Source organism: Hyperolius riggenbachi, chromosome 3 (genome assembly GCF_040937935.1).
Source record: "Hyperolius riggenbachi isolate aHypRig1 chromosome 3, aHypRig1.pri, whole genome shotgun sequence".
Lineage (NCBI taxonomy): Eukaryota > Metazoa > Chordata > Amphibia > Anura > Hyperoliidae > Hyperolius > Hyperolius riggenbachi.
The window spans coordinates 89885353-89946300 of record NC_090648.1 but is presented as its reverse complement, the minus strand read 5'-3'; the positions used below and the strand labels follow the sequence as shown (position 1 = coordinate 89946300).

The following is a 60948-nucleotide window of genomic DNA, read 5'->3' as shown; positions in this document are numbered from 1 at the left end:
GCGTGGGGCCCGCATGATAGCACTAGTGCTATGACGGAGCCCAGCTTCTGATTCTGAGCACAGCAGGGAGGAATAAATGCAGCAGGCACAGACTCACCTACTAATGGATCCAAGCGCTGCTGTTCCCATCTATTCTCTGCACTACCTCCGGCGACAGTGCAGAGTATAGAAGGGGACTGCAGCGCCTGGAACCATTATTAGGCGAGTCTGTGGTGCCACCTTTATCCTTCCCCAATGTGCAGCGCAGGGAGGAGGGGTAATGCGGCAGGCGGCAGATGCGGCAGGAGTGCGGAAAGGGGGTGGACATGACACAGGAGGAGGGGGGCTGAGGACAGTGACAGGAGACAGCCTCTGGCCCCCTCCCTGCACCCTAGCAGCCGCTGCGATCACTACAGTGAAGGGGAGACCAGGCGGCCAATCAGAGAGGAGAGAGGTGAGTGACAGAGGCTTCAGCCAATCAGGCTGATTCAGCATGCCATGTCACTTCTCTTTTGCATCTGTGTACGAAGTTAGAGCCTGGGGGCATGGGGAGAGAAAACCTATTTGGAAAAAAAGTCAGATTGATTTTAAACTTTTGAATTGCCTGTTTAGCATCATTTTTTACCAATGTAAGAGCCTGCAATAGAGAATTGATTTTGTACTTTATGCCTAACAGTTACTCTTTAAAGCTATTATTGTATGTACAAATGAATGAATGAATTAATTACTAAATATTTTGGGCCTTATTGCAATCTAAGTATTGATGGCTGTGATTGGCTAATGTTTTATCGACATGACGGTTGGTATTAGGAACATTGATTAAAAGTTATGTTTTAATGGTACATTTTCTCCCAAATCCCTGTTTTTCTTTTATACAATTTTGCATAACCGTTTTGCCCAGACTGATGGGGGAGACACCATTCTTTATTTTATGTTTATGTTATAATAAAGTCTTCATTCACAAACTATCCTGAGAGTTTGTAAACAGCCAATACATCGAACTTTGAATAGTTTCCTCATCACTAGCAACTAGTTCCAATAACAAGCTGCTAATGCTACTGACAACAAATATGGGCCATATCAAATTCAAGGTGATAAGTCGCCTACTGTATGCAAAGTGGTAAAATTGGCCGAACATTGGCTAAACAAAATTGGATGTGTGTACACACCCTAAATTCAGAAACTGTTGCTCTAAATGATCAGGCCGAGGGTGCGTACATACATCTAATTTTGATTGGCCAATGACAAGCCAATTTTAGCACCACCGTGAAAGCTTACCTCGAAATCTGGTCATGGTTTTCAAAATCTGTGGGCCCTCATACTATGTGGACATTGTGAAATTGGCCAACCTTTGGCCCGTCAAATTTGGATGTCTATATGTACCCTAAAGCTAGATACACATGCTACACTGCCTCTGCTGAGAATATAGCATGTGTAAGGGAGACCCTCAATGTACCTTAAGACCCAGATCTTCAGGTAGCATTTAGACTAGTGGCACCTCAGTACATCACTGCCCTTAAACTGTTCCCAAAGATATCGAGCCTGGACAGTGACAGTTATCGAGTGCATGTACCCACCTTTAAAGGGATACTGTAGGGGGGGTCAGGGGAAAATGAGTTGAACTTACCCGGGGCTTCTAATGGTCCCCCGCAGACATCCTGTGTTGGCGCAGCCATTCACCGATGCTCCGGCCCCGCCTCCGGTTCACTTCTGGAATTTCAGACTTTAAAGTCTGAAAACCACTACGCCTGCGTTGTCGTGTCCTCGATCCCGCTGATGTCATCAAGAGCGCACAGCGCAGGCCCAGTATGGTCTGTGTCTGCGCAGTACACTCCTGGTGACATCAGCGGGAGCGAGGACACAGGGGCGTGCAGGCGCAGTGGTTTTCTGACTTTAAAGTCAGAAATTCCAGAAGTGAACTGGAGGCGGGGCCGGAGCATCGGTGAGTGGCTGCCCCAACACAGGATGTCTGCGGGGGACCATTAGAAGCCCCGGGTAAGTTCAGCTCATTTTCCCCCGACCCCCCTACAGTATCCCTTTAAAGCCTGATTTATAAACTCCTAGCCAGACTTCTTCAAGGATCTCCACCGAGGATACCATGATCAATACAGGAAACCAGGACTGGATCGATGAGCAGTTGTGTGCTATTAAGCAGTTAGGATTTACTACCCTCACTTGAGTCATAGTAGATCATAGTCAGGGTGCGTGAATTATAGGCATAGTTGGAAAGTCTGATCCCCGATTCCATGGAAATTCTGATTCCCGAAAATGCCGATTACCAATGGTAATCCGATTTCTGAAGCTGAGTACTCTAATTGGCTAAATACTTACGACTCAGAAGCATTGGACCAATCATAAAATGCAGAATTTTTCCGCAAAAAAACTGATTGCTGCGGTAATTATAGACCAATCCCAAGATTCGGATACTACCAAGTATTTGTCCAGTCTTCTGATTGGTCTGAAATTTTCACGGTTTTCCGATTTTTGCGCTAAATTACCGAATTCTCTGATTGGTCCAATACTACCGAATGGTGATTACCGAGTTCCGATTTTCCGATAAGAAATCCTATTTCCAATTGGAAATTCTGATATTTTCATTTCAATGGAAATTTCCGACCATCCTCTTGTGAATCAGTGGTTGTTGTATGATACCAGCATCAGGCAGAAGCCACACCAAGATATTTTTTTCTATTAAATGAATGTTGTCCTGATCGTATTATAAAAAAAACTTCACTATGGATACGGAAATATGACAGCAATCCCACAGTTGCTGATTTAGTAACCTTTCACAAACCACCACTATGGTTCAAATTGATCCAGGCAATGACTGCCATGTGTTATCACAGTAGCAGACCAGTTTTAATTATTCCATTCAAGCTTTGCTGGTGCACCCATGATATGCCACCTGGTGTTGCTTGGAGGTCACTGGAGAGAATGCGTATTGTGGCATCGCTGCATGATTTGGATGCTGGGTGGTGCCGCTAGTAAAAGATATTTGAAATTAACATTTGTGATATTTTACTATGCAATACTTGGCACTTATTCTCACTTGAACCCTCCCGTTCTAGTGCATAAAACTAAAACCCTCCCACCCACCTAGTGCCTAAAACCTATCCCCGTACCTAATCCCTAACATTACCCCCCCCCCCCCACACACACACACTAATCCCACACACAAACACACCGAATGCCTAACACTAACTCCCCCTACTAGTGTCTAAAACCACTCCACCACCACCTAATGCCTAACACTACCCTCCCCCCCTCCACCCTACTAGTGCCTAAAACTACCCCCACACACACCTAATGCCTAACACTCACTTCCCCCTACTACTCTCTAAAACTAACCCCCCTCCACCACCACCACCTAATGCGTAACATTAGCTTCCCAAACCTATGCCCAACACTAACTTCCCCACAATAGTGCCTAAAGCTCCTCCCCAACCACCACTTATTCCCTAAGTCAGAATTTTACGTGGGAAAACACACAGTCAGATGACACCAGTTTCTTTCGAGTACATTTTATTACAATGATCTTGCTTTAAACTTTATCTTAAAGAGTATATTTATCAGTTCTCCGAAAGCCAATCATGTTAGTGTTAGAATCAGGTAAAAGATGGTGCTGATGTTGGGATATCAACAGGAAAAGCATTAGGATTAGGCAAAACCTTTCAGGTTGAAGGTTACTGTATGGAAAAAAATCAAACATAGCTGCACTTATGCGCATATCCATTTACCCCATAAAATGCATTAAAAACAACAAATTATACTTTCTACATGGGGTGTCCAGATACAGAGGAAACATTGTCATATTGCCCATCCAACCTACACAGTGCCAGATGCAACTATTAGTGACAAAATCTCCTGTCTAAGTAGCTATAAGATAGAGAAGAAGAAGCAGCATCTGCTGGTGAGAGAGAAGCATTATCAGTCTACAACTAAGATGCACGAAGCTTCTCCCTGTCTAGCAGAGGCCCCACCTCCTGTCAACCTTCTAACTTCCCTCGGTAAGCAGGAGAGGACATCCATAGTATTAATAACAAATGACAATGTGGATTGGAGAGGACAACAGGTCATAGTAGCAGCCCCGGAACTTTGCATCCAGGCATCGTAGTCAGCAGGCGGATTTTAAGTTTTGTTTTTGTTTTGTTTTGTTTGCACTTTGGGGTCCAAAAAGCTCACTTTACATAAATGCATATGTACATTTATCCTTTATAGCAAACATGCGATGGTTTAGAAAAGGTTAAAAGTTAGAATTTGACCTCAGCTGTGGGAAGGCTCTGCTGGTCCAGAGGATTCCCAGATCCTTTTTGATCCAAACTTTAGGGGACCCAGCGGGAATCCCCATAGACTAGCACCCAACACACATTTTCACAATAAAGTGTGCCGCTCTGGCCCCTAACCCTTAACCTCACCCTCCTTAAATGAACCTCCAGACTAAAAATCTACTCAGCAGCACTGAAAAGGCTTGGTGTTTCTTTAACAGTTTCACAGCATCAGAACTTTGTTTTTCTTATAGAAGTCTCATTTTTAGCTGCATTTTTTAGCTAAGCTCCGCCCCATCAAAAAACCCACCCAGGCTTTTTCCCCCTGATGCTGTGCAAAGCATGATGGGATTTTCTTATGTTGTTATCCACGTTGCCTAGCAACTGGAAGGGGTGATCAGGATACAGGACAGTTGTAACTGTGTCTCATGCTCCCTGTCACCTTCTTTCAAACAAAAAGATTGCCTGTTCTTTTAAAACAGGGTGGGTAAGAGATTATATTACCTATCTATTTTAATTAACACAACTAATGTAACTTAATGACATTGGCCTTAATTCACTAAGCTTAACTCCTGTCTTTAATAACTCTTCTGAGCTGTTTTACAGTTATCACAATTATATCACCATGGTGATAACTGTAAAACAGCTCAGAAGAGTTATTAAAGACAGGAGTTAAGCTTAGTGAATTGAGGCCAGTATGTTTGTTTAGGCTGAAGTTCCTCTTTAACCAGCTGAGCGGTCTGGACGAGCTCAGCTCGTCCAACACCGCCAGCGGCTGCCGCTCAGGCCCTGCTGGGCCGATTTTGATGAAATAAAAAGCAGCACACGCAGCCGGCACTTTGCCAGCCGCGTGTGCTGCCTGATCGCCGCCGCTCTGCGGCGATTCGCCGCGAGCAGCGGCGAAAGAGGGCCCCCCTAGCCGCCTGAGCCCAGCGTAGCCGGAACAAAAAGTTCCGGCCAGCGCTAAGGGCTGGATCGGAGGCGGCTGACGTCACGACGTCGGCTGACGTCGATGACGTCACTCCGCTCGTCGCTATGGCGACGATATAAGCAAAACAAGGAAGGCCGCTCATTGCGGCCTTCCTTGTTTATTCTGGGCGCCGGAGGCGATCGGAAGATCGCCTCCGGAGCGCCCTCTAGTGGGCTTTCATGCAGCCAACTTTCAGTTGGCTGCATGAAATAGTTTTTTTTTTATTTAAAAAAAACCCTCCCGCAGCCACCCTGGCGATTTAATCAGAACGCCAGGGTGGTTAATCCCTAACCTTAATCTCCCCCTCCTTCAACTCCTAACCTTAACTCCTAACCTTAACCTCCTCCCTCCTTAACCCTAACCATTAACTTTCCCCCTCAACTCCTAACCTTAACCCTCCACCTCTCCCCAACCCCTAACCTTAAGCTCAGCCCTCCCCCTCCTTAACCTGGATTTTACTAATGCTTGCCCAGTCCACATGCACTCGTACATGGTCAGGAGCATAGCCAGAAGGAACCAATTGAATAAGCTCTTAAGGAGGGACCCAGCACTGAAACTTTTGGTTGTAAGAGGAGCCAGAAAACCTGTGGACTATTAAAAGGGCCCTACTACTGAGGTAAGAATCCAATTTAGTATTTTATTTTGGCTTCAGTTAGGCTCAATACACACCATACAGTATTTCTTGTACAGATTAACCAAATAGTGTATGGGCCAACAGAGTAAAAATACTTTGAAAGAATTGTTTTGACAGGCTCTCATGCTATAGGATATTGGTCAGATTGAACAACCAATATTGTATGGTGTGTGGTGAGCATTACACTTTTCGGTGTGATGCATAGGTGAGGGAGCAAAATTCATTTTGAAGGACACCCGAGACGAAAATAAACGAATGAAATAAACAATTGTATCTATCTTCCTTCTCCTAAAAATGACTTTCTAAGATATTCCACAGTTTTATTTTATGTTTCAATCTACTTTTTACGTTTTAACTGTTTTATTGTTTTTGCTCAATGACACATTCATTAAAGTAGGCCTAAAATCTATGAACTATTGATCCTTTTTATCTCTTCCCTGCTCTCAGAAGCCATTTTCTGCTAGGAAAGTGTTTTATAGTTGGAATTTCTTATCAGTGAGGGTCACACTGTAGTAACTTCCTGCCTGAGTCAGCCACTTATATACCTGATGTTTAACTCTTTCAGGCAGAGAAACATAAGAAGGAACACAGCATAGTTATTTGTGTGCTAGGCACTGTACATACCCATGTCTATCTCATCATGTCACATATCACCTCGGGTATCCTTTAAGTATAAGTAAGGGGTCAAGGTTGGTACTAAGCTAGTTGTAGGGTTAGGGTTAGAGAAGGTTAGTTGAGGGTTGTTAAAGCAAACCAGAGCTCGAAGCCTAGTAAGAATCAATACTTACCTGGGGCTTCCTCCAGTCCCAGGTAAGTTACCGGCTGAGCGGTGGACCGCGGAAGGACGGCTATGGACTCAAACGTGCTTATGGGGTTGGAGGAAGCCCTGGGTAAGTATCGATTCTTACTATGCTTTGAGCTCTGCTACACTTTAAGGAATGTTTGCACTATTTTTTAGATTATATATACTTTTTATGACAATATCATACATTAAAATTGTGCAACACAAATCTAGGATATATCTCATTGCAGCCTTTTCCGGATGCAAACACAGTTGAGCACAGGTTAGATAGAGGAAAGGCAGCCATACCCTGTGTACAATCACATTTATTTTTACAGGCACTGCTAAAAATGTATACACCTCAGCATGTCCATACACCTTTACATATGTAAGAGATTCTGTGGTCACATGTGCGGTCATTCCATAACTGAAGTCCTCCCATGATCTCTGCGCAATGTTCATTGTCCTTGTCATTATTGGGTTCCCCTTCATTCCAGGCCCTGTAAGAATGAAAAAAGGGTGTTCCATAAATTGTTTTAATTATCACTAAAGAGCAAATAGGGCTGATTCATCGAAGCAGTAAAAAAGGATGCATGCGGCAAGTAGACTAATTGGACACCGTCATGGGCGTCAATGCAAAATATCAGTAATTGGACACTGAAGCAGAAATTTGAGCACCTGGTAGATAGCGCCGCTATATGCCGATATGTTTAGGCGCTTATGGCAGCGCCCAAGACTTTGCGGGGGGGGGGGGGGTAGTTGCCGCATATGTGATGCAATCATCGCACCAAAGCTAGTGCAAACAGGCCCTTGGATAGTTAATGTGTAAGGGATTTAGGCATTAGGTACGTAGTTTGTGCGGGAGGGTTAAGGGTTAGGCGTTAGGCAGGTGGTGTGTGCGGGGGGATTAAGGATTAGGCAGGTAGTGTGTGCGGGGGGGGGTTAAGGGTTAGGCATTAGGCAGGTAGTGTGTGCGAGGGGATTAAGGATTAGGCAGGTAGTGTGTGCGGGGGGGTTAAGGGTTAGGCGTTAGGCAGGTAGCTTGTGCGGGAGGGTTAAGGGTTAGGCAGGTAGTGTGTGCAGGGGGCGGGTTAAGGGTTAGGCGTTAGTTTGTACGGGAGGGGTAGAGGTTAGGCGTTAGGTAGGTAGTGTGTGCAGGGGGGGGGGTTAACTACTCTACAACCACTCCACACCAATGGGCGTAGCCGCGGCGGCAGCCCCAGGCCCGCCTAACGCCAGTTCCTGGAGCTGGCTAATGCAGGAGATCGCACGCATCTCGTGAATGGGGGGCGGAGCTCCGCCGTGCCTTCAGTCTCCGAGCAGCTATTGCCACTCGGGAGACTGTTAGACGGCGTAATCGCTGTCTATTTACATGTACAGCACTGCGATCGGCAGCAGTGCTGTACATGTAAATAGACAACAACTGAGAGCATTGGGGGGCTTAGGACCTATTGAAAACATGGACTGAACTTTTACTTTTAACCACTTGACCACGGGGGGGGGGGGGGGGTTTCCCCTTTCGGACCAGAGCAATTTTCACCTTTCAGCACTCCTCCATTTCTTTCGCCAATAACTTTATCACTACTTATCACAACAAAATTATCTATATCTTTTTTTTTTTTCGCCACCAATTAGGCTTTCTATGGGAGTTACATTATGCTAAGAATGATTTTATTCTAAAAGCATTTTAATGGGAATAATAAAAAAATGGAATGAAAATGGAAGTGCATGCAGGGGAATGAAGTACATGCAGGAATAGAAAGTGCACGCAGAAGTAAAGTACTTGCAGGGATAGGAAGTGTATGCAGGGGAATAAAGTACATGCAGGGATAGGAAGTGTATGCAGGGGAATAATGTGCATGCAGGGATAGGAAGTGTATGCAGGGGAATAAAGTGCATGCAGGGATAGGAAGTGCAAGAGTATTAAAGGTACAGAACGCTCCAAGTGACGGTTTGCTTTAAAGAGACACTGAAGCGAAAAAAAAATGATGATATTATGATTTGTATGTGTAGTACAGCTAAGAAACAAACCATTAAGATCAGATACATCAGTCTAATTGTTTCCATTACAGGAAGAGTTGAGAAACTCCAGTTGTTATCTCTATGCAAAAAAGCTATTAAGCTCTCCTACTAACTTAGTTGTGGAGAGGGCTGTTATCTGACTTTTATTATCTCAACTGTAATTGAACTGTTTACTTTTCCTCTGCTAGAGGAGAGGTCATTAGTTCACAGACTGCTCTGAAAGAATCATTTTGAATGCTGAGTGTTGTGTAATCTGCACATATTATAGAGTGATGCAATGTTAGAAAAAACACTATATACCTGAAAATAAAAATATGAGAATATTTTCTTTGCTGCTAATCTTCTAGTAATTATTCATAGTACACAACCAATTCATTATATCATATATTTTTTTTCGCTTCAGTGTCTCTTTAAGTGCATGCATGAGAATGAAGTGCATGCATGAGTATGAAGATCATGCAAGGGTACAAAAGGCATGCAGGGGTCCAAAGCAGTAAAAAGTGCTCACAATGGAATGCTATTTTTTATAATACATGTTCACATTTTTAAGACACTTGGGTCAACTCACTCGAAGGTAAGGGAGCTGCCATCTGCCCATATCCAGCGATCAGTATTCTCACTGTCCCGCTTCAGTCCCAGCCAGTACCTCTCTCTACCTATGGTTGGCAGCAAAGCATTCTGGTTCAAAAGATAGAAGCAGTTTAACAAAAAATATACCACTTTCAAATATTGTAAACATTTTACATTTGCTGAAGTAACAGAATAAGGCAGCAGATTACAATGTTCCACCACAATTATGAATTATATCACTATACATTTAGCTCATTATTTTTATAAAAGGAAATCAAACTTGTGATGGGAAAAATCCAATTTGGAAAATGTTGATTTTTTTATTTTACCAGCAATTGACTAAATAATTAGGGAGTTCCACAATCTGGTTTACAAAGTTTAGGTCCAACCCCAGAGATTACGGTTCAGGTTGAACCAGAGATTGTATATTAGTCATACAGTATATTTTGATTATCACTTGCAGTGGGTGGCAGAAACTGGAATTTGTTACTCAGACATTAAACCCCCCTTTCTGCACTAGATACATGTCTCTTCACTCACACCTGAACTGTTTAAATAAGTGGCTTGGCAATCTGGGAGCTTCATGGTTGGCCTAACCTATTTAAGGTTGGAGAAATGGCATAAAAAAGTGTTCTGGAGTCTAATGGATTGAAATGTGCTTCTAATACTGTGCGTGGTCTGAAACTTTGAGTCACAGAAGACCACGAAGACTGAGACTTTCGGCTAAGTCTCCAGTTTCAAAGTTGATAGGTGTTATTGTGATGGCACCTGTCATTTCAGTTTTTTAGGAGCTACTACTACAACTCCGGAGGCCTTAGGACTCACATCAGGCGCAGCCTAATCTTCAGCGTGGCTTCTCATTGTTTCCATGCTAATCCAAACTGGGAATCTACTCAAGTACCTGTTCAATGCTTCTCAAGGGTAGTGTCCACCAGTTAGATGCTACTGAAATTAAATTTGTTCCCCCATATCTACTTTGGCCTACACATCACCTAGAAGGAACTTTTGAGTTCATGGGAGGCTTCCCATTGAAACAGCTTATAATACAGGCAGGCTGTGAGCCAGTGCCAGTGTGCCTCGATGATCAGATAACAATTCAACTATAGAGTCAAGGATCAATTTCTTCCTCTATAACTTCTACTTAAAGAGGAACTGTAACGACAAAACGGCCCCTGGGGGGTACTCACCTCGGGTGGGGGAAGCCTCCGGATCCTAATGAGGCTTCCCACGCCGTCCTCCATCCGTCAGGGGTCTCGCTGCAGCCCTCCGTGCAGCGGTGACGTAATATTTACCTTCCTGGCTCCTGCGCAGGCGCTCTGACGGCTGTCGGCGCCGAAGTAGGCGGAAATACCCGATCGCCGTCGGGTCTGCTCTACTGCGCAGGCGCAAGTTTCCGGCGCCTGCACAGTAGAGCGGACCCGACGGAGATCGGGTATTTCCGTCTATTTCCGTGCCGAAAGTCGCCACAGCGCCCCCGCTGGAGCCAGCAAGGGTAAATATTGAACTGACAGTCGGCGGCTGTTCGGAGGGCTGCGGCGAGACCCCCGTGGGACAGAGGACGGCGTGGGAAGCCTCATTAGGATCCGGAGGCTTCCCCCACCCGAGGTGAGTACCCCCCAGAGGATCATTTTAATGTTACAGAGTCTCTTTAACTTCTGGATAGTGCCAAACCAGGCAATTACACAGCCATGGTGAAGGCATAAATGGTCAGGGAGGGACAGATAAGGGCATGGATGGACTCTCAATCCAGGCAGTCCAACAAATGTTAGGTTACCACCATGTTCCAGTAGAGCCCTGTTTGGGAAAACCAAAAGCACTGTTGAGGAGGCAAGACATCACATTATGCACTTGCCTCTCGTTTGAAATGGTGACAACCTGCATGGCATAACTTTAAAAGATACCCGAGGTGAAAATAAATTAATGAAATAAACAATTGTATCTATCCTCCTTCTCATAAAAATGACTTTTTAAGATATTCCAGTTGTATTTTTTATTTAAATCTACTTTTTACGTTTTTACTGTTATATTGTTTTTGCTCAATGACACATTCGTTGAAGCATGCCAGAGCTAAAATCTATGAACTATTGACCCTTTTATCTCTTTCCTGTCCTCAGAAGCCATTTAGCCATTTTCTGCTAGGAAAGTGTTTTATAGTTGTAATTTCTTATCAGTGAGGGTCACACTGTAGTCTGACTCAATCCTGACTCAGACAGGAACTGCCACTTACATACCAGATGTTTAACTCTTTCAGGCAGAGAAAGAAAAAAATAAATACACCATAGTTATACAGTGCTAGGCACTGTACATACACGTCTATCTCATCATGTCACATGTCACCTCGGGTATCCTTTAAAACAAGAAGTGAATAGAAATATTCCCAAATACATGACATAACATTAGAGAATTTTTATGTTGACATCAAACCAGCAAACATTGATTAAGGGAACACCTTTAAAGAGAACAAGAGACGAAGCACCCTCATGTATTTTACTACATTTATCAGTGGGAACATGACAGTAAAAACCTACCCTGCTCTCTGTTTCATTCTTCTCTGCTCAATTTGCCTGTTATCAGCTCTGATAAGAATCTCCGACTGAGCATTCAGTCTAGGTTTGACCTGGAATCATTATAGATGAGTGAGTCTGTGAAGTCTTTTCAAACCCAAGCCTGCCCCTTCCTGGCTCAGCTTTCCAGCTTTGCATACTCAGAGCTCTGATGACATGGGAGGGGCTGCTCTGCTGAGAAAGAAGCTCTAAAACAACAGACAAGTGTGGCTGTTGTGTGATCTGTGTGCACTGTGCAGTCGTCATCATTATTATCTGTGCAGTTTCATTTCTATGAGAGACACTTCCTACAGGCAGCCACACAGCATACCAGAATAATAATGTTGAAAATACGCAGATGAAAGGCTGCAGTAGCAGCCCTGCTTGTCTATAGTTTCATAGAGCCTAGACAGCACATCCAGAACAACTCATAACCCGGAAGCAGAAGGAAATGAGCCGGCGGCCATATTGAATTTCTCCTGGAGCAATAATGGATAAAAACCCTCAAAAAGGCACACCAACGCGGTGAAATTATCAGATAGAGCATTTATTCTTTACAAGCTATCGACTGATATGTTTATTTTGTGTAAAACATTCATCTCTGGTTGCCTTTAATGATTAAGACCTCTTTCAGACAGGCAGCTGACAGGCGGTAAATTCACCCTGTCAGCTGCTCTCCTGCACCGGCGGGGCACTTGCTAGTGGTCGGTACTGTTACTAGACAGGCGACAGTTCAGCCTCCCATCTGAAAGTGGCCATACTATACATGGTTTATTGCAGTCTTTCGTAACTTTAAATTTCTTCTTCAGGAATGTTACACAACGGAATCAGAACCGTACCAGAGAATTGCTAGAAATAAGGTACATCGCATAGAGAAATAAATCAGATATTTACCATTTCAAACAAATTCTTCATAACAACAAGGATGCCGTTACGTGTTGCACAGTCCTCTCGGGCTCCTTCCCATGATTTTGGCTGCTGCGACTGGAAATAGTAGCAGTGGGAGCGAATCAACTTCCATCTTGCTGGACAGCTGGTACAGTTACCCTCTGTGGTGTCCACTGGGAAATGGTTAAACATGATTAAAACAGAACTGGGTTATTAGGAATACTGTGCAGCCTAAATAAATTACCTACAAAACCCAAGCTTTTACCACTGCATGTCCTAACATTGTATAGCAGTATCAACCTCCCTGGCAGTAATCCCGAGCTGCTGGGAGCTCTATGCAGAGTATAGCACGTAGCAAGCATTTTTACTCACCTCCCGGGGGATCCAGACGTCGGTAGTCATTCTTCTTTCTGTCCTCGGAGGCTCTGAATCACTCTGGTGAGATTGCCATAACTGATCTCACCAAAGAGTTACAGCACCACCCGGAGGACGGAGGTAAAATTGCAGCGCTGGAGCCCAGGGAGGTGAGTGAGAGCAGGGGCTGCTGCTGGCATTCTGGCGGCACGATTTTTCCTGTTTTTAGGGTCTAATTATACCCCCTGAGGGGGGGGGGTTAAAGGACCACTATTGCAATTAATTAATATTATTATTATCTCTGAATAATAAGCATAATATATTTATTTTTTCCTATGCCAATGTCACAGTTAGCAGTAAAAATTTAACAGATCTGACTCATTTCAGACTAGCCCATCTTCACGGTGCTTACTCCAAGTTTTCTTTATTTCCAAAAGTCCAGCTGCCAAAATAATTTGCAGTGAGTAGGGAGGCTTCCCAGCATCTTTGTATAAATCCGATGCAGAGGGTGCTTTTGCAAAGAATAAAGAAATTGCTGAGAATCCCCCATGAGAAGATGTACTAGTCTAAACCTATCAGATCTGTCATATTTTTACTACCTACTATAAGTGACAGCAACATAGAAAAAAAGCAATTTATAGTACATTTTGCTCTGTGAGAAATGTACCTCTGAAATGTATGTGTACACGTGTATTCTAAAATGTTATGTTTTTTGGTGATGTGTGATCCTTTGACTGATTTAACTTCTACTTTTAGCTTTCTGGATTCTAAGACACCCCTGCTGGCTTTCCTAATGGATGAAATTGATGAATATAGAATATTGCAATACCTACTTTGTTCTTCAAGACAGCAGAGACTTTGAAATAGAGTTCTCTCCCAGTATAAAATGTCAACTTCATTCCTCAGAGAAGGCTCTCGCAACCAGGGTTCCTTGAGATCTTTGCAGGGGCAATTTCCCCTCTTGTGACAATGGTGGGTAGTGATGATCATAATCAGCAGGGGGCGTAACTAGAAATCACTGCCCCCCCCCCTGCAAAACTTTAGATGGGGCCCCCTTCCACTGCACACTTAATAGGGACAGACTACAAATCTTTGTCTACAAAACTTTGTATGATTCCTTGTCAGTGGCTGAGCAGATGCAGTCATTAGAACAATTGTGCAGAGAGCAGAAAGTTTTTTCCCTCCTTGCCCATAGTTGTCAGTCTCCCAGGAATGGGCCCCCTGTGGCTTCTGGGCCCCCCTGCGGCTGCATCCCTTGCAGGGTCTATTGTTACGCCCCTGATAATCAGCTAATTAAGATTACACAACATTTCGCGAACAGTTCCACAATTACGCCTGTACGTAATTATGATTTGTAAATTGAATTGATTTCGTCATTTAGAGTAAAATTTCATGTAATTTTCACATAATTTTGTGCCGACTTTAGCAGTGAGTAGCAAAGCCCCCATGCATGCTATTGCCACCAAAATTGCTACATATGTACCGTATATATATTTAAAAATGCAAAAGAAAGAAAAAGAGGTTTTAAAAACCATACTTTTCAAATCGATTGTCTCAAAAACTGCAAGGTCTTTTTGAAAAAACAGTTTTGACTTGTACCCACTATTCCCCTTAACATATGCACCAATTTTGGTAACAATAGCCTGTATGGTGGGTTTGCTATGAACCGCTAAAGTCGGCACATAACTGTGCAAAAAATTCAGCAAAATTATGAAATATTACAATTACATACAAAATTAATTATGATTTGCCCTGAAATTTCGTCTTACGATTACGATGTGTAATTGCAAATTACGATGCATGAGAAAGTGATAAAAGTGTCCCTTTGGCTCCTCGGTGTCCCTTTTTACTCATTGTATGCATTGAATGTGATGGGGGTTGGAGTATAATAGGGGGCACTGTATAAAGAAGCACTAACTTGGGGTCAGAATAAGAAGCACATTAATAGAGTGCACTAGAATATGGAGAAGGGAAATAATAGGGAGTAGTATTAAGAGTACGTTTATAGGGCAGCATTGTAATTGTGGGGTCTATAGCAAGACACAATAGCACGCACTACTTTATTTGGGAAGAAACATTGAATGGGAGCTAATGAACAAGGCTACTGTTAAAGAACATGCCTCCTATAAAATAAATTCCTACTCCCCCCTCTAATACATAGAAGACCCTTGAGGATGAAAGCCACTTCCTATTGCACTGCCCCAAATATACTGCAACCAGGGACACTTACTTTAAGAAATTGTTGGAACTATTCCCAGACTTTCTCACACTAGAAGACGAGAGAAAAACATATATCCTACTGGGAGAAGATGAATATACAGTGACAATCGCTGCACACTATGTCACAGCATGCCACAGACTGAGAGGAGCATAACGGAACTGTAAACCTAAAAAATGTCCACAGACTGCTTAGCCACTGTCCCCCTACCCCACCCCCTCCCATGCCCCCCTTTTTCCCCTTGCTTTGGCAATACCTGTACGGAATCTTGGTCATGCCAATAAAGCTATCTTTGATTTGAATACATGGGTTCCTTGAGATCCAAAAATGATTTAAAGGGTTCCTCCAGGGCAGAAAGGTTGAGAAAGGCTGCCTCAGAGGGTGCCCAAATTATTCCCAATATTCATGGCATGATCAAACATCATAGAGTTGTAAGAGCTATGCCACAATAAGCATTTGTCAGAACTGAAGCACCCGTACCACTCCTGGTACACATACACAAAGGGATAGTTACCGTTTAAAGCGACTAAGTACAAAATATTTTTTTACTCACCTGGGGCTTCCTCCAGCTCCCTCCTGACCAATCGCTCCCGTTCGGTCTTCCTCTGCCTTCCCGTCCTCCTGGTAGAAGCCCTGTTAGCCTGACCAGTCGGGGCGCACTGCACATGCAGTACTACTGCGCAGGCGCAGAACGCTCCCAGCCACGGGGGTGAGATGCGCCGAGTGACCCCGACTGGCCAAACTTACAGGGCCTCTAGCAGGAGATTGGGAAGGTGGAGGAAGACGGGGTGGGAGCATTCGGTGCGGAGGGGGCTGGAGGAAGCCCCAGGTATGTATGATTCTTTTATATATATATATAGTAGTCTCTGGTACACTTTAGGAACCTCTCAATGACATTGGCCTTGATGGTGGCTGAGGCAGGGCTGATGCTGACATTGAGTCAAAGTGGCAACTGCCCCAGGGCCCCCGACCGCTGCCATCCCCCCATGCTGCAGGACCCCGCCCCCGACCCCCCAGGTGGTCTCTCCCTGATTGCTTCTTCGCCGCTTATGCATAACATGGAGAAGGGGCAGGCAGCCGGGCTGAAGACAGAGCATGGAAGAAGTAGCCACCAAGACAGGCCAGTCAGGGGGAAACCTAGTGGGGAGGGGGCAACAGCTGGCTGGCGGGCCTGGAGGGCTGATTTTTCTGCTGGGGTAGGAGGGACCCCAAGTTACCTTTGCCCAAGGACCCCCGTGAACTTAAAGAGAATCTGTATTGTTAAAATCGTACAAAAGTAAACATACCAGTGCGTTAGGGGACATCTCCTATTACCCTCTGTCACAATTTCACCGCTCCCCGCCGCATTAAAAGTGGTTAAAAACAGTTTTAAAAAGTTTGTTTATAAACAAACAAAATGGCCACCAAAACAGGAAGTAGGTTGATGTACAGTATGTCCACACATAGAAAATACATCCATACACAAGCAGGCTGTATACACCCTTCCTTTTGAATCTCAAGAGATCATTTGTGTGTTTCTTTCCCCCTGCAGTTCTCATGCACTGAAGTTTCAGGCTGCTCTTTACTTCCTGCAAACAGCTTTGCCCTTGTCTGTAATTCCTCACTATGTGAAAGCCCAGCCAGCTCAGAGGACGATTTATCCAGCTTGTAAAAAATAAGAGAGAAGAGAGAAGCTGCTCTAATCTAAATAACACACAGGCAGTGTGCATAGAGGGGCCTGGAAGGCGAAGTTCATAGCAGAACCACAACACTGAAGAACTTGGCAGCCTTCCAGACACAGGCTGACAAGTCTGACAAGAGATAGATAAGTTGATTTATTACAGAGACAGTGATAGTATAAAGTGCTGTAGTAAGCCAGAACACATTAGAATAGCTTTTGGAACTTGTAGGATGATAAAAAACAGGATGCAATTTTTGTTACGGAGTCTCTTTAAACTGGCCCTGAGTTGAAGGGCTCACCCTTATGTCTGATGATATGTGTGGAACTGCACTCTTGGGGGGGTTTGGTATTATGTGCATCCAATAGTTTTGTGTGAGTTTTAAGTTGAGGTCCCATTAAATTTATCTCTGTGTTTCTGCCCAGCCTCTTACATTCCTCATGTCAACTTGACCACTATTTCTTTGCACTCTTTATAAGAAGCCCATTTGTAAGGGCGCTGCTTATAGTGCGAACAAATTTGACTAACTGCACTGCCAGCACCTGGCTCCAGTCTTGTGTCTATTTACTGAGATTACTTAAAAATAGTAATGTGCTATAAACCTACCTTTCTGGATGAATACCTGTCTCACAGCTCTGCAGCAGAATTGGATTAAAGGATACCCGAGGTGACATGTGACATGATGAGATGGGTATGTACAGAGCCTAGCACACAAATAACTATGCTTTATTCCCTTTTTTCTTTCTCTGCCTGAAAGAGTTAAATATCAGGTATGTAAGTGGCTGACTCAGTCCTGACTCAGACAGGAAGTGACTACAGTGTGACCCTCACTGATAAGAAATTCCAACTATAAAGCCCAATCTACACAATACGATTCTTTGTTCGATTCGATTACGATTCTATTTAAGATCCGATTAAATCCGGCATGTCTGATCAGGATTCGATTCGATTCATTTTGATTTGACATTGCAAAACAATGATGAATCGAATCCTGATCGGACATGTCGGATTTTATCGGATCGTAAATAGAATCGTAATCGAATCGCACAAAGAAATCGTATTGTGTAGATTGGGCTTTAAACACTTTCCTATCAGAAAATGGCTTTTGAGAGCAGGAAAGAGATAAAAAGGGCCAATAGTTAATGGATTTCCGTCCTGCGCCTGATGGGATGGGCTTTAGCCTATCAGATGCCGGCGATCCCCGGCCAATCAGAGGCCGCCGATCTCCTCTACGGCGCTGCTGCGCAGCAGCGCCGTATATATGTAAACACCGGGGAAGATCTTCCCCGTGTGTTTACATTTACCCTGCGAGCCGCGATCGGTGGTTTGCAAGGTGTTCACGGAGTCACACTCCGTGAACTGACATGGAATAGCCGCTCTCCATGGAATTCACTTCAGGATTAAGGGGCGTACTTAAGCGTACGCAGAATCCTGAAGTGGTTAAGATGAAATGGGGCCCCAGGCAAGATAGCAGTTTTTGCCCACTGCTGATGTCACCTGGCTTTTTAAAAAGATTTGGTGGGGTTAGCATCCACTAGGTCCATGGACTTTCACCAGGCCCTAGGCAACTGCCTAGAATTGCCTTGTGGATGATCAGTCTCTGCTCTGCAGTGATATATTATGGGTATTGCATTTTAGACAAGGGGGAGTGGTCACATGACATTACCTTCTGTTTTAAATAGAAATACTGCTCTTTACTGTATAATAAAGCATCTTTACCTTTTGTCTTTATCTTGGACAGGTCACCCATTATGTTGCCAACTGAAAAAAAGGAGAGTAGGAGGATGACATAAATGGAAGCTGTAATCACATTTGAATAATTAAAGGGAATCTGAAGTGAAAATAAACTTATGATATAATGAATTGTATGTGTAGTACAGCTAAGAAGTAGAACATTAATAGCAAAGATATGCGTCTCATATTGTTTCCAGTACAGGAATAGTTAAGAAACTTCAGCTGTTATCTATGCAGAAGAGCTTATCTGAGTTCTCTGACCCAACTTGGGTCAGTGACAGTTCTATTTTCTGAAGCACTTATACATCAAAGAAAGAGTGAGACACAGCTTCTGATAAGGTATTATTGCAGGGGGTCATTAGTTCTGCTCTATTTCATAGTTTAACCATTTATTTTAAGCCTTCTGGACATAAAGGCTACATACAGAAGGCCATATGCGCTTCCACGTGCTCCCGGCCGTGGATCGTTAGCCCAGGAATCAATTAATCGAGACATGGTGCCCGATCGTTGATTCCTTTCCCTGGCAGAAAAAGCGACCGCTTCTCTCGAAAGCCTCGCTTTTTCTGTCTCTTACGCCCCCCTACGTCCCTCTAAGCGTACAAGTTACGCTTAGAGTGACGTCATGTAAACAAACTCAAGATTGCCCTCTTGTGGCCAAAAAGTAAAAATACATCTACATGTAAAAAAAATATATGTATATGTATATATATATATATATATATATATATATATATTTACATAAATACCCAAATAGAGTGTTTAACCACTTTCGGATTTCCCAGACGCTTAACTACGCCCCTATTGACTTAATGAGCGGATCAGGGGCGTTGATAAACGCCCCTGCCGCTATTGTGCTGTGCGGACACGATCGCGCGCGTGCACGCGCGGACACGATCGCGCGCGCTCCCGCGCGCCCCCGCTCCCGCGCGCTCCCGCCCGCGGGTGCGCGCCCCCGTGCGTGCACATGCGCGTGCACCAGCTTCATTTATCTCTGTGTGGGATTGATGAATGGGAGTAATTACTCCCATCACCAATCAGATGCCTGTAACCATGAATGAGCACTGCTATAAGCCAATAGCAGTGCTCATTCATTTGTGAGGTTTATAAACAATGTTGCCAGCACTTGAGAAGATACAGTTACCTTGTAATCACTCCTGAGAGGATTACAAGGTAACTGGATCTTCTTTACTTGTATTCTGACTGCCACCTAGTGGATTTTATAAATAAACCAGGACTTATAAATAAATATACCAGGACTATATACCCCTGATCTACCCTGATCAACCCTGATCAACCCTGATCTAATCCTAGCCTCCCTTGCTTTTTTTTTATGGTTGGAAATATAGAAATAGTGTATCTTTTCATTTTTTTCTCTTTTTTCTTTTTAAAATGCATAGAGAATAACATTATTACTAAAATAAAATATCACCCTTGAAAAGCCTAATTTGTGGCGAAAAAAACAAGCTATAGATCATTCACATGTGATGAGTAGCAATAAAGTTATCAGTGAATGAATGGGAGGAGCGCTGAAATGTAAAAGTTGTTTTGGTTTTAAGGGAAGAAAACCTGTGATCCTGAAGTGGTTAATAATAAAAAAAAAATACAATAAAAAAACTTTTTAAATATCCATGTAAAGATGAAATATTTCTATATTTTTTTTTTATTATTATAAGCTTGTAAATAGTGATGGATGCAAAACGGAAAAAAATGCACTTTTATTTCCAAATAAAATATTGTCGCCATACATTGGGATAGGGACATAATGTAAACGGTGTAATACCCGGGACTATTAGGCAAATATAATACGTGGGTTTTAATTATGGAGGCATGTATTATTTTAAAACTATAATGGCCGAAATCTGAGAAATAATGATTGTTTTCCTTTTTTTTCTTATTCTTCCTGTTAAAATGCATTTACAGTAAAGCAGCTCTTAGCAAAATGTACCCCCCCCCCCCCAAAGAAAGCCTAATTGGTGGCGGAAAAAAACAAGATATAGATCAGTTCATTGTGATAAGTAGTGATAAAGTTATAGGCTAATGAATGGGAGGTGAACATTGCTCGGATGCATAAAGTGAGTGTGGTTTATAATTGCAAATATGACAGAATGATGCAATGTTATAAAAAAAAAGCCATATAACTGAAAATAAAAATATGGGACTCTTTTCTTTGCTACTAATGTTTTATTAATTTTCCATACTACACATACAATCAATAATATCATAAGTTTTTTATTCGCTTCAGTGTCCCTTTAAAGGGAACCAAAACTGAGAAGAAAATTGATTTTTCCTTTTAAAATAATACCAGTTGCCTGACTCTCCTTCTGATCCTGTGTCTCTAATACTTTTAGCCACAGCCCCTCAACAAGCATACAGATCAGGTGCTCTGACTGAAGTCAGACTGGATTAGCTGGATGCTTGTTGCAGGGCTGTGATTCAGTCACTACTGCATCCAAAGAGATCAGCAGGGCTGCCAGGCAACTGGTATTGTTTAAAAGGAAACATCCATATCCCTCTCAGATTAGGTTCCCTTTAAAGGACTTACGAGTCCAAATAACAAAAAAAAAGTTAAGTACCTGAATTGAATTTGAATGCACGGAGGACGCCATCCGCACCATTTTGCCGGGTCCCCGCAGTTCAATAGTTCCCCCCCGGCCGCTCCCGACCCCACAGCCCGGGTCGGGTTCTCCTGCCTCCACTAAAATGGCCGCCGGAGCTGGCCGCGTCTGCGCAGTCTGCATAGACGCGAGTCCGGCTGCGCAGCTCTAGGGCCTCCTCCCGATCCACGCTACAGGAGACAGCCTGGCAGGAGGCAGGAGAGCCCGACCCGGGCTGTGGGGTTGGGAGCGGCCCGGGGGGACTATTGAACTGCGGAGACCCGGCAAAACGGCACGGAGGGTGCGGATGGCGTCCTCCGTGCATTGAAATTCAATTCAGGTACTTAACTTTTTTTGTTATTTGGACTTGTAAGTCCTTTAAAGAGGAACTCCAGTGAAAATAATGTAATTAAAAAAGTGCTTCATTTTTACAATAATTATGTATAAATGATTTAGTCAGTGTTTGCCTATTGTAAAATCTTTTAAATCCCTGATTCACATTCTGACATTTATTACATGGTGCCATTTTTACTGTTGGCAGGTGATGTAGCTGCTGCTTGCTTTTTTTGGCAGTTGAAAACAGCTGTAAACAGCTATTTCCCACAATGCAGCAAGGTTCACAGACAGGAAACTGCCAGGAGTACGTACTCAGAATTTCTTTGCGGGAGGGGTTTCACCACAATATCAGTCATACAGCGCCCCCTGATGGTCTGTTTGTGAAAAGGAATAGATTTCTCATGTTAAAGGGGGTATCAGCTACTGATTGGGATAAAGTTAAATTCTTGGTCGGAGTTTCTCTTTAAGTGAAATGTTATCCCTTTTTTGCATCTTACATTATTGTGAATACATTTCATTACTATACATACACACTTTTTTTCTTTTAGCATTTGGATTCTAATGCAGTGAAAACAAAATATGTCCACTTTTGATTAAGTTTTAGTCTGGCAAAAAGTGGAACTCTAAAAGCCCTTTTCCACCAGCTGCATTGCAATTAAAAAATCAGATTGTGTGGGTTTTTGCGGGGTTGTGGAAATCGCTATGCGCTGTAGCAATTATGTGCAATGCCTTTACCTAAGCGCGGCTGCACTTCCTGATGCAGTTTTCCTGAGATTGCACTTAGGTAGTAGTCTATGGGAGCATAGCAAGCGCAGCACTATGTGATTTCCCTATTCTGCATGCAGCACCTCCCCTCATCTTCTGAAAATAATAATGTCTGTGCATGGCAATATTTCAGCAATTTTGTGCATCTACCCCACAGGAGAAATAAATTGTGAGTTAAGTCAAATAAGGAGATATAAATCATGAGTTATGTCAGTTAAGAGTATGTCTCAAAAACAAATGATTTATCTCTCCTAATCTAACTTAACTCAGTTTTTTATCACATAGGAAGTTAATTTGATTGGTCTGGTACTGTCTGCATGAAATGTACATGCAAGCTAGAATTGTTGACATCTCATTGACCATCTGTAGTCATGACTATCTAATACCCATACTGAGCAAACTACTAGCACCAGACGTTCCAGGCTTTTCACTCCAAAACATTGATCACCATCCTATTAGCAATTGTTTGTCCATAAAAGAGCATGGACAATCGTATTTACCTGATTGCCAGAGGTCAGAGACATCCTTTTTCAAATCTGAATTTAAAATGAGAAAAAAATATAAAACAGTAAGAAAATGGTAAGAAAGAATGTAAATTTAGATGGCACATTCACATATTCCTCATACAACAGTAGAAAAGTCAAAGTGAAGCTTGGTATAGATGACCACCAACGGTGGTCTGTCAAGAGATCATAGCACAAGCAAGTTGGCTAAAGTTACTAACATACATTCAACGACTGGACTGGCACTGTGGTGTAAGAGCGATGTACAGCACATCCCACAGTTACAGCCAAGGGATACGTCTGTTTCTATAGAGAGGGGAGGAGGGACAATGGTACGGTAAATGAGAGAGCAACTTCCTGTGGGAGTGGTGATGAGTAGGGGTAAGCTTCGGAATTCCACGAAATTCAGATTTCCAAGTTCAGAAATCAGCTTTCCGCGGCGGAAGTTGGTATGTGAAAATTGGAATTCTGCAGAATATTGCATTATCCAGACTTGGAAATTTTAGGTCAATCACTAGACTTTGAAGTATTGGACCAATCAAAGAATCTGAATTTTACAGTGGAATTCCAAATACCGTTAAATTTTTAGGCCAATCACAAGACTCAGTAGTATTAGGCCGATCTGAGAATGCAGAAGTGTATCAGGGATCCCAATCGGAAATGCAGATTACGAGTAAATCTGAAAAAATATAGTGGATTTTTAAAACTTTTTTACAATTAACTAACTTTTTTGACATAAGTGACAAAAATTGGAAATGCTAATTTCTGCTGAAATTTCCACAGAAATTGGAGAGACTCTTCTCAGAATGGGTAATACCATCCGAAATCCGCATTTACGACCATCCCTAGTGAGGAGAGGAACAATGGACTTTGGCGTCTTTATGGCCAAAGATCCACCATGCATCATGGCTGCTTCAGCCAGTGTCACCTTAGCGTATGTCGGCATGTCGGGACGTGGTATTTAGCCACTATGGATTATAGAGATTGGTTGGGAAAAGTAATTTTCCTTGATCCTTGTTCCTTTCAAGCATTCTGGCCAATCCAAATCACTTTTTCTCCAAGGAGATAATTTTGAATCTTCAGAATATAATAACTTTTCAGCACTCTGCAGTAGAGAAAGTACCAAAAATTAAGTGACAAGGTATTTTCTTGCTTGCTGGAAGCTCAAAAGACATTTTAATTATGAGGTGTAAAAATATCACCGTCCTAAGTGAAGACTTAGCAGAAAAAGTGAACTGGATCGGGCCCATTGTTAGAAGCAGAAGGATGCATCAGGTATGAACATGGGCAGACAGGGCCGGATTTACCATAAGGCACTGTAGGCACGTGCCTACAGGCGCCTGATGATAGAAAGGCGGCTCACTCCCCTCCCAGAGCGCCTCTCTCCCTCCTTCCCTATGCAGAGTCCTGATGAGAATGTAAATGGCAGGCTCCTCACCCTGCTCTTGGCATTACACTGACAAAATCTTCCTTCAGTCAAGGGAACCTCTATCTACTAATACTGAGGTTCCTCTAGCTACCTGAAACTTGGGGGCACCTCGACCTACTCAATACTGAGGGTTTTTCTGGCTACCTAATGCTAAGGGGAACCTGTAGCTTCCTATGACAGGCAAGGGAAGTAAGGGAGAAGTGACAGCTGGGTCAGCAAGCACACTTGAGGAGTGGTTTGGCAAGGGCCTTTGCCAGGACATCTGTGCCTATAGGCTCCCATGAGGTAAATCCGGGCCTGTGGGCAGATGTTTAATTTGTGATCTGACTTGTGCGGTAAAAGCGTAATGTAGGTAGTAAAAAGGTTACAGCGAGTTTTAGCATTTGTCACTAGTGATGAGCAAAAAAATAAATAAAAATCAGAGCGTTTACCAGCTAATCAAATTAAATAACCAATGACTGTGTTAATTGTCATTTGATTTTCTAGCCTCAGCTTCCCACTTTCGGGTCAGGACTATGTTAGGAAAACATTTTTTCTCATCCCAATTTGTCAGAATTATTTACATGGCACTCCACCTACTGAGTAGGAAGGACACCTTATACTGGGGGCACATCCTGGTATTGTTTCAGCTGAGGGAGCTACCTACCTATGGGGCACATCCTGCTATCTAATCTGGGGAGGGGGGCTACCTTATACTGGGGCACATCCTGCTATCTAGGGTACCTAATATTGGGGCACATCCTGCCTCGGAGGCTAACGTAGGGTTTTCAGCACCCAGGGACAAAGACCGTTCTGAGCTCCCGGGAAACCCTGCAGCGCAACATGCACAAATTGGGTGTGGCCATGCAACAGAATGTGAGTGTGGTCCTGGGGGGAGCCTTTACAAAATATGCTGACGCAAGTGTGCTCATATTGTTGAATACAAAAAAAAAAATTTGGCTAATTACTTACCTGGAGCCTCTTCCAGCCCCTGAAGTCCTCATGGTCCCTTGCCTTCATTCCATGCTCCTCTGCTGTCTCTGAAAGCTGCCTGACACACACTTCCTCGATCATGCTCCTGTAGTCGGGACCCTTGCGCAGGTGCAGTAGCATTTTTTACTTACTGTGCAGAACGCTCCTGACCATGGGGGTGATGGAGGAGGTGTGCGACATTGGGTCCTACATGCAGCGTTGGAAGAAGAACAATGGAGAAACAGAGCAGCGCAGAATGATGGCAAGGGGCCAGGAGGACCTCAGGGGGCTGGAAGAAGCCTCAGTTAAGTAAATGGCCAGATTTTTTTTAAATAAATGCTAAGAGAGAACATATATAATCATATATCAGTCCACAATGGTTTTATGGTGGGATTTTTTGAACACAATGCTATTTTGACATAATAAAGTAACTATGATTATTTATAGCTCAGTGCTTCCTTGGAAATTATATTCAATTTGAATTATAACAAATAAAGTTTTTTAGACGAGCAAAGGTTTTTTTTTAGGTCACTATCCTATACTTTTAATGGTACAGTTAACAGATTTTTTTTTTTACTTAACTTTCCTTTAACTCACCCTCCATTTGGTAATATATCCCTCCCTGTCTCACACAGACCATCCGTGACCGGCAGGCCCTAGGCAGGGACAATACTGTCTGCCTCTCTGTTGTGGATGCCTCCTGTCCTCAGTCCTTCTGATCAATAATGATGGGACCCAGCGTCACCCGACCCTCCTCAAGTTGTATTGCGCAGACCCGTTTAGATGAAATTGGGGCCACTCTTCTCCTGGCTAGGCAACACTACAGTCTGCAGGAAGCCGGCGCTGCCAGTGGTTGAGGGGATTTTTTTAAAAATACTGCTAGTTGCCAGGCAGGGAGAGGAGGCAGGTGGGTGGCCAGCCAGGCATGTCCTTCTGTGTCCCCCAGATGCTGCGCCTGGGGATGGATGCCCCCCATAGCTACACCACTGATCCTGCTACCTATACTGGGGAGGTAGGATACCTAATACTGGGGCCTCATCTGCTATCTATACTGAGGAGGGGGCTACCTTAATTCTGGGTGCAGATTAGTTACTTATACTGGGGCGAGTAGGAGCACTTTGTAATCTCTGCCTCTAGTAATGGAGAACTTCATCCCGGCCCCATGGGGATGTGAGAACTTCTGAAGGCTTGTAAAAGACTACCGAAGCAGGTTGAAGACTTTTAAAAGAGGGTGGCACAGAAATGGCAGGAATAGTAAATGGCTGGTAGTTTATGTGCTGGTAGTTTCTGTGCCAGTAAGAGTCCTGCTGCAGAGATTCTAAGTAGCCTTTGAAGTCTCTGAGGAGCCATGAACAATGCTCCTCAGAGACTCATAGGCTTTCACAAAGGATTAGGGGACATGATCTGCACATGGAGGAAAAACATTTTTAGTCATTTATTTAGGAAAGGGTAGTTTACAGTAAGAGTGATTAAAATTTGGAATGTATTACCACAGGAAGTAGTTGTGGCAAATTCTATATCTGCGTTTAAGGGGGGGCTTAGATGCTTTCTTTGCATTGAAAGACATCCATGGCTATAATTACTAGGTAATTCCTGGTGCTGTTGATCCAGGGATTTTATCTGATTGCCATCTGGAGTCAGGTAGGTATTTTTTTTCCTTTGGGGCTAATTGGACCATGCCTTTGTAAGGGTGTTTCGCCTTCCTCTGGATCAACAGGGATATGTGAGGGAGCAGGCTGGTGTTCTACATATTCTGGTTGAACTCGATGGATGGATGTCTTTTTTTTCCAACTTAAATAACTATTATTGAAGCTTGACTAAAGATTACTGCATCAGACCTTCTGTGTGCATTAGAGACACGATGAGTTGACTATAGATTATAAAGCAAAAAACAAATGTCTTGTTACTAGGTAATATTTCTCTTAGTGTCATTACCATTCTTTTTCAACACTGTGAGCTCCTCCACCATGGTGGAATCTGAAAATGAAGGAAAAAAAATGTATAAATAATTTTTCACAACTCAGACACACAATTCCAGGCCTACAAATTAAAATATAAATTGTGGAATTATTGTGCAGACATTTGGTTTATTATCAAACTAGTGCGTAAACAGCTAAAAGCTCTTTCCTGTTTATAAAAAATAACCTTTGATGCCACCAGAAACGCTGTACATGTTCTGATAATCATGCTCAAATCTGGTATTTCTTTAACCAGGCTCTTTCCTGTGCAATTCATTTTTGAATTAGACATCTCGATGTACATGAGTTCCCAATCCCTCTGAAGCCACTGTCCTTTGCCTTTTGAATAAACTCACAGTTCCTCCCAATTACATGCCTGACCTCATACTAATAAATACAACTCTGGCATTGTTCTCCATGATGAACATGTGACTATGGTAGGGATTAAGTAGGGATTAAAATGGGAGCCCCTCTGAGAAAGAGTTGGTGACAAGACTATGTACTCTGCAAAGCACTGATGATGATGTCAGCCCAATATAAATACTAAAATAATTATAGCAGCCAGGAAAAAAAAATTCACCAAAAACTGATCGTTCATCACATAAGCAGATTCGACTGTAGTCAACAAGAAACGCTCTTATTGAGCTGTTGTCCCAGTGGACTAGAGATAATAAGATTTAGCCATAAGCACCTAATGTCAGTTAAATCTCATGAAAGAACCAGAAGGACTACAGCATAATTTTTTTTCATAACCGATTTTTTAACACCCAGCCCCCCCCCCCCCCCCCTTTCGTGCCGTTGAAGTTATCTGGAACCATAATGTGAGGTCTTCCCAAGTTACTATGATTGGTCAAACAAAGCTTCATCGTTGTTAAGCAAAATGACCAAGCTCTCATCACTTTTTAGAAGAACTGTAATAATGGAGAACTCTGGGATGTGCTAAACACAGGCAACCCAGTTATACTGGTGTACTAGTATTTCCTTGCTAGCGCTATGCTTTGAAAAATTACTAAAGACAGCATTAAATTTCTATTATTAAAATTGCACTAAAACAGCTTTAAAGGGTACCTGAAGCCAGACAAAAAAAATAAAGTTAGATGCTTGGCTCTGGATAGCCCAGACGAGGCAGGTAAAAATGGATATAAACGGTAATTTGGGTGCACAGAGGCGCATGATAAAATAGCGAGTGTTAGCTGCTTATAGCTGCTAATTACCGTTTTTAGCTGCTAATTGTGGCTTTTAACATTGCTAACTATGGCAGCCAAAATATCGGCGTTAGGCACATGGCTTACACCACAAGAGGAGTCTTTGAATTAGGCATCGGTAGAGGGAAGGTTCTGTGTGAGAGAAGGGATAGGTCATAGTAAAATATCAGTAAAGATCACCGATATTTTACTAACGGAATTAAGTAGTAGAATAGCGGTTATTTGACCAATAACTAGCGGTTATATCTGCCCCCTTTTTTATTAGGAGCCTTTTTTACATGTACAGTCCAGAGGCGTCCCTGGTCTTCCTACACTCCTCCAGTAGCATGGAGTCGCTTATACATGACTTTTTCCTCCATGTACAAGCTAGTGTAGGTGCGAAGCCTATTGGCGCTTGCACAGTGTGACCGTATGCGTACATGGAGCATGGCTACAAAGATGAAGAAAGTCCCAACTAGCAGTGGAGGGGTCGTGGAGGATTAAGAAAGCCACTGGAGCATCCAGAGGCTTCCCTCTACAGTGGTAGGTATCTACCTTTTTTTCTGCTTTAGGTTTTCTATACATTTCTTCAATGCTCTCTGCAATCTTCATGCTTTTCACAAAGGACTAAAGGTACTGAAGACTGCTCAGCGTAATGCAGTGAAGATCTCATTCCGCTGGTCGCTACCAGGTTGCCTGTACCACTTTATGCAGTGTAACCAGGGGAACAACCTTACTGTTCCAGGGAATGCACTCTCACATCACAACCTGGAAAAAAGGGCAGAAAGACAACAATCAGCTGTTTCCAGCCTGCTGTGTTGTGAGGTCCCCTATGATGTCCCAGAGCCTTCATCATAACAGGCACAACTCTAAAACAGGTACAGTGACGTTGCTCATTGAACAATATTATCAATAAAAAAAGGCTGCAAACCTTCACTTTTGTCAGCTTAGTGCTGTAGGAATGTCACTTAAAGGATACCAGCAGCGACAAGTGGGACAAAGATAAACATAGGAACAAATAGTACCAATTGTATTTAGAATTTGCCTGTGTTCAGGTTTTATTTTTTTTTTTCATTATCTATAGCTATATATCTAGTATATATTTTACTATCAGTGCTTTTTGACAGGGAGACTTATTATTATTTGGTATTTATATAGCGCTGACATCTTCCGCAGCACTGTACCGTGTATATTGTCTTGCCACTTAAAGTGAACCTAAAGTCACTTAAAAAAAACGAGATTAACTCACCTGGGGCTTCCCTCAGCCCCCTGCAGACGATCGGTGCCCTCGCAGCTCCGCTCCGATGTCCCAGGACCCGCCGGCGAGCACTTCCGGTTTGGCCGTCACCGGCCGACAGGGATGGGAATGCGAGTGATTGTTCGTGTTCCCAGCCTGTATATCGCCCCCTATGCTGCTATTGCGGCCAGGAGGTCGCAATAGCAGCATAGGGGGCGATATACAGGCTGGGAACGCGAACAATCACTCGCGTTCCCATCCCTGTCGGCCGGTGACGGCCAAACCGGAAGTGCTCGCCGGCGGGTCCTGGGAAATCGGAGCGGAGCTGCGAGGGCACCGATCGTCTGCAGGGGGCTGAGGGAAGCCCCAGGTGAGTTAATCTCGTTTTTTTAAGTGACTTTAGGTTCACTTTAACTGTTCCTCAGAGGGGCTCACAGTGTAATCCCTGCCATAGTCATATGTCTATGTATGCAGTGTAAGTGTCATAGTCTAGGGTCAATTTAGGGGGAAGCCATTCAACTTATCTGTATGTTTTTGGGATGTGGAGAGTCCCGACAGGAAACCCCTTGCAAATGTTGCCCTGGCTGGGATTCAAACCGGGGGCGTAGCACTGAAAGGTGAGAGTGCTAACCACTATGCCACCGTGCTGCATGAACAAGGCTGCACTCTTTTCAGCTAGAGGAAAGTGTTTATAGCTATTATAGTTATTATATTATAGCTTTTGCTGCATCTGAATAAGCATACAACAAATCAAAATCTTTCAATTACGAATTCTCTGTTTATACTCACAATGGCTAAAAAGGATTCCAGTGAGGATGGCCAAGATCACAAAGGTAACAATTAACAAAACCACAATAGCCGGGGCTAACCAACCTCGCGGGTACTTCCGATAGCTGGCTGTTAAACAATAAGAAGAAGAGGACATTCAACAAAAAAAAAGGTAGAACAAAAAATACATATCCGGGCAGGCAATGGGAAGTTTGGGCACCAGAGGTGTTGCGGTAGTTTGGGCGCCCTATAGGCACCCATATTAATTGTGGCTATAAAGGGAAATTTGGGTTCTGGAGGCACCTAATAAAATAGAGGACACCGGGCCTCCCGCTATACAAACTGCCACTACAAACAGCGAGCATAAAGTCACCAGTGCCCAAACTCCCCTTTATAGCCACAATTATCATGGGTGCCTAACTGGCACCCAAACTTCCACTGCCCCCAGTATTTTACATATATGGCAGCAAAGGCAGTGTGGATATCGCATGGTTAGCATGGGGAGGCAGGTGGGTGCAGAGTTGGTTAGGGTTAGGCATTGGCAGTGGGTTGATTAGGGCAAGGCATTGGCAGAGGGTTAGTTAGGCATTGGCAGGGGGGTTGGTTAGAGTTAGGCATAGGGGGGTTGGTTAGCGTTAGGCATCCGTGGGGGGCTTGGTTAGGCATCCGTGGGGGGCTTGGTTAGGCATCCATGGGGGGTGGTTAGGGTTAGGCATCCATGGGGGGTTGGTTAGGGTTAGACATCCATGAGGGGTTGGCTAGGGTTAGGCATAAGTAGAGGGAAGGCTTGAGTGAGAACATGGTTGGGTTTAATGTTAGCAAAATATTTGTAACATTTGGAGATATTTTCCTATTGGAATTACCACTGCCCACTAGTAGAATATGTGTAATTTTACTGAAATTCAACTAGCATCTATTTTTAGCACTCTAATTTCCTGTGTGCTCATTTTGCATGTACACATCAGAGTAAATTTATAACACAGGTCTTCCTATTCTGCCCAGTTATAAGCATGAAAGTACGCTTACCTAAAGGATGTCCACCTGGAGGCGGCTCTACAGTGAGTTTTGATGCCGTGCATAGGAGGACATTAGCTTTGCCAAACAAAAACTATGCAATCCAAATACCCAATTACAGAACAGCAAAGCTCACCATATACAGATATGTTACTGGTATCTGTGTTTTAATTATTCAAGACAGGTTCAGGCATGCAAATTTAATGTAAATTGTACTCAGCTTTGAATTCATCGATCAGAAGTACTTCCTGCTGGTTTGGATTGCTCAGATTCTAAGCTGCTTGCAATTTGCGTTCAGCTGACATTATGCAAGTTAGAAAAAAAACATATGATCTGATTCAACAAGAGGAGGATACATATATACAATATCCTCTTTCTTACCTGCTCTGTTAAAAAAGCTTTGATTGAAATGAGATGATGAAATCTCCAAATCTAAAAAAAAAAAAAGAATAAATATTAACAGCTTCCTTTCTCTTTTCTATTTATAAAAAAAAAAACCAAGGATCCAGAGGCTTCCTTCTCCGGGGGTAAGTACCCAAAACGGGCACTTTTCCCCCTCAGGTTCTCTTTAAAGTACAACTATCAAAGAAACTGTTTTCTGTAAACCCTAAATACCTATAGAGCTTTTAGCCAGCAACAATACAATACTTTTCAGAGGTCTCTCAGGATAGCCTGTGTGAAAAAAAATATGTTTCCCAGCTGTTTCGTGACAATTTTGTGTCGAGTCGGGAGGAGGGACAGGCAAAGCTGAACTGTAACCAGGCTGAAAACTGTTTACTTTATACTGTGTGGCAGAGAGTGAGACACAGAAGCACACAGAGCTGCTGCAGCTCATGATAATTTACACACATTTGAAGCTATTGTTTCTGCTTCCTATCATTCTATATATATTTTACTCACAGGATTACAGCCAGTGAAGAATGTTTCTGTATGCTGGATGTGCTGGACACAGTCCATAGTAATGCACACAGTGAAAACAGTTCTCTGTAAATGTCATTTTCTTCATATAAATCAAAAAAGACGGAAACAAAAACATTTTTTATTGCCATTTGCTAGCAATTCCTGGAAATATACGTGGGATTTAGAATTTTAGTTAACTTTGATAGTTGTCCTTTAACCATTTCTGCTGCCCGGACGTGATCCTCACGTCCAGGCGGCTGCTCTTCAGCGGTGCCGCGCTTCGGCGCGTGATTGCGGGCGCGCCCCGTGCTATCTCCTGGGATCAGTGAACGGGAACATGGTTCCCATGTTCCCGTTCACCAATCTGTGTCCCCAGCAGAAAAACCGAAGCGCTCTTACTAGAGGCTTCAGTCTTTCTGGAAATAACATTTTCAGCGTCCTCCTTGTGCTTCCGGTGATTGAGAAGCACAAGGAGAAAAAAATAAATTCAAGGTGGCCATCTTGTGGCCAAATAGTAAAACTACGTCTACATATTTTTTACATTACAATTTACACATATAATAACATCAAAAATTAACTGTTTATTTCCCACACCAAAATATTACCCAAATAAAATTTTTAATGAAAAAAAAAAAATTACAATTAAAACAAAACAAAATAAATAGTTACCTAAGCGTCTGAACTTTTTAAATATGCATTTGAAGGCAACGATACTACGAACATTTTTTAAATTATAAGCTTGTAAATAGTGATGGACGCAAAACGGAAAAAATGCACCTTTGTTTCCAAATAAAATATTGGCGCCATACCTTGTGAGGACAAAATTTAAATGGTGTCATAACCGAGACAAACGGGCAAATAAAATACATAGGTTTTAATTATGGTAGCGTGGAATATTTTAAAGCTATAATGGACAAAAACTGAGAAATAATGAATGAAAACATAAAAGCTACGCACCAGTGCCAGCTATGCTTGAATTGCATTTATTAAATATCTTGCCCAAATCTACATGTACCAAAGTCCACATTAATCAGTAGGGATTGCCATTGCGGTGGAAATACATTTGAGATGATTGAGAATTATGCTCATTATTATGATACAAAACAATGCTAATTATAATGCGCTTTGAGTCCTATGGGAGAAAAGCGCTTTACAAATGTTATTGTATTGTATTGTATAATCTAAAATCTAATCAAATTTTGCAGTGGAAGCTTCATTTTATTGGTCCATTTTCAAGCTGCATGGATTTGCAGTAATATCTGCATAATTCTGCATCAACTTGGAATTATTTGCACATCTCAACCCAAGTAGAAAGTTGGCACAGATCTAAAACTTTGTACTAAACGCCTTAAAATGTCAGTGTCACAGGAATATGGGGTAGGCCAAAGTAGTTTTGTACTAAAACGCTTTTAGACCTCTGTGACTTATGGATATGAGAAATGCCTATAGATGTCCGTGGCAGTCTAAGGGTTGCCATTCCAAGGTGTACCTGTTTCCTATAAGGATTATATTGGTATGGAGATCACCTAGGTTTTACCTTTCCCTGCTAAACCAGCCAAATTTCTATAAATTGAGGATAGTCTTGGATGCAGAGTTTGTTGGTGAGCTGTAATTAATAAACAAAACTGGAAGGGAACATGCATCTATTTGATTGCGTTTGAAGCAGTAACTGGACATAAGTTGGGGGTGGGGAGTTAAATTGAAACTTAAGTGAAAATAAACTGATGAGATAAACTATTTGCATCTATCCTCCTACTCCCAAAAATTACTTTTAGATATGCCAAAGTGTTATGTTTAAAAAAAAAAAGTAGATTTGTAATTTTGGCTCAACTCAATGACACAGTCTGTCCTATCTCAGAGTACTAAAATATGTGAATTATTGACCTTTTTATATCTATCCCCTGCTCTCAGAAGCCCAGTTCTCCCCCAGGAAAGTATTGTATGGCTATAATTCCTTATCAGAGAGGGACTACGGTCCATTTGGGTCACGACTGGAGTCAGTTGCATTGCTGAATATTAACTTTCAGGGAAAGAAAGAAAAAAAGCAACACAGCATATTTATTTGTGTCCTAGGCACTGTACATACACATGTCTACCTCATCATGTCACATGTCACTCTTTCAGGAGAAAGGAAGAGAGATACGTGAAGGAAGACTATTCAGTAAAGAAGACCTGGGTTATCAGCTTTCCTGAGTGTCTATTTCTGAAACAATGAATGATTAACATTTTATGTTTATGCAGCAGAAAATGCAGAAGCATTTGATGATACTATAAAAAGAATTCTGAAGTTTACATACACTGAGAAAACCTGTATTGTAGTAAAGTTAGCCATACATGCTTCAATTTCAAAATGAACATTCAACTGTCGCCATGGTGACTACCGTCGTGACGTCATCGACGTCATGACGTCACAGGGAGTCCCGAGCCACCCCTCAGCGCTGCCTGGCACTGATTGGCCAGGCAGCGCACGGGGTCTGGGGGAGGAGGCTGCATCGCGGCAGGTAGCGGCATATCTGCGGCGGGCGGCGGCGATCAGGCACAACACGCGTTTTAAAAAAAAAATATTCAAATCGGCCCAGCGGGGCCTGAGCGGCGACCTCCGGCATCTCTGGACGAGCCTAGCTCGTCCAGAACGCCAGGGAGGTTAAGCACAAAACAATGCATTTAGAGCAAACTTAAAGGGACACTGTAGGGGGGGTCAGGGGAAAATGAGTTAAAGTTACCCGGGGCTTCTAATGGTCCCCCACAGACATTCTGTGCCCGCCACCAATGCTCCGGCCCCACCTCTGGTTCACTTCTGGAATTTCAGACTTTAAAGTCTGAAAACCACTGCGCCAGGGGCGTAGCAATAGGGGTTGCAGAGGTTGCAACCGCATCGGGGCTCTTGGGCCGGAGGGGCCCAGAAGGGCCCTCCCTCAACTACAATATTAGCTCTCTATTGGTCCTGTGCTCATACTAATCACTTCTATAGATACTTTGAATAGTGTTAATCATTAACACACTGTTCCCCATCCCCGTTTTGCACCTCTGAAACTGTAGTTGCCATTGGCAGGTTTTGGTGCACTGTATCAATTGTTATGTATAGAGTGCATGGGGGGCCCCATTGTAAAACTTGCATCGGGGCCCACAGCTCCTTAGCTACGCCACTGCACTGCGCCTGCATTGCCGTGTCCTCACTCCCGCTGATGGCACCAGGAGCAGTAAGCGCAGGAACAGACCATACTGGGCTTGTGCTATATGCTCCTGATGACATCAGCGGGATCGAGGACACGGCAATGCAGGCACAGTGGTTTTCAGACTTTAAAGCCTGAAATTCCAGAAGTGAACCGGAGGCGGGGCCAGAGCATCGTTGAGTGGCTGTGTGGGCACAAGATGTCTGCGGGGGACCATTAGAAGCCCCGGGTAACTTCAACTTATTTTCCTCCGACCTCCCTACAGTATCCCTTTAAAGCAGGCCTGAAGTCAAAACGTCCTCTCCGCTCTAAAAGATACGCAGCAGCATAATAACCTCTACAGAAAAACATTTCTTTGTTACAGTTGATAGAAATCCTGCAATAACTCTGCAATGTGTCTATTTCCTGCTTTTAAGGAAGCAGACATATTGTTAACATCCCAGTCAGCCAGAGACCAACTGTGCCAAGTTTAAGACTCCTGCAATTAACAGTCTAAGAATGGGGCTGCAATTAACAGTCTAAGGCCCATATGCAATTCACTTTTTCTCCATAGTTTTCTCCTAGGTGATATTTTTAAACTTGTCAATAAAATGCCTTTTAAGCCACCAGGAAGAAAGAAAATACTTATATAATTTTGATAGTACTTATTCGCCTACTTTATGGTACTTTTTTTAGTTGAAAAGTGCTGGAAAGTTATTTAAAATTGCAGATGAAAAATTATCTCCTAGGAGAAAACTCAGGTGAAAAAGAGAATTGCATATGGGCCCAAGAATGGGACTGCAGTTTAAATTTTTACATTTGAAATGAATGGCTGGAATTTGATTGGCTGTTAGGCTCCACCCACTTCCCTGAATTTGTAACCACGGTGACCAACTGTGCCAAGTTTGGGGTTATTACTGTAAGAATGGCAGCCTTTTAAATGTTTCCCATTGCTGTGAATGGATGAAATCTGATTGGCTATTTGTTAGTTCCGGTACACTAGCACACTAGTGCAGTGGACACCTTCAAGTATTTTCCATTTGTTAGTTCCGGTACACTAGCACACTAGTGCAGTGGACACCTTCAAGTATTTTCCATTTGTTAGTTCCGGTACACTAGCACACTAGTGCAGTGGACACCTTCAAGGGCTTGATTCACAAAGCGGTGCTAACCTACTTAGCACGTCTAAAGTCTTTAGACACGCTAACCAGGGTGCTAAGTAGGTTAGCACCGGATTTCTCAATCAGATCGCACGCTAACTTTGCGCGCGCAAAGTTTTACGCGCGCTAAGTCCCATAGGTTTTAATGGGCACTTCGCGCGGAGCGCCCTGCGCTCTGTGCAGTACGCGCGTAAAGTTTTACGCGCATAAAGTTTTGCGCGCGTAAAGTTTTATGCGCGAAAAGCTTGTTTAGACGTGCTAAGGGGGTTTTCACAGGCGTGCTAACAGTTAGCACCGCTTTGTGAATCAAGCCCCAAGTATTTTCCATTTGTTAGTTCCGGTACACTAGCACACTAGTGCAGTGGACACCTTCAAGTATTTTCCCTGATATTTTAAAAAGGAACTGTAGTGAAAATAGCATAATGAATAAAGTTTTTTTTTTGTTTTTTTTTTTACAATATTCATTAATAGATTATTTAGTCAGTGTTATCTCATTGTAAAATCTTCCCTCTCCTTGACTTACATTCTAAAATGTAGTAAGTAGAGTATTCAGCACAGATGTCTGTCTGTCAGCAGTATAGCTATCTGTTCCATCAGCTTGTAAGCAAACAGGACTGGGTCTGACGAAGGCTGCACAGCTGGAAGCTTGATTACGCTTATTGTTATAAGTTAGCCAATAAATGGTATGATCCTGATTCAAAACTTGTTGATTCTGAAATGTATCACTGGTGGTGACATCTTTAGTTCTGACAGGTGATCTGTGCTGAATGTACGTTTACTGAGAGTTCTATGCTCAGAGGGAGGTACTGGTTTCTTGGTACTGGTTGTTTGGCAGCCCCCCCCCCCCCCCCCCCCAGATGATCTATTCAAGATAAAGATTTCTTGTGGGAAAGGGGGTATCAGCTACTGATTGGGATGAAGTTCAATCAGTATCCGCTACAGTATCGGCTACTGATTGGGATAAAATTCCTCTTTAAGGTGTCCATAATGTTGTGAGCACCTTTGAGGTACAGTCACACAAGACTACCTCCTCTCACTCTCGCATCCAAGACTTCTCACGGGCTGTCCCTCTCCTTTGGAACTCTCTCCCTCAGCCGGTTCGTCATGCCACGAGTCTGGAAACCTTCAAACGTACTCTGAAAACACACCTGTTCAGACAAGCCTATAATTTGCTATAGGCAGCACTGAAGGCATACTGGCTCATCCACTAATCCTTGTGTTTCCTTCCCTTTTGTTTCCTCCCCACTACCCTCTAGATTGTAAGCCCGCAAGGGCAGGGACCTCCTCCTAGTGTTTCTCATACTGCTGTTATTTTAACATATGTACATGTACCAACTACATATCAACTATGTATGTATCTGTGTTTATTCTATTCAATGTCATGACTGTACAGTGTCTTCTATTTCTTATGTATATTTGTTCCCCATTATTTGTTTGTACTATGTACAGCGCTACGGAAGATGTTGGCGCTATATAAATAAAAAATAATAATAATAATAATATACTGTGTAAAGTGCTATGGAATATACACTTAGTGCCCATTTACACCTGAGCGGGAATCGCGCAATTCCTGCTCAGGGCAAACATTGTAGCCATCGGCGGTGCTCTTACTTCCGTGTTTGCGGTTAGCGATGACCGCAAACGCGCTGCATGCAGCGGTTTGCCGGCGATTAGCATTCCGCGATTAGCAAAGCACGCTAATCGCGATCGCTCCAAAACCGCCGCAGTGTCCAGTGATTTTTCCGCGTTAATCGTGGGAAAATCACTCCCGCAAGTTCTGCGGTTTCAGATGTTAACGGGCCCTTAGGTCCATAAATATTTGGATACAGACAACTTTTTTATATTTTTGGTTCTGTACATTAACACAAAGTATTTTAAATGAAACAACTTAGATGCAGTGGAAGTGCAGACTTTCAGCTTTAATTCAATGGGGTGAACAAAACGATTGCCTAAAAAGGTAAGGCAACTGAAGCATTTTTTAACGCAATCCCTTCATTTCAGGGGCTTAAAAGTAATTGGACAAATTAAATAACTGGAAATAAAATGTCTCTAAATCATAGGTTGAAACCTCTTTGCTGGCAATGACAGCCTGAACTCATGGACATCACCAGATGCTGGGTTTCCTTCTTTCTAATGCTCTGCCAGGCCTTTACTGCAGCGGCTTTCAGTTGCTGTTTGTGGGCCTTTCTGTTAGAAGTTTAGTCTTTAACCTCCCTGGCGGTGCATTTCTGTCTGGGATTAGGAGTCAAAAGCGGTACATTGTTTTTCAAGAATTCTAGGCCTCCAATTCTTAAGTCATAACTCACCAAAATATGCCAGAAGCCTGGTAGAAATTCTGCATATAAATGAAAGACTATAACACAAATTTGTTGAATTAATTAAATTTATGAATAAACTTAAAAATTGTGAAACTGTACAAATAAGGCAGACAGAGAGTAGTCAAAATCCAGGCAGAAGTCAGTGCAAGCGGCAGGCAGAGTAGTCAAAATCCAGGCAAATGTCGGTGCAGGCGGCAGGCAGAGAGTAGTCAAAATCCAAGCAGACATCAAAGCAGGTGGCAAGCAGAGAGTAGTCAAAATCCAGACAGAAGTCAGTGCAAGCGGCAGGCAGAGTAGTCAAAATCCAGGCAAATGTCTGGAGTCCCGCTGTGCAGCATCAATCACGCACGGGACTCCTAAACACCATAGAATGCATAGAAACAAGGTAATTTCCTAAACCTACCTGAGCTCGAGCTTACCACTCGCAACTCTTTTTTCCTACTCTGAGCTCAGGTCAGGGTTACCACCAGGGAGGTTACCAAGTGAAATACATGATCAATTGGGTTAAGATCAGGTGACACTTGACCATTTAAGAATTTTCCACATCTTTGCTTTAATAAGCTTCTGGGTTGCTTTTATTATATGTTTTGGGTCATTGTCCATCTGTATCATGAATCGTTGCCCAATCAATTCGACTGCATTTAGCTGGATTTGAGCAGACAGGATGTCTCTGAACACCTCAGAATTCATTTGTCTGCTTCTGTCCTGTGTCACATCATCAATAAACACTAGTGTCCCAGAGCCACTGGCAAATAAAGATAATTCCAGTGCTGCAACCCAGTAGATTCCAATACCAGGGAGTCAACCAGTCGACATCCCTATCCGCCTAAGGGTAACTTCATGCAAACAGAAAAAAGACTGGATCTCCACCTGAATTTATGGCCGACTGGCCAGTTTATTGTCAATACCTGTGGTATTTGTCCGTGGTATTGACAATAAACTGGCCAGTCGGCCATACATCCAGGTGGAGACCCAGTCTTTTTTCTGTTTGCCAGAGCCACTGGCAGCCATGCACGGGCAAGCCATCACACTGCCTCCACCGTGTTTAACAGATGATGTGGTTTACTTTGGATAATAAGCTGCTCCATACCTTCTCTCCATACTTTGTTCTTGCCATCATTTTGGTAGAGGTTGATCTTGGTTTCATCTGTCCATGGAGGGCTCCATTGACCACATATTGTCTGTTCACGGCAAAATCTTCCACATGTAAGCACTTCACCTCAAATAAACTCCAGACAGGGGTGCAACTAAAGCAGTCCCTGCAACCACAGAGGGACCCAGAGCTGTAAGGGGGCCCCAACTATTACTTCACTGCCTCCAATAAAGGGGTCCATACTTCAGATTATTTTTTTTTGTTTCTACACTTGTTATGAGTGTGAATATTATGATGTTCTTTATGGCCCTTGCAAGCTGAGCCCCCAGGCTGTGAGGGTCACAAGGGGTTGACAAGGGAAAGGGTGTGAACATTGGGAGGGGGGCATCAAAGGTTTGCCTGGGGGCCCCCAAGATTTATAGTTACACCCCTGACTCCAGGCCTTTAATCTGCTTAATTGATAGTGACATAATGATGGACTTGCCCACACCTGCCCATGAAATAGCTTTTGAGTCAAATGTCCAATTACTTTTGAGCCCCTGAAATGAAAGGATTGTGTTCAAAGCATGCTTTAGTTGCCTAACATTTTTATGCAATTGTTTTTTTTTTACCCCACTGAACTAAAGCTGAAAATCTGCACTTCAACTGGACATGAGTTATTGCATTTAAAATTAATTATGGAAATGTACAGAACCAACATTAGTTGTCTCTGTCCAAATATTTATGGACCTAACTGTAGGTTACATTGCTAATATAATAAACTTAAAGGCGGACCCAAACCAAACATTTTTTTAATTAAAAATATTTAGTTGCACCACTCTGACACATACAAAGATAAATAAACACTCCTTCAAGCCTATGAGCATTTAAGTGCATGCTTTTCACCCTTCTCTTTTCCTAACTAGGGTTATACTGGTGGCAGCCATTAGCAATTCCTCCTTTGCTGCACACCATCTACTCCACCAGTTTGCCGGAAAAATCCCGGCAATTTGAAAAGAAGGGAGGGGTTCCTCCAATAAATGTAAAATATTTTATATTTGTCATCATGCAGCTGAAAAAAGGCTGCTATTTATTATTATAATTTAGAAAATAGATTTTATTACTGAAATCTTGTAGTTTTAATTTGGGTCCACTTTAAAGAGGTGCTTCTTAGGGAGGCGGCAGATGGGACACGGAGGCATGTTCTCTGCCCCCCCCCCCCCCAGCGCCCCGAGATTGGCGACATTATTTGTCTCCATCTCAGCGGTAAACACAGGGGATTCCCTGTTCGAAACGCCTGCCAAGGGCGTTCCTACAGGTTCTCCAGAGCTGCCATTGGGCAGTTCTCTCTCCTAGCCGCGCCTCCTGCCGCTCTCCCACCTCCCCGCATGCTGGTGAGAAAATGATTCTCTCTTTCCAGCATCGTGACCCAGAGGTCACAAAAGTGAAACTGGGCCATTGCGGCCCACAGGAGCAGCAGTTTTTGAGGCTACTTGATCCACTCAGCCCACCGGATCAAGTAGCCAACTGTTTTTTTTTTATTTTATGAACCCACCTCAAGCTCTCTTTAAAGAATTCTGTCAATGTATACCCCTTTGATTTAGAAGAGGAGCAGGCCTGTCAGAGGTGTCAGAAGCCTGGGACCCACTAGCAGCCTTTTCTAAGTGCTAGTGATTTGAAAAGCTCTTGCTGATGCAATACTATGGGGGGGGGGGGGGGTTAAAATCAAATTGCTGAAGTGGAATCACACCCATAGAATTACATTAACAAGAGCTTTTTAAATCAAAAGCGCTTAGAAAAGTGCTGCTAGTGGGTTTCAGGCCTTACTATATTTGCTTTATACAGAGACACATGTGTTTCCTGGCAGCAGAGAAACCATATGTAGGGAAGATTGCAGCTTCCTGTGTTTTTCCTATGAAGCCTTTGTTATAGCTGTTTCAGCATCTGAGTAGTTGCAATGTTTTAGCCTTTAATCAGCTGATCACAGTGGAGATTTTATGATGCTTTTCTGGTTGTCCCAGAACAGCTTATTGATAAGGATTAATGTGAAGCCTTTAACCTTGGCGATGATGCTAGTTTTCAGAGCTGCTGCATTTCGTTGCAAGCTGCATGCAGCTGCTATCGATTTGGGATGGCAGAGATCCAAATTGCATGCAATGTGCAACAAAATGTATATGTAACAGAGAAAGCAAGGTAATGCTGTGACACGTTTGGAGTGATGGACCTGCCAATCAGGGCTTACAGTGTAGAGTAGTAAACCGGTGACATACAAGGAGCATAGAGTCATTTAGATGTGGTAACCTGATTGGATGGAAGAGCATTACCCCAAGGTGGGTGAGCAGTCAGATAACAAGTACAAAATCAGATTATTAGAGGAATGTGGAGGCTGCCATTCCCTTACAAACAATGCCAGTTGCCTGACTTCTATGCTGATGCTCCACCTCTAAATCATTATCCAGAATGAGCTTGCAGATCAGATGCTTTGACTCTGGTTTGAAAGGAGTTCCAAAGCAGAGGAAACATTGAAAAAGTCAGGAATGCAGGTGTGGGCAGAGCTGACGAACTAAAAAAGAGTGAAGTTAATTTCTAGAGTGATGATCACATTTGGGATGATATGTGGGGATTAGTGCAGCAATGTATGATATGACTCAGTGGCATAGCAATAGGGAAGGGTGTCAAACTCAATCATATAGGGGGCCAAAATCTAACACGTGGTCTAAGTTGCGGACCACATCCCCTCAAATAAAGTGGCCTAACCATGGTGGTGTGTGTGCGGGGGAAGGGGGGTCTGCACTCCTCCACCTTTTGAAGAGTGGCACAGTTGAGTAGTTTAATATTCCTTTGCTCCAGTGCTGTGTTGGGTCTCCTCTAATCTTCCTGACAGTCACACACTCTATGCTGCATCCCTATGGCTCCAAATGCATGTCATGTGATCAGAAGCTGGCGGTATGAAAGTATAGAGCGTTCAGCTGCTGGGAAGAACAGAAGAAACAAGACGCAGCACTGGTGCAGATAAATATCACACTGCTTCGCTACTCTGCTATGTGGGGAGAAGGTAGCGTGGAAAAGGTGTGTGTTTTACCAGCCACACGGGGGGAGTTGGATCCAAGAAGGGGGCCCTATGCTAATGTTGCAGGTGGTCTTATGGATTGTTGCTACACCCAGGCTTAAAATGACAATGTTTTAACCAGAAACACTATCCCCAGTGAGCTCCTGAAGATACGAGATTTGCAGCACCTAAAACTACGGATACTGGAAGCCTGTGCTACCATTTCTCCTGCGGTGTTGCTATCAGTGTGTGAAGAGCGGGAGAAGAGGGTTGCATTGACAATCCAAAACAATGGGCAGCACATTGAACACATTTTATAAGTGGTCAGAAACTTGTAAATAACTCATGAAAAAATAGCGTTACGTTAAAACCAAGCACTCCATTGTTTTTCTTGTGAAATTCCCAATACGTTTGATGTGTCACATGACCCTCTTCCTATTGAAAAAACAAAAGTTGGATTCAAAATGGCTGACTTCAAAATGGCCGCCATGGTTACCACCCATCTTGAAAAGTTCCCCCCTCACATATACTAATGTGCCACAAACAGGAAGTTAATATCACCAACCATTCCCATTTTATTAAGGTGTATCCATATAAATGGCCCACTTTGTACTGTCATTCTTTACTTGCTACAATGATGCACATTTGAAGCTCTCGAGGGCCACATAAAATGGCAAGGAGGGCCACATTCGTCCCACGGGCCTTGTGATGCAGAGGTAACAGCCCTGTAGGGGCCCTGGACCAGAGAGGCCCACCTTTAACAGTGCTAAGCTGGTAATGATCACCTCGATATGTGCTTTGATTAGTTGTAACCATTAATACACTGTTCTCCTCGCCAGCCTACCCCTCTCTGACACTGCAGCTGTCCATGGCAGGTCTGGGTGCTCCGTATCAATTGTTATGTAGAATGCTTGAGGGGGCCCAGTGTAAAACTCGCACCGGGGCCCTGGGCTGGGAATTCACTGGAAAGAGCTTTATAGGCTAGTGGCAGAAGCTTGAACAGTTCTTGTATGTGCGTGTATGTGAAAGCAGCCAGTATAGAGAATGACAAAGGGGAACAGAATTTGTAGAGCCAGAAGGAAGGTGGACAAGCCAAGCAGTAGAGTTCAGGAAGAGTAATGCCAGGTTGTTTCCTAGGAGACCATATAGAGTGGAGAAAGAATGCGGGAGATTATCTGTAGCTGGATTGGACACAAGGTGGTGGTAAGTATATTAAAGTGAACCTACATAAAACACGCACACAAACGAAAGAAGATTCGGAAGAGGAAAATCGCAAAACACAGGATCACAAATATGAGAAAAACAAAAGCCAAAAATCAAAAATTGCAGGGCTGGATAGTGTAATGGTTAAGGGCTCTGCCTCTGACACGGGAGACCAGGGTTCGAATCTTGCCTCTTCCTGTTCTGTAAGCCAGCACCTATTCAGTAGGTGTCCTTGGAAAGGACTCCCTTACACTGCTACTGCCTATAGAGCGCGTCCTAGTGGCTGCAGCTCTGGCGCTTTGAGTCCACCAGGAGAAAAGCGCAGTATGAATGTTTTGTGTCTGTGAAAGCTGCCTGATAGTGGTTTTAGATTACCTGTATTGGAGTCATCCAGCGATTGCTCGTAAGAGTTCTTCATGTCTCCTGTAGTAACAGATTCCCAGTCAGACCTGTGTGTCATATGTCCGTCTCTCCTCTAATGATGACGCTGCCTCATGCCTGGACCACACATAAATCACACACTCCCTGTTTGTCCTCTCATCCTTCCTGTGAGCAGATCATTTGTGATAGGAATTCAGGAAACTGCTGAAACTGCTGAGATCAACCAAAATGACTATAAACAAAGAGGAAAACATGCATCCATCCCATTCATGTAATATCTGTCCTGCGTGCAGAAAAACATTGCGAGGGGAAGCACCATCTCTGACTGCAGCATAGAAACTTACATTCTTCATTTGTTTTGATTATATCAAAAATATAACTTTTTTAGCAGCACACATGCAGTAGCAATAAAAAGTATGTGAACCCTTTGGGATTATATGGATTTCTGCACAAATTGGTCATAAAATGGGATCTGATCTTCATCTAATGGTGCCCATACATGGTACAATAGAAATGTTATTTTTTGACCAAAACGATCAAATCGAATGAAAGTTGAAAATAATCTTTTTTTCGATCATGAAAAATAATAGATTATCCCATTTTTTTCAATAAAAATCTGATCGGACATATTGGAGAAATCTTTATATTTGATCTAACGGAGTAATCGGACAAAATTATCTAATCGAAAAAAAATGGTACCATGCATGGGCACCTCACAAAAATAGACAATCACAAACTGCCTAACCACTTCGCCTCCAAGGGTTTTTCCTCCTAAAGCACATCCGAGGTGAAAATAAACTGATAAGATAAACAATGTGTATCTATCCTCCTTCCCCTAAAAACTAATTTTTTAGACATCCCAGTTATTACTGTTTTATTGTCTCTGCTTAATGACACATTCATTAAAGTATACCTGAGCTAAGATCTATAAACAATTGACCCCTTTTATCTCTTTCCTGCTCTCAGAAGCCATTTACTGCCAGGAAAATATTTTATGGCTATAATTCCTCATCAGTGAGGTTTATGCTATAGTCTGACCCAGTCCCGACCTGAACAGAAACTGTCACTTGCATACCCGATTTTTAACACTTTCAGGCAAAGAAAGAAAAAAAAGGAAAGCAGAATAGTTATTTGTGTGCTTGGCACAGTACATACCCATATCTATGTCATTATGTCACATGTCATCTTGGATGTCCTTTAACCATTCCTGCCGCCTGGACATGATTTTCATGTCCAAGCGGCTGCTGCTGTGCTGTTGCGCGTGTCTGCGCACTCTCGCACGTGATCGCTCGTGACGCCCCCCCCCCCCATTAGCAAGAGATCAATGAATGGGAACATACTGTAGTCCCCACATATTGATCCAAGTCCCCGGCAGAGAAACCAACGACTTCTTATCAGAGGCCGTGGTCTTTCTAAGAAAAAAAAAAAGTTTCCTGTCCTTATGCTTCCTGGAAGCGAGAGCGTTCGCTTCCCGAACTAAAAAATTTTTTTTGGACTGTGGTCATCTTGTGGCCAAATAGTAAAACTACATCTACATCCACATTTTTATTGAATAAACACATATTATTACATTTACTAATTACCGTATTTTTCGGAATATAAGACGCACTTTTTCTCCCCCAAAATTGGGGGGGGGGGGAAAGTCAGTGCGTCTTATATTCCGAATATACAAATAGAAGATGAAAATCGCAGCTTACTGTGGGTTGAGTGGCATTGCATATCATCCCCCACGTGCTCTGCCGCTACTGGTGTCTGCCACGTGCTCTGCTGCTACTGGTGTCTGCCACGTGCTCTGGCCAGCTTCGGCTGGCTTTGCTGCATGTTCCCCCTGTGCTTCGGTCAGCTGCGGCAGGCTTTGCTGGGCGCAGTGTCCCCCACATGTTGCCGGCTTTGCTGGGCTTCTTGCCTGGCTCTGCGATGGGAAAACATTGCCCCCGCTACATTGGAACGGCCCGCTGATTTATGGCATTTCCCGTCCTCCTTTGCCAGACTGTAGTCACGGGTTGCCATGGGGATGCAAAGCGGCCGGTGACACGATGTAGAGGTGGGGCCTCCTTCCGGCGAGGGAAGGAGGCGCCACCTCTACATCGAGTCACCGGCCGCTTTGCATCCCTATAGCAACCCGTGACTACAGTCTGGCAAAGGAGGACGGGAAATGCCATAAATCAGCGCAGCGGGCCGTTCCAATGTAGCAGGGGCAATGTTTTCCCATCGCAGAGCCAGGCAAGAAGCCTAGCAAAGCCGGCAACATGTGGGGGACACTGCGCCCAGCAAAGCCTGCCGCAGCTGACCAAAGCACAGGGGGGACATGCAGCAAAGCCAGCCGAAGCTGGCCAAAGCACGTGGCAGACACCAGTAGCGGCAGAGCACGTGGGGGATGATATGCAATGCCGCTCAACCCACAGTAAGCTGCGATTTTCATCTTATATCTATTTTACAGTAAATGTTTCTTATGTAGCAGGTAAGGCTTTTACATAGCAGAGCTGGAGGTCACCATGGCAACACATTGAAGCAGCGCTGCACAATGTTTTTATATAGCATGTAGTAGAGTCTACATGCAGAGATCTCTTTTGAAATGCCACTTCTAATCCTCCTATAGGCTGAGAAGGCTCCCCAGGGAGAAGATACTCCCTACCCCCATGTCACACTGTGATGAGACTAGCAGCAGCAGCATCTTGTGAGTGAGAGGTGAGAATATACAATATGCTGCTATTTAGTGCTTTCATGTAACCCCACAGCAGATCACTATACTGGTATCTAGACTGAATACACTAAGATGAGGGATATGACAGCACCTGATGAAATATGTTAGGAGTCTTTTTGGTTCAGAATCTTTTTTTTCTTTCTTTCCCTCCTCTAAAACTAGGTGCGTCTTATAATCCGGTGCGTCTTATATTCCGAAAAATACGGTAACTGTTTACCTCTCACACCAAAAATTACCCAAATAAAATGTTTAATGAAAAAAAAACATAAATAATTACCTAAGGGTCTGAACTTTTTTAAATATGCATGTGAAGAGGGTGTATCCTACTAATATAATAAATGGGAAAGTTCGGATGTTTGTATGTTTGTTACTCGATCACGCAAAAATGGCTAAACGGATTTGAATGAAATTTGGCACACACATAGTACATTACCTGGAATAAAGTATAGGATACTTTTTATTCCCATAACCAAAAAGGGGGCGGAGACAAATACAAATTTCACTGGAAAATGTAAACTGCAGCTGTTCTTACACTGTTAAGGGTAGGGTTCTCAAACTTTGCACAGTTGGTTACTGGGTGACTGGGATTAATATTCAGAAAGGTGGGAGGAGCCTACAAAAGCCAATCATAATTCACCTATTGATTTTCAAGGGTAATATTTACATTGCTGCTATTCTTGCACTGTTAATGGCACAAGCCTCAAACCTGGTACAGTTGATCATTGGGTGACTGGGGTTTAAATTGATAAAAGGGGGTGGAGCCACAAACAGACAATCTTATTTGTTTCATTTTAATGCAGGTTATGGATGCCAAAAACCGCAAAGCTCACAAACTTGGTCATTGAGTAATTGTGTGTTAAGGTTAGGAAAAGTGGGCACAGCCAACACCAGCCAAATACATAATCGGGCAATACCGGGTCATCAGTGGGCGGAGACAAATACACATTTCACTGAGAAAATGTAAACTGCAGCCATTCTTACACTGTTAATGGTAGGGTTCTCAAACTTTGCACAGTTGGTCACTGGGTGACTGGGATTAATATTCAGAAAGGTGGGTGGAGCGTACAAAAGCCGATCAAAATCCACCTACTGATTTTTAAGGGGAATATTTAATTGCTGTCATTCTTGCACTGTTAATGGCACAAGCCTCTTGCACTGTTAATCACCTGTACCTGGTACACTTGGCCATTGGGTGATTTGGCTTCAAATTCAGAAAAGGGGTGGAGCCACAGCCAATCAAATGTATTTTATTTTAATGAAAATTATTGATGCCAAAGACCGCAAAGCTCACAAACTTGGTCATTAAGTAATTAAGTAATTGTGTGTTAGGGTTAAGAAAAGGGGGCGGGGCGAACACCAGCCAAATACATACCCGGGCAACGCCGGGCGTCCAGCTAGTTACTAATATTTTTTAAATTATAAGCTTGTAAATAGTGATGGAGACAAAACAAAAAAAAAATGCACCTTTATTTCCAAATAAAATATTTGGAAATAAACAATATACATTGTGATAGGGACAGTCCAGCCTGAAGAAAGGCGGAAGTCTGAAACAGCGGGCTGTCGCTGGTTATCGGCCCCATACAACTTTTACCATTTTTATGGATTTTTAAAATCTTTAAATAAAGAGCTATGTTTTAGTAAAAGAGCTTATACTTTTTTGGAGGTGCTGACCACTTTCCTGGGACTTTTGACTGCCGCCCAAGTGCAACTGACGGGCGGAGGGTCATAGCACTCCAGTGAAAACTCCTTTTGAATACCGTGGGTGCTGATCATACCAAGAGAAATCCATAAAACTCTTTGCTGTTACAATCATGCCCAGAGTACGAATGCAAATGTACGCTTTTGTAATTTATTATATACCACACAGTAAAATGACAATATGCATTTTGCATTGGATGTACATGGTTATTACAGTTGTTTTTCAGCACTTTGATTTACAGTCTATGTGTATTACAAGCCATAGGATACGTACTCTGCAGGGTTTATATTGATCACTATTGACATAGGATTATTGCATATTACTGCATTAGCACTTATTAGCACCATACTGAACCCGGGTTCATCCACCTGTGGGCTCTAGCTTTGGTATATGTGTTTATATATTCTCATCATATTGTGTGGTATCCAATATATAATAAAAGCATACATTTGCACCTGTATTCTGGGCATGATTGTAATAGCAAAGAGTCTTATGGATAACATGGCTCTTTTAAATGTTTTTAAAGTTTGAATTATCATCAGTGTCATATTTTTTGAATGATCATATGAAATAAAGATCAGTTGTATATATATTTTTAAAACTATACTTCTGAGTGGTGCTCTCACTTTAAGAGTCTTCTTTACAATTACTAGTGTGAGCCTCTTAAAGAGGGATTGTCACCATAAAAATCAAATTTCAACAGCAACTGGTCTGAGTGTATTTGTAACAATGTGTGTCAGCAAGTAACAGAGTTCTGATTATTGGTGATCTACAGTATCACCTATAATACAGATATATACCTGATTATATGGTGATCTGCAGAATCACCAATAATACAAGTATATCAGACAACTGATGTGATAGCTAAAGTACAGGTAGGTGTTTGGTGCAACAGTAGTACTGGTAAATCTTAGAGTTACCTCACCAGAGGATCTGGTGGGCACTTCAGAACCATGAGCTCCTCACCAGTGACAAGGGCTCACTGGTGAGAGTAGAGATGCAACAATAATACTGATAGATATCAGAGTCACCTCACCAGAGGAGCTGGTGGGCACTATAGTATGAGCTCCTCACCAGTGACAAGGATTCACTGGTGAGAGTAGAGGTGCAGCAGTTAGTACTGATAGATGTAAGACTAGGTGACTCACCTCACCAGAGGAGATGGTGGGCACTACAGTACAATGAGCTCCTTACCAGTGACAAGGGCTCACTGGTGAGAGTAGAAGTACTGATAGATGTCAGTCACCTCACCAGAGGAGCTGGGGGGCAATACAGTACAATGAGCTCCTCACCAGTGACAAGGGCTCACTGGTGAGAGTAGAAGTACTGATCAGGGATGAGCAGAAACTACGCCAGTGCGAATTTACGCATCGTAGTTCACATCTACGCATCGTAGTTCATAGGCGAAGTTTCAAAGCTATGCTTACGAATTTACGTGTAGCGAAGTACCGCTACGCGTAGCTTACGCCCACTATGCGTAGTTAACATGTGTATTGCGTAGTGAACTACGAATGCGTTACTCGCGTCTAATTTTCCGCATGCGATTGTATGCATACAAATTTACGCATTGGAAAGGGGAATGTACGCATAGAAGGGTTCCCAGTATATGTATTTATAAAGAAATTAATGCGTACAATTTTCTGCATACGGGCATAAGTATCCGCATACACTACGCTTCGCACTACGCGTAATTGCGTATTTTAACGCGTATTCTACGAAATGCATACGAAGCGAATATTTGTTTTCGAAGCCGTAGTTTGGCGAAGCGTAATTGCGTATAACTACGCGTATTTCCAGCGTAGCGAAGTTGGCTGACTACGACCATCCCTGGTACTGATAGATGTCAGTCACCTCACCAGAGGAGCTGGGGGGCAATACAGTACAATGAGCTCCTCACCAGTGACAAGGGCTCACTGGCGAGAGTAGAGTGGTCAGACAAATCGGGTTGGCAACAGACAGGCAGACAACGTACAGAATTAGGAGGCAGAAGCAGAAAGATAAACAGGCAGAGTCGGCAACTAGATCAGATGGGCAGAAGTACAGAAGCGTTAAGCAAAGGAGTAGTCAGAACAAGCCAGGCACTGGCGAACTCAGGGGGCTATTCCGGGTGTCTGGAACCTCCCCCCTGCACTGAGCTGTGTATTCAGCCAGGGAAGCCCGCATAATATAAACAGCCTCATTCTCCCTCCCTTCTTACTTCTGGTGCCTCCCTCCAGCTAATAGAATGAGAGAGGCAGCCGAGCTTCCCTCACAAGAAGATGCAGCCTGCAGTGAGAGAATGTTGATTATGGAGTCCTGGACTCTCCACAGCACAGAAGTGTCAGACATGATGAAATTAGAGTGCAGGCAAGCTGGTAAATATGCACAGCATGATGCAGAGCTTGCCTGGACTCAGGGTCTGTGGGCAAACATCTGTCTGGTCTCTCCCCATTGTTATAATGACTGCATGTGTGGATAAGGTGTGGATAACAAGCTGAAAAGTTTTTGACAGTCCCTAGACTCCAGGAGGGCTTCTTTCTGACTTGTGTGAGAGACTGACAGGGACAGGAGTCCGATTACAGGCAAGTAGCCTGTCTGATGTGGGACTGCAATACAGATAAGTTCTCTGCTCCATCTCAGGCTATTCTCAATTTCTCCACTCCTCTCTCTGGGCTAGTGCAACGCCAAAATGACAATAGCAATCACTAGCAATTTGTGAGTGTGATTTTGTGAAGTGATTTTCAGAGCGATTTTTGAATGAATTGCTCAAAAACATGCTACATGCAGTATACCTGCGATTTTGAAAAAATCACAACGCTGCTGTGGGAACACCCACATAGGGTAACATTAGCCAAGCGCTTTTCAAATCACTGTTGATTTGAAAAACGCTCAGAAGCACTCTTGGTGTGCACCAGCCCTCCCTCATTCACCTTTGTTTCCCTCTTCCCCTAGAGCTGACTGTGTGTTCTTGTCTTACAGGAAAGCTAAATAAAAGTGCAATCCTGGTGAGGCAAAATATTATTATTTAGTATTTATGTAGCGCCGACATCTTCCGCAGATGCATATATCCCTGCATCATATGGGTATCGCTTGCGCTATGTGAAACTATGTAGCATATTCCACTGAATTGTCCAAACTAAGTCTATCTCCTGTTCCTCTCTTGGGGAGTTGTTCCAGCGCTGTACCCCGTTCACATTTGCTGCTACCAGAAGCCCTCAGAAACACTAGTGTCCTTGAGTACTTCCAAAGAAAGGCAGCTCCGTAATACGCCAGCGCACTTTTGTGCATGGGCAGTATGGAGCCACCTGTATTCGGAAGCACTCGGGACATACGTGCTTCTGGACCTTTCAGGAACCCCCCCCTTAAAAATCCTGCGTTTGCCCCTGCCAGAGTCATACACAGATAATAATACAGTATTCAATGAATTATAATTATAGCTATCAAAGGTCTGAGCGCTAACACAAATTATTCACAACAGCAGACAAGTTGTGAATGAACCTGCTGTGCTTAAGTACGCTGAGGCATCCCCGAGGCACGCCCCCAGAGATCAACCAATCAGCGATGGCGAGCGTGCCCTCTGACGTCAGCCAACCCGCAGGTCCGCTGACTCGCCTCCTTCCCGCATAAAGGTCCTGTCTATGAGCGCGCGCACACGCTAATGCGACCCTATGTGTCACAGAGATTTCCGTCCTCGGTGCGCGAGCCGCCTGAGGTGCGGGAACACTTACAGGCCAAGAGGCAGAGGCAGTTGCGGCGGTAGCGCTGTTCGCCGCAGCTGCCTCGCTACCATTCATTACAGTATTAAGTTATAAAGGTGCTAATCCTGCGTTCAAAACTTGCAAAACTTTTTCTGCTGTTATGGTTTGGAGTTATAACATACTTAAAGCGGATCCGAGATGAAAAACTAACTATAACAAGTAACTTGTATATATATTTTATCTAAAGTTTAGATAGTTTAAACAGCAAATTTAGCTGCAAACAGCTTTAATAGAATAAGAATAATGACAGCCGCCATGTTGTTTGTAAACATTACACAGAGGCAGGCTTATCTGTATCATGAGCAAAGAAAACTAATCCCCCCTCATCCTCCCTCCTCCCCTCTGCCTCTGAAATCTCGGGCTAGTAATACCTCCCCCTCCTCCTGCCCAGACTGAGCTCCCATGAGCCCTTGCTACTGTCTGAAAGTGCCTTGGCTCTCTGAAAACCTGTGGGAGTGGCTTATTATGTTTCTAGGGAATTAGAGCATTAAAACAAAAACAAAAAAGTATTTGGCTTGAGGAATGCCCTATAAACAATAGGAAAGGAACACAATTATGCAATGAGTAAAAGTTATCGGATCCACTTTAAAGAGCACTGGCCATTTAGTAGTCAGTGCCAAACAGTTGCATGCTGGAGGTTCTTTTTATCTATAATATATCCCTCCTCTTCCATGTATTTCCCTGTCTAGCTGCTTATCTGAAACACGATCCTCTGCTCACTTGTGTTTACAAGCAAGGCAGAGGTGACTCAGCGATTGGAGGAGAAAGGAAAAAAAGTAAAGGGCAGAAATGACATCAGGATTTAGCCTAAACTGTGGGCAAAAGACATGGATGGCCCCCACCAGGAACAGAATTCTCTTAATTTACTAAATAAAATTCCCTGAAATCAAAATGTGGACAGTACAATATGTGTGTTATGTAAGTAGATCAAGTATTTATCTACCTATGTGTTTTTTTTCCCCTGGCATACTATGGCTAATCCTACTGCTTTAACCTCCTTGGCGGTAACCCCGTGTATGACACAGGGTAAGCCGCCGGAGGGTGCCGCTCAGGCCCTGCTGGGCCGATTTACATAATTTTTTTTTCAAACACGCAGCTAGCACTTTGCTAGCTGCGTGTTTGCTCTGATCGCCGCCGCGCCGCTACCCGCAGCGGAAAAAGCCCCCCCCCCCCACCCGCATACCCCTTGCGCAGCCTGGCCAATCGCCGCCAGGCTGCGCTATGGGGTGGATCGAGACTCCCTGTGACGTCACGACGTCTGTGACGTCACTCCATTCGTCGCCATGGCGACGGGGGAAGCCCTCAAGGAAATCCCGTTCAGAACGGGATTTCCTTATGGGCAAGCGGCGCCGGCGGCGATCGGAGGGGACGGGCGGACGCCGCGGGGAGGGGGGAAGCATGTATCTAGCGCTAGGCTAGCTACATGCTAAAAAAAAATGGCGAAAAAAACCCTCCTGCGGCTGCGCAGCCGCGGGAATTATACCGCCAGGGGGGTTAATCATAGTGTGATAAAACTGTGAAGATGTGTTATTTTTCTGTACCCATAAAAATAGGTGTTTAGAATATTGATTATTGGCCTTTTTCATTCGGAATTGTAATACAGCAAAAGCTTGAATTGCAAGAACTTTGAAAGACAAGCAAACCTTTTATGAAATGTTGACTTGATAAGCAAGCAACCTGTTGTTATACAATCCCAGTACATATACAGTATATGCGTCAAACCATTACAAGCTAACCGATGGTTCTTCCCTTCTTTGACGCTGCAAGATTGTACTTGTTCAGAGAGTAGTGATTGTGCAATGTCACATTTCCATGACATCATCAAAAGGAGGCAATAGCAATATCATAGGATATGTTCCTTGATAAAGCCGCACAAAAAAGGTTGGGGTAAGCCAATGGATAGCAATGATTCTTATAGTTATAGTAAAAGTTTTTCTACACAATAACCCTAATCCTCTTGTCCCCCTCATATCAATCACTATTCTTTTTAGAAGTAAAGTGGAGGTTAATTTGTTTAAAGAGACTCTGAAGCGAGAATAAATCTCGCTTCAGAGCTCATAAATAGCAGGGGCACGTGTGCCCCTGCTAAACCGCCGCTATAGCGCGGCTTAACGGGGGTCCCTTCACCCCCAAAACGACCACTGCGACACTTGGTCGTGATTTATTGCTTCCTGGAGGCAGGGCTAACGGCTGCAGCCCTGCCTCCAGTCGCGTCTGTCAGCGGCGCATCGCCGCCTCTCCCCCGCCCCTCTCAGTGAAGGAAGACTGAGAGGGGCGGGGGAGAGGCGGAGATACGCGCTGACAGACGCGCGTGGGGCAGGGCTGCGGCGGCTAGCCCTGCCCCAACCAGGAAGCGCTCCCCGGGTGTATCGAGGGGGATTTGGGGGTGAAGGGACCCCCTTTAAGCCGCGCTATAGCGGCGTTTTAGCAGCGGCACACGTGCCCCTGCTATTTATGAGGTCTGAAGCGAGATTTATTCTCGCTTCAGACTCTCTTTAACTTATGCACTTTTACTTTATACAGTACAGTACTTTGTTTTCAATATTTTTCTATAACTGTTATAGGATTGTGGAACAAATCTTTCTCTTAATCCTAATGGGAAAATTTGCTTTGATATAAGAGTGCTTTGGATTGCAAGCAGGTTTCCTTAACCACTTCAGCCTTCAGTGGTTTTTCACCTTATGCATGCGAGCAATTTTCACCTCGCATTCATTCGCCAATAACTTTATCACTAATTTTCACAATGAATTTATCTATATCTTATTATTTCCGCCACCCAATAGGCTTTCTTTGGGTGGTACATATTGCTAAGATTTAATTCTTCCTAAATGCATTTTAACAGGAATATTAGGAAAAAAGTGGGAAAAAATATTTCTCCGTTTTTGGGCATTATAGTTTTAAAATAATACATGCTACCATAATTAAAACCCACACATTTTATTTGCCCATTCGTCCTGGTTATTACACTATTCAAATTATGTTTCTATCACAATGTATGGTGCCAATATTTTATTTGGAAATAAAGGTGCATTTTTTAAGTTTTGCGTCCATCACTATTTACAAACTTTAATTTAACCACTTGAGGACCACAGTGCTAAACTCCCCTAAAGACCAGGCCATTTTTGTGGAAATTGGCTACTGCAGTTTTAAGGGCTCACTGCAGGGCCGCAAAACTCAGCACACAAGTGATTCCCCCTCCCCCCTTTTCTCCCCACCAACAGAGCTCTCTGTTGGTGGGGTCTGATCGCGCTCCCAATGTTTTGGTTTTTTTTTTTAATAAATATTTATGTTAATAATTTTTAAATAAAAGTACCTATTTATTTATTTTCCCCCTGAACTCCCTCCCTCCCCCCAGCCAGCTAATCCTGGTGATCAGCTGTCATAGGCTTTTCCCTATGAGAGCTGATCACTCTCTAGTGTCCCCACTACAGCGCTCTGCAGATCGCAGCCCTGTACACAGTTATTAGATGGCAGTTTCGCCGTCTAAAAGTATCCAAGCGGCGATCGCCGCTGGGAGAATGAAGGCGAAGTGAAGCTCTGCCTTCCAAGCAGGAGATGTGTGCACAGCCTGCGTGCGATCTCCTTCACAAGCCAGCTCCAGGACCTGACCCCAAATGGCATTAGGCAGTCCTGCGGCTGCCACCTAGGTCACGCCCATTGGCGTGACGCAGTCTTTAGGCAGTAAATATTAGTAATATACCCTTTTGATCTGCATATTAAAAAAGTTCAGACCCTTAGGTAACTATTTATGTTTTGTTTTTTTAAATTGTAATTTTTTACATTTATTTTTTGGTTAAAATTTTATTTGGGTATTTTTGGTGTGGAAGGTAAACAGTTAATTTTAATTGAAATTTATTGTGTTTTGTGTGTAAAAAATGTATATACATGTAGTTTTACTATTTGGCCACAAGATAGCCACAATCATTTTTTTATATTCCCATCCTGTAAGCGAGCACTCTCGCTTACAAGAAGTATAAGGAAGATGTGATTTTTTTTGTGTTCAGAAAGACCTCGGCTACCGATCAGTGTTGATGACGTCAGTGTCATGCAGGATCAACAACATCTGGAAGCAAACTCTTTTTTTTATTAAATCCTATACAATTACCGGAAGGGGATTCTGAAGACAGATGAGCACCGCACGTTGGGCGAAACAGCACAGGTAAGGTATAAATGCACACACAGTGTGGATAGGATAAAAGATGTGCAACCATGGTCCGGGAGCATCTTTTAGATGTTCTCCCCCAATTACTATGTCCACACTTGTGTCTTATGCCAAACAATCACTCCCTCCCCCATGTCCATCTCTGCTCCACCTGAATCAATGACAGCAGCAGGAGCATGGCTCACCTCATCCATTAGTTCTAGCTGTGATCAGAGACTTCTCTTCATCACTCTTACTTTACTGGGGAGCCGTGATGGAGAGAAGAGGTCTATGATCGCCACTGGAGCTGATGGATGAGGTGAGCTATGCTCCTGCTGCGGTCTTTGATTCAGGTGAAGCAGAAGAGGACACAAAAGGGGCAGAGGGGGTGTCAGTGGGGGACAATGCAGGAAGTTCCCATCGTAGTAGCAGTTGGTAGGAATTTGAAAGTTGTGGACTCCCTGTATTTGAAATCTAATATGCAGGTTTTTTACCTTATGGTTTCGTGAAAAAGTATGTCTTTTAATTACAATCGTATGGTAATGGGAAATAATATTTCCTATAATATCATCCCGGATTGGTAAGGGGAAAAAAATGACTCTTACATTCCTTCTTCAATTTTGAATGCAGTAACTATTGAAATTTCAGTAAGAGATACTTCAAAGCACTTGTAGTAAATGGCCAAAAATGAAGACGAGTCTCATTGATTTTAAAGATAAGAAGGTAGGCTAATACGTTTATTTTATCCCAAAAAAAAAGTGTAAAACCTGTACAATTTAAAAGTGAATTAGTAAATAATTGCAAAGCCGGAGATTCTATCATACTTTTGCATCATCTCCCTCTAATTTGCTGTTCCCGTGTAAACACTGAAGCACGTGCCCAATGTGCAGTTACATAGACCCACTTTTGATTGCTTCAATTTTTACATAAATAGTAATTTCCATTTACAACCACATTTAAATACTTACCCTAGTACAGTACAACCACATAATAGCTCAGTAACATGACAATGTTCTCATATAAGTCACGTATCACAAACAAGGGTCCATTAATTATATCTGAAAATATCTTTTCCTTTAAATTTAGTTGGCTGACCTACACTTTGTTGTACACTCGTGGCCATGCTTAATCAGTACAAATATTTCATGCTTCTGCAAAATATTCTCAAAGTACAGGTTTAGAGCTTGCAAACTTATAGGATGCTTACGCACCTAAACTCTTGCCCGGCACAGGAAGGCCACCATCGTGCAGTAAGGACTGAGCACACGCTAAGTGAATATGTGTTCCAGTCAGTGGAGGTTGTAATAATAGGACCTGAATCCCCTGGGCCATCCGAATGATATCCTAATTATCTTATTTTTTAAATTATTTCAAGTGTAGAACAAAAGCATGTCTTTAAACATTTAATGTGTCCTAATAATTTTCATTTATTACCTATTAGATGAAAAAAACGTATGGAGGAGTATTGGAGTAATTTGCCACCCTTGGACCAAGACCCAAGTTTCTATGAAAAAAAACAAGCATTGCCAGTACATCAGCAAAGGATCCTCACGACTCAACACAAGAGGAGCCTCAGGAACAGGATGCTAATTTGGCTAGGGAAATGGAAAATCTGAAACTGGATACAAATTAAAACAATCCCGAACAACCTAATACATTTTATTGGTGTGAATGTGGCAACTGCATGCCAATGCCAACATTACATGAATGTCTATGCTGCAATCAAGTAGAGGCAATAAGCCACAAATTTGATGAAAGCATAACTTGTGCCACCCAAATATCATATTTCGTAAGCACTTTCATCAACATGGAATCCGTTGAAAACTTTTTCCAATTTCATCCCAATGTCACAGGACGCCCTGATGATAGAATGCATAAACAGTAAATATTGTGTAATAAGTGGTTAGGAAGTAATCTGTTTTATAAGATAGGGTCTGTACATTTGTTGTGATGCTGAATTTGTTCATCTTGGTATCATTACTCCTTAGTGCTCCACTTTGCCTCTGTCCCACAGCCTTTCAGAGCTCACCCCGTAGCAGTGAACACTCCATCCTGTCAAAGGCTACTACTGTTCCGCTATCCACTACTCTAGCACCCTCAAGTGCATGTCATCTCTCCATTTATGCTAAGTGACATACATGAAGAAATGTCTTGAATGTTAGAAAGTAGGCGGTGATTACAAAATGACAAACAGTGATGGAATGTTTTTGGAGGTGAGCTCTGTAATGCTTCTTATTGCTCATGCTAGGACAATGCTGAAGTTTGACGCTGATCCTTCCCACTTCCTCGTCAGTGAACCATTATTTCGATGAGACCGGGCCATTCTTATTGTATGCTCTATTTTTTTGTCCAGCGTTCATAACTCGGGTAACTCAAAGAGCACTACAGCGTTAAAAGTAATCATTTCTGTAGATGACATAACTATCTGGTTATCAAACATTACCTGATATCAAATAGGGATGATTGCTACTATTTTATTTTTTGGGTCGTGAAAATGCCATTCATAATCAATTTTTTTTTTTTTAATAGAAAACCCTAAGAATCCTCCGTGTTGGTATGAACTATTATAAATATAAATCTCTTCTTTCAGAATTAAAATGTTTACATTTTTGCAAGAGTGGTCTTTGAATACGACAAGTTTATTTATTCAAGTAATAATAAAAAAATAAGGGTTGATTATTATGTTTATTTTAGGGGGTGATAGGTCCGAGGTGCTGCTCTCCTACAACATAGGCTTCATGATAAGCGCCCTCTGTTGGTAAATGAACATTTGGCAATGATTATGCAAGTACTACAATGCATTCAGGGAGACATTTCCATGGCTGCAAGTATTTGCATCCGCCAAGTAAATCTTCTACCATGCATTGTAATGCACACATATACATTCTTGAAAGTAAAAACAGAAGCTGATCTCCAAATAAAAATGATGGATATCACAAGGGATAGGTGGCCAGAGAGAAGCAGCACGTAGGTAAATAATGCTGCACCTTAACCCCCCCCCCCCCCCCCCCCCAATGGCACACACCATTAGAAAGCTCCCTTGTGGTTTTACATGTTAGGTCACAAAAATGTGTAAAGAAATGGTAATTTTTCGTTATTTTGATAGGCAACTACGCGAGACAGCATACCGAGCGTTTACGGTGAGGATTTATGGGTACTTGGGAAAAGGAAGAAGAAAAGCCATTCCCGCTTGTGTTGTGAATAGAATGAGAAAACAATTTCCAGACCCTGAACACTTGTACACTGGATTTATGTTCCCACATGATTATGATGCATCTGAAAGGATAGATCTTTAATTTTTTTGTTGTTTACTGTTGAATATGTTACTGCTTATCAATATAAATAAAAATAATACCTAGATTTTCTGTTCCTCCATTTTCATCTGACAGTATTGCACACATTCAGCTCTGATTGGAAGAAATGAATAAAAAACAATTACTGTAATTAGGTGCAATTATAAACTAGCAAAAATGTGTTAAGCTGTGAGGCCGCAGCAAGGCTTTTCTGTAGTGCTCGCAAAACTATCAATTAATTTCCTTCGGCAACTAAAGAAGTTCGGCATGACCCAAGAGATCCTTACATGCTTCTACTCCGCCACCACCGAGTCGATCCTCTGCTCTTCCATCTTGGTCTGGTATGCTGGAGCCACCACTGATGACAGGAATAAACTACAGAGGGTCATCAGGTCGGCGGAAAAGATCATTGGTATGCCCCTACCTTCTCTGGCCCTCCTATACAGCTCAAGAATGCGCACTAGAGCACTGAAGATTGCCAGCGACCCCTCTCACCCAGGTCATTACTTCTTCAGCTCACTTCCACTAGACCGGAGGCTACGGGCCATCCAACCCGAACCACCAGACACAGAAACTCTTTTTTCCCCTCAGCCGTCAGCCTCCTGAACTCCCTTCACATACTGCCCCCCCAGTCAACCTGCTCTCCAGACTAACTGTTCGATCTCCCCATGCAGATTTTGGTGTACTTTTGTGCACTTTTTATGCATACTGTGATTTTTGATTTGTGTTGTATACTGTGTTTTTGTTCTGTTTCTCCTTTCTAGCTCTGTTAACTGCATACTTA

The 60948-nt window shown here is 43.1% G+C and overlaps 1 protein-coding gene across 2 annotated transcripts; it reads right to left on the bottom strand.

Moving 5' to 3' along the window:
- Positions 1 to 6939: 6939 nt before the first annotated feature.
- LOC137561040 (perlucin-like protein) lies at positions 6940 to 47744 on the bottom strand. Of its 2 annotated transcripts, XM_068272262.1 has the most exons (10): positions 47728 to 47744; positions 44585 to 44755; positions 31737 to 31787; positions 30363 to 30470; positions 27130 to 27171; positions 22812 to 22847; positions 18602 to 18643; positions 12659 to 12825; positions 9220 to 9329; positions 6940 to 7129 (listed from the first exon to the last, which is right to left on the bottom strand). In XM_068272262.1, exons 2-10 carry the CDS (start codon positions 44667 to 44669, stop codon positions 6991 to 6993), a joined length of 780 nt encoding a protein of 259 aa, XP_068128363.1. In that variant the 5' UTR covers positions 44670 to 44755; positions 47728 to 47744; the 3' UTR covers positions 6940 to 6990. The 2 variants fall into 2 exon arrangements, with proteins under 2 accessions (XP_068128363.1, XP_068128362.1); XM_068272261.1 differs by lacking the exon at positions 47728 to 47744 and having other exon boundaries at positions 44585 to 44803.
- Positions 47745 to 60948: the final 13204 nt, after the last annotated feature.

Coding starts and splice junctions, on each gene's coding strand:
- LOC137561040 (XM_068272262.1), bottom strand. CDS start 44,669: ATGACACACAGGTCTGACTGGGAATCTGTTACTACAGGAGACATGAAG. Junction 18,644..22,811: donor CTCTGACCTCTGGCAATCAG/GTAAATACGATT, acceptor CCTTTTTTTCAG/TTGGCAACATAATGGGTGAC. Junction 12,826..18,601: donor GTCCAAGATAAAGACAAAAG/GTAAAGATGCTT, acceptor ACCATTTCCCAG/TGGACACCACAGAGGGTAAC.